At 43.2% G+C, this 71751-nt stretch overlaps 1 protein-coding gene and 1 non-coding gene across 2 annotated transcripts; one reads left to right on the top strand and one right to left on the bottom strand.

The window, feature by feature from the left end:
- The first annotated feature begins 15598 nt into the window (after nt 1–15598).
- On the top strand, nt 15599–46462 carry Ovol2 (ovo like zinc finger 2). Its single transcript, XM_026400720.2, has 4 exons — nt 15599–15698; nt 16376–16599; nt 31497–31686; nt 46146–46462. The coding sequence occupies exons 1-4, from the start codon at nt 15599–15601 to the stop codon at nt 46460–46462; spliced, it is 831 nt and encodes a 276-aa protein (XP_026256505.1).
- Nucleotides 46463–57458: 10996 nt separating this feature from the next.
- LOC144255504 (U6 spliceosomal RNA) lies at nt 57459–57567 on the bottom strand. Its single transcript, XR_013343802.1, has one exon. It is a non-coding gene; the product is annotated as a U6 spliceosomal RNA (small nuclear RNA).
- Nucleotides 57568–71751: the final 14184 nt, after the last annotated feature.

Here is a 71751-nt window from a genome sequence, read left to right on the forward strand (position 1 = left end):
AATTACCAAGTATTAAGTACTATAAATAATTAGGTACTTACTATGCTTTCATATGACTGATAGTGCAGTGCAATTGTTCACACCAGTGCCACTAGCTATGATATTGTGATGGCTACGATCACCAGGTGCTGGGGACTTTTCAGCTCCTTATAATCTTTTTGTTGTTGTTTTATTTGATTTTTGGCACCAGGGATTGAACCCAGGGGTGCTTTATCACTGAACTTCATCTCCAGCTCTTTTAATTTTTTTTTTTTTTTTATTTTGAGATAGGCTGTCCATAAGTTGCTGAGGGCCTTGCTAATTGTTGAGGCTGGCCTTCAATTTGCAATCCTCCTGCTTTGATTCCTTGGTTTACAAGTGTGGGCCATGGCACCTGGCTCCATGATAATCTTATGGGAACATATTGCTTGTGCTTTCTGTTATATTGTGCATGATTGTATTAAAATGCAAATAGTTTGAGACATGATCTCAAGGGACTAGGGAAACAAGAAAAGGAGGAGAGTCGATATCAATAAAGAATGTTGGGACAGAGGATGTAGATCCATGGTAGAGCATTTGCCTAGCAGGCACAAGGCCCTAGGTTGATCCCCAGCTCCGGGGTGAGGTGAGTGGGGGGGAGTTGTTAGGCACAGCAGCGCATGATGGCTATAATCCCAGAGATTTCAGAGGCTGAGGCAGAAGGATCAAAGTTTGAGGCCAGTCTGGGCAATGTAGCAAGACCCTGTCTCAAAATAAGGAAACAAAAAGGATTGAGGATGCAACTCAGTGACAAAGAGCCCCTAGGTTCAATCTCAGTACTGCAAAAAATAATAAAAAAAGGTTGTGTTGGGCTGGGATGTAGCTCAGTGGCAAAGCATCTGCCTTGCATTTCCAAAGTTCTGGGTTTGACCCCCCAGTTCCAAAAAAAAAAGACAAAATAAAAAGTTTGCGTTGTCAAGCAAATTTCCTTTGTGGGTAACTAGAGCCTGACTCCACTAGAGAATTCTGGAGACCGCGTGGAAGACGCATCCGAGTTATCCCGACAGAGGGATGAGAGGGTTGGGGTCATTATCCACCAACTTTTCATGTATCATTGATTTAGAGCTTGCTACTTCCAGAGACATTAATTTTCTGGAATGTCTAGCTTGGCAGCTAACCTAGCTCTTTTGACAAAAAGAAAAAAGAAAAGAAAAGCCTCAGAGGACATAGAGGTGTTTGCAGTGCACAGTAAACAACCTCAATGTGCTGGGGTGAATGCTGAGGGGATATGTGTGGCACACCCATAGCACCTGTCACATGATACACACAAGTGTCCTGTACCCCTCTCCCATTCCATTGGCCTGGAGATTCCTTTCCACAGCAGGTATTGGAGCCTTCTCCAACCCATAGAGTCAAGACAACATAGAAATAAAAGAGCTTAGAGCCCCCCTTATCATTAAACATACCTCGTTTCACAGGTGCTGCCCCTGCAGAAGCAAGAAAAATCTACAGGCTAAAGCTCTCAGAGCTGCATGGTTGACTCACTTGGCAAGAACAGATAAACTGAGTTAGAGACGATTCTACCCAAACCAGGTGGAATAGAATTAGGAAACACAGCTCTTAAAGTTGTTACTGAATGGGGTGGATGAAAGCTGTATCACCCCAAATCCCCATAGATGTTAGCGGCAATGTCAATTCTTTTATATGTTGACATAGAAAATATGAGTTGTATCAACCTCTGGGTTCTGCAACATGAATGTGACAACTGAACATCTCTACTGTATCAACATTTATCAACATCTCCCCTCTTTTTCCTTTTTTTTTTTTTTTTTTTTTTTTTTTTAGTGGTACTGGCACTCTACCACTGAGTTATTATGTCTTTGTCTTACTTATTTATTTATTGAACCTGGGAGCATTTCAACAATGAGCAACATCCCAGGTCTTTTTATTTTTTTATTTTGAGATTTCTGGGTCTCACTAAATTGCCCAGGCTGGCCTCAAGCATGCAATTCTCCTGCCTCAGGCTTCTGAGTTGCTAGAATTACAGAAGTGAATTCTGCTATTACCTTTGTAACTTTTTATTTATTTTTTTTATTTACTTCAGCACTGAGAATTGAACCCAGAGGCACTCAACCACTGAGCCTCATCCCTAGCCCTTCTTATTTTGAGACAGGGACTCACTAAGTTGCTTAGGGACTCGCTAAATTGCTGTGGCTGGCTTTGAATTCCCAGTCCTCCAACCTCAGCCTCTCAAGTTGCTGGTATTACGATATGTGCTATCGGGTGAAGCCCACTTTTGTAACTTTAAGCAGAAGACAAACTTCTTTTTCTTTTGATTTGTTAATGTTATGGTTTAGATATGAGTTATCTCCCCAAAAGCTCATCTGCCAATCAATGCAGGAATGTTCAGAAGTGAAATGATTAGATTATGAGAGCTATAACCTCAAGAATGAATTAATCCATTTGACAGATTAATAATTTGAATGGGGGCTGGGGATGTGGCTCAAGCGGTAGTGTGCTCGCCTGGCATGCGTGCGGCCCGGGTTTGATCCTCAGCACCGAATACCAACAAAGATGTTGTGTCTGCCGAAAAACTAAAAAATAAATATTAAAAAATTAAAAAAATAATAATAATTTGAATGGACTATTGGGTGGTAACTGTAGGGTTTGTTCGCTTGGACTCTCATTTCTGGCTGCTAAGAACTGAGCAGCTTCCTCTGCCATTTTGTTGCACCATCGTGTTCTGCCTTGAAGCAAAGAAGTCAACTGACCATGGACAGAACCTCTGAAATTGTGAGCCAAAATAAACTTTTCCTCCTTTAAGTTGTTCTTGTCAGGTATTTTGGTCACAAAAATAAAAAGCTGACTAACACAATTAACTATGTATTTTTTAAGTGTTTTATTTTAAAAAGCATATTATGGACTGCTTTTTTTTTTTTTTAAAGAGAGAGAGGGAGAGAATCTTAATATTTATTTTTCAGTTATCGGTGGGCACAACATCTTTGTTTGTATGTGGTGCTAAGGATCGAACCCGGGCCGCAGGCATCCCAGGCGAGCGCGCTACCGCTTGAGCCACATCCCCAGCCCTTATGGACTGCTTTTGTGTTTGATATATGGCTATTCTGATTATTTTTCTTCAGGAAAAACATTTGAGAAGCACTTCCTTCTGTACAATAAAGAAATATGTGTTAGCCGGGGTCAGTGGCTCATGCCTATAATCCCAGGGGCCCATGCCTATAATCCCAGTGGCTCAGGAAGCTGAGGTAGGAGGATCATGAGTTCAAAGCCAGCAAGGCCCTAAGTATCTTAGTGAGAATCTGTCTCAAAATAAAAAATAAAAAGGACTGGGGATGTGGTTCAGGAGTTGAGAGTACCCCTGGGTTAAATCCCAGTACCCCCCCCCCAATAATCAAAAGTGGTGAGGATATAACTCAATGGTAGAGTGTCCTTGGGTTCAATCGCCAGTAGAATAAAATATGAAGTAGACTATAAAATGTCAGAATGTCTCACAGTTTGTAAAGATAAGAGTAGTTGCAGGAAAGTTGATTCTATATACACATATATCCAAAGTTTAAAAGTCACTTGATTAGAAGAAAGGACATATAAAAGGCAAGAGCACCCAGTGACTCAAGAGGCTGAAGAAGGAGGATGGTAAGTTCAAGGCCAGCTTCAGCAACTTAGTGAGACTCTAAAAAAAAAAAAAAAAAAAAAAAAGATTGGGGATGTAGCTAGTGGTAGAGTGCCCTTGGATTCAATCTTGTGCACAAAAAAAAAAAAAAAAAAGGAAAAAGGAAAAAAGATCAGGGCAGGGTAGGTGTGGGAGGAGCAATACTGGGACTGTGTTATAATCTTATTAAAGGTACAATTTAATCCCCAATGTAAATTTGAATCATTAACCTTTGAATTAATTACAAGCATAATGACATCCTATAGAGTATATCATCAGGATCACAGTGTATACCTACTGTCTTAGAATGTGTGGTTGGTTCCAGCTATGTGCCTCACATTCATGATATGTCCCCCTCCCGCCCTCGTCTACCATGGTTCAGCTGGTGGCAATAGTATCTCACAGACCACAAACTCCTAGAAAGTGAGCTAATCAACTGATTTTATTCATTTTCTTCTTCTTATTATTACTATATTATTATTATTATTACTACTACTAAGGATTAAACCCAGGGATGTTTTACCACTGAGCTACTGAGCTACATTTAATTTTTTTTTTTAAATTTTGAGGCAGTGTCTCCCTAAATTGTTGAGGCTGTCCTCAAATGTGTAATACTCCTGCTTCAACCTCCCAAGCAGTGGGATTACAGGCAAGTACCACACCACACCGGGCCCTGAGGCTTTGTATTGTGCTTTTTTTTTTTTTTTTTTTTGATACTGGGTATTGAACTCAGGGTCTCTTTTCCCAGCTCTTTCTATTTTTTATTTTGGAACAGGGTCTCACTAAGTTGCTGAACCTGACCTTGAATTTGCAATCCTCCTGAGTTGCTGGGATTACATGCCTGATGTAGGCTTTAATTTTAAAATAGGGAAATGGTACTGGATTATTCAGGTGGGCCTAATATATTCACAAGGATCCTTAACGTGGAAGAGAAAAGCCTTCAGAGTGATGAGTATCAGGATTCAACCAGTTGGTTCTGGATTTGTAGAAAGAGGCACTGAGCCAAGGAAAGCTAGAAACCTCTAGAAGCCAGAACAAGACAAGAATGTGGATTCTTCCTTAGAGCATTCAAAGGAACACAGCCCCGCTGACACTGTGATTTTAATCCAGTGAGACCCATGTCAGACTTCTGACCTCCAGGACTGTAAGATAATAAATCTGTATTGTTTTAAACCATTCCATTTGTAGGAATGTGGTACAACAGCTAGAGAGAGCTAATGCAAGCAGAGCCTCTACGTAACATTTTGCGTTTCTTCTGCATAGAAGAGTTGTCTTTTCTCACTTCTGATATTTAGAAAAGTTTATGTTTTCATTCTGGTGAATATATGCAACTTTATGTAATATCCTTTGGCTCAGTTCTCTATTCCTTCAGACATTAGGTCAGATGCCAGTTTCTTACTATGAACCATGAGTATGTTAGCATGCTTTTCTTCCTTTCCTTCCTCCACCATCTAATGTTAGTTAACAACTTACCTTTCCCAGGTTTAATTTTATATTATACAATAGGCTAATATTGTACTCAACCTACGTGACTTCCCAAATTGGATCAGCTTTCACATAAGTAGGCCTACTCCTAATGCCACAGCCAGTGGTTGCAGAATGTTCTGGGCTTCCTTGTGCTTCCCCCAAGCAATAGCTTGCTGAGTCAGCAGCCACTACCCTGAAATTGAGTCAATAGTAGCTCCAGGTTCATCATTTGCTTCACCTTCCTTCAGAACTGAACTCTGGTTCCTCCCACAGTGAATGGATTCAGCTAAGCACCAGCTTGCATACAACAGGATCTGACTTTCCAGAAGATGCTCAAGGAACTGGGAATGCAGTAAACACAAGTCAACTAGAAGTTCTTTGCAAGGACTTTTGACAGTAAGCTACCTTGAAAGCATGAAATACCAGAGCCAAGAGCAATCCTATATACCCAGTCTTGGTGGCACAGACATGTCTGTAATCCCAGTGATGCAAGAGGCCAAGGGAGAAGGATCTCAAGTTCAAGGCCAGCCTCAGGAACTTAACGAGACCTGTCTCAAAAAAAAAAAAAATAGAAAGGGCTGGGGATGTAGCTCAATGGTAAAGCACCCCTGTGTTCAATCCCAGTACCAAAAGAAGAAAAATAGGGGCTGCTGGGGCTGGGGATGTGGCTCAAGTGGTAGTGCGCTTGCCTGGCATGCGTGCGGCCTGGGTTCGATCCTCAGCACCACATACAAACAAAGATGTTGTGTCTGCCGAAAAACTAAAAAATAAATATTAAAAAAAAATTCTCTCTCTGTCTCTCTCTCTTTAAAAAAAAAAAATAAGGGCTGGGGTTGTGGCTCAGCGGTAGAACACTCGCCTAGCACGTGCAAGACCCTGGGTTTGATCCTCAGCACCACATAAAAATAAATAAGTAAATAAGTAAAATGAAGGTATTGTGTCCAACTACAAGTAAAAAAATAAATATTTTAAAAAGAAGAAAAATACCAAATATATATACTTGTTATTAGACCAAAGGTAAGAATGTAAGGATGAGATGATATTAGGCCATCGTGGCTTATAGTTATGGGCTAGTGGGAAAGATATACAATTATATATGGGTGTTTTAATTCTTTAAAAATTTTCTTCATTAGCCAGGTATAGTGGCTCATGCCAGTAATCCCAGCAGTTTGGGAAGCTGAGGAAGAGGGATCACAAGTTCAAAGCCAGCCTCAGCAATTTAGCAAGACTCTAAGCAACTTAGATCCTGTCTCAAAATAAAGAATAAAAAAGGGATAGGGATGTTGCTCAGTGGTTAAGTGCCTCCAGGGTTCAATCCCTAATACCAATTTTTTTTTTCTCCATTAGGATCAGCATCTTTTGCCTAGATGAGCAGTGATAGTAATTGTCATGTGGAGGGTTCCCAACTTACAATGGTTCAACTTATAATTTTTTGACTTTATTGTCGGTGAAAAAAACAATATGCATCCAATAGAAATCATCCTTTGAATTTTAAATTTTAATTTTTTCGCAACTTTTGATATTTTCAGTGTGGCATTCTTGTGATGCTGGGCAGTGGCAGTGAGCCTCCGCTCCCTGCCCTCAGCAGTGTGCTCATGAGAAGAAAGGCCAGACGCTCTGAACTGTGCTGTGACCAAGATACATCATTCAGGGGGCTGATACATCATTCAACCGGGTCAATAATAGCTCAAGGTTTATCATTGTTTTCATTTTCAACTTACAAGGGATTTGTTGAGATGTTACTCATCGTAAATTAAGGATCACCTGTATTCCTAAATCCTTTCACATGTGATTATTAGAGACCACTCAATATGTTTTTGTCCCTCTAGTCATTTTGTTTTGTTTTGTTTGCTCATTGATAGAGAATAGGAAAATCATAATTTTTTTTTTTTTAACAAATCAGTGCCTCCACTAAGAACAGCTCAAAAAGCCATATTATAAACAAAAACTGTTCAGAAGCATTGGAAAGTTGTAGAATCAATTAGGAACAGAGAGCCCAAGCTTCCGGAGAGCAAGGGAATGCAAAAAGGTGAGCTGAGTTTCTGAAGCTGCCTTTTCCCTGAGGACATTTGCTGATTTGGGGCACAGGGTAACAGAACAGGCTGAGACTCTGAGCCCCGCTTTGCCACAGAGCATTCTTGGGGACAGATCAAACCTGCAATCCATGAGGATGCCAAAATTTCAGTGAAAAGAGAGGTAGAGGGAATGGAGCCTGACACATGGCCAGCTTTCTGCAAGACATTTGCCAAATTCTGGTGTTGTTTGAGGTAAGAGATTAGGAAGCTAAGCATAAAGTCTCTGAAAGTAATAGGAGGTTTTTGACAATCTTTCAGTGCTTAGGAGACAAGGACTAGAGGGCAGGGTTTGAAGAACACACTTAGCTGACCGCTGAAAGTGCTGAAGGGTTATGCCTTTGAAGAGTCTCGCTGAGTTGCTTAGGGCCTCACCAAGTTGCTGAGGCTAGCTTTGAACTCGAGATCCTCTTGCCTTAGCCTTCCAAGCCACTGGGATTATAGGCATGCACCACTGCACCCAGACCCTTTTTATTTTGAGATAAGGTCTCACTAAATTTGCTGAGGCTGGCCTCAAACTTGTGGTCCTCTTGCCTCCACCTACAAAGTTGCTGTACCACCAAGCCCTGGTTATCTTTTGGGGAGACAGAGAAGGAATGGATTTTTTTGGCCTACTGAGACAGAGCAAGAAGGGAGAAGAGATGACATTGAAGTTCGGTCTCTTCCATTTAAAAGGTCATCTTCCTTTAGTACAGCATTGCCCACAAATCATTCTTTCTGACATCACTGGCAGGATTTTATAATATGGTAGTTCTAAGACTATGCCACTCCTATGCCTGGTTCTAGGGCATGTGATGGATCTGGGGCTTCAGCCACTGCTTTCTGAAGTCCACTCACTGTTACAGCCCTGGGGGTAATGCCATACTCCCCTCAGCTACTCCAACCAGTGCCTGAACTCTTTAGGTGTGTTGGTCAGCTTTCCATTACTGTGACAAAACACCTGAGAAATCAATTTTATTATAAGGAGTAAAGTATATTTTGGCCCATGATTTCAGAAGTTTCAGTCCATGGTCACTTGGTCCTAATGTTTCAGGCCTCTAGCAGCATAGTACATCTTGGTAGAAGTGTGGGGTAGAGGAGCTTCTCACTTCATGGCAGCTGGGAAGCAAAAGAAAGAGAAAGAGGAGAGAGATAGGGTCCCAATATACCTTTAAAGGGCACATTTCCAGTGACTAGCTTCTTGCCATATAGCCCCACCTCCTAAAGGTTCCACCACCTCCCCGTGGCACTATGGTCCCAGGACCAAACCTTTAACACATGGACAACTTGGAGACATTGAAGATCTGAACTGTAGCAGTAGAGTACCATCAGGGTACTCCTTTGATAGGTGACTGGTTAAGAACTCCCCAAAGTCCTTGCTACACCTGCCTTAGAATTGCCTAGCAGCTGGGTTCAATGGTGCATGCCTGTAGTCCCAGTTACTCAGGAGGCTAAGGCAGAAAGATTGCAAGTTCAAGGGCAGCATCAGCATCTTAGTGAGACCCTCAGCAGCTTAATGAGATCCTGTCTCAAAATATATAATAAAAAAGGGTAGCTCAGTGGTAAAGCACCCTGGGGTTCAATCTCCAGTACCATAAAAAAAAAAAAAAATACTGCCCATCTCCTCCTTTTTCCTCCCACTCTCAGATAACACCTCAGAGCAGCCATCAATCCTGGTCTGACAGTTCCCCAAACTTCTCTGAACTCCCTCTCTATTCCTCTCAGGTATTACCCCTCAATAAATTCCTTGCATGCTTAATCCCTTCTTGGGATCTGCTCCTTAGATAACCTAGAATAACATTTATTACCTGCTTAATACTTACTTTTACATCAACTCATCATTAAATAGACATATTTAAGGAAGAGATGTTACATACATCTCTACTGGAAATAGGAACCCAATATTGTTTGCATAAGAACAATATCATTGGCGGGGGGCCACGGAGGCAAATGCCTGTAATCCCAGCTACTCAGGAGGTTAGGCAGGAGGATCACAAGTTCAAGATTAGCCTGGGCAATTTAGTGATATCCTATCTCAAAATAAAATAAAAAAGGCAGGCTGGGGTGTATCTCAGTGGTAAAGTGCCTCTGGGTTCAATCCCTAGTACCACAAAAAACTAATATAATAAAACAATGACCAAAAAAAAAAAATCACATGCTTAATAAACACAGGGAAAGCATGTTTATTAAGCACATAACATTATTATTGTTATTTAATAATAATTAAATAATGTTATTTAATTTCTGCCAGATATCTAGAGCTTGCCTGCTAGAGAACCCAAATATGAGGATGGTTTGCTTTTGAAAGGGAATTTAGTTATTGTTAGAAAGGTATCAAAGACTCATTAGAGCTGGACACAGTGGTGCACACCTGTAATTCTGTAATTCCAGCTACTTTGAAGGCTTGGGCAAGAGGATGACAAATTGAAAGTTAGCCTAGGCAATTTAGCAAGACCCTGTCTCAAAAAAACAAAAACAAAAACAAAAACTCTGGGTTTGTAGCTCAATGGCAAAATGCCCCTGGGTTCAGTACCAATAAGTAAGTAAATAAACAATAAAAGGGATGGGGATGTAGCTCAGTGGTAGAGCACCTCTAGGTTCAATTTTGGGGGGTGGGGCATGGAGGCAAATGCCTGTAATCCCAGCTACTCAGGAGGTTAGGCAGGAGAGGGGAAAAAAATCTAATAGGCACCAAGAGAAGACTTTTCCTGAACCTAATCAGAAAGATCAAAAGCAAATAAACAGGGGCTGGGGATGTGGCTCAAGCCATAGGGCACTCGCCTGGCATGTGTGCGGCCTGGGTTGGATCCTCAGCACCACATACAAACAAAGATGTTGTGTCCGCCGAAAACTAAAAAATAAATATTAAAAAATTCCCTCCCCCCCCCCCTTAAAAATACTTTAAAAAAAAAAAAAGCAAGGGGCTGGGGATGTGGCTCAAGTGGCAGTGCGCTCGCCTGGCATACGTGGGGCCCAGGTTCGATCCTCAGCACCACATACAAACAAAGATGTTGTGTCCACCGATAACTAAAAAAATAAATAAATATTAAAAAATTCTCTCTCTCTCTCTCTCTCTCTCTTAAAAAAATATTAAAAAAAAAGCAAATAAACAGAATAACTTTCTCAATTGACACTTCCACTTTAACACAAGCTGGGTGTATTGGTACATGCCTGTAATCCAAGAGACTGAGGCAGGAGGATCACAAATTCGAGGTCAGCCACAAGTTCAAGGCCAGTCTCAGCAACCTAGTGAGACTCTGGTCAAAATAAAAAATTAAAAGGGCTGGAGATGTGGCTCATTGGTTAAGTGCCTCTGTGTTCAATCTGTGGCACATTGCGGAGGCTGGCTTTGAACTCAAGATCCTCCTGCCTCAGCCTCCTGAACTGCTGGGATTACAGGTGTGCGCCACCGCACCATGCACACTTGCAGTATTTAAAAATATATAATTCATGATTGGGGAAAAGAAAGATGTAGACATATGACCATGGAGGGAGAAATGGGAGGTTGATCAGGGAGAGAGAGGCTCTGGATCTAGACGGCAGGAAGAACCTATATACCTGTTTTGGGGGATAAGATGTGGAGGGGAGGGAAAAGAAGGCAGCTATTTTATAAGCCTACCACTTGGGGTGAAACTGTGGAATGAAATTAAAATAAAATCACATGACATTATTTACACACCTGAGTTTGTGAATCTGGATTCATTCAGACTCTAAGCATCCTAAGCATATTAAAACTGTAATTCTTACAATAATAATCAAATCACTCCCTATCCATTTAATTACATTTATATTTTCATGTTACCCCCAAATGATGGAGAATTGTTTCTCTATCTATCTATCTATCTATCTATCTATCTATCTATCTATCTATCTATCTCCTTAATGTACAGAGCCATATCCTCTGTCTCACAAGAACAAGCTAGAAAGTTATTGGGCTCCCGTGGCCTTTGGAGAACCAGCTTGTAGTTTATTGGAAAAGGATACAGTGTCTTTTCCATGGGTCACTGGTAGGACAAAGAGAGCAGGTATCACTTTAATAAGAGTTTAGTTGAAACTTGGTAGCAAATGAAGAAGCACCACCCTAACTGGAGGGAGAGGGAGAGGGAGGAAGGGAAGGTGGGAGGGAGGGAGAGAGGGGAGGAAAGAAGAGGAGGAGAGGGAGGGAAGAGGAAGAGAAAAGAAAATAATTTGACTACTCCAGGGATGGATTTTGCTTCTGGCAGGGCTGGATATAGCACTGTATTGGGGACTCTATCTCTTGGCTTTGCTTTCTTCTTGTCATTAGTCTCAGGTGGCTGCTGGCAGCAGAGTTGGCTGCCCCAGGTTTATATCACATCCTGTCCTCAAGCTCAGGGGAAGGAGAATCTCAACCAAAGTTGGTTCTGTTTGGGTCTCAATTCTGCCCTTGAAGCAATCACTGTGGCCAAGTTGACAGAAGCTCTAATTAACTGAGTTAAATGCCCACCTCCCACAGGAGGGGTGGAGTTAGCCTGTCTAGAACTGCACTGGCTGAGTGGAAAAGGAGCAATTTCCCAAGAAAATGAGACTGAAGTTGCTGGAGGATAGGAGATGCTGGAGAACGTGAAAACACCAGGTGGTCTTCCTCAAGAAAGAGTTGGTAAGGTCCTCCTTTCCCACCCTTTCACAGATACAAATGTGCTCCGATAATGTGGAGGAGCTGCTGAGATCTTGGAAAATTCTGAGTATGTATACAGACTGAGTAAACCTCAGGCCAGGGGTCCCCAGGAGGCACATCCCTGGCTGGGGGTGGGGTAGGGCTAGTGGACTCAGGGCTGATTCCTGCTGAGCTGAGCTCTGGATGCACATTCTTTGTATCCTGGTGCATCCTTAATGAGGGGCTTGGGAACATCACCCACTCACCATTCTAATTACCACTGGTATCAAGTTGATTAAGTCTATGCATCTTATCCTTCAGGAATATTTTGACTTTTCTTTCACAGAAATTTTAAGACAAGTTGGTCAGTTCTGCAATAAAGAACTTTTTTTTTCTCAAGTATTTTGGAGGTTTGTATTACATTTGCAGAAGAATTTAGGGATTTTGGCTTTTTTTAATTCTAAGTCATCCAATCCATCATTATGGTAAATCTTTCTATGTAGACAACCATACTGACTACAAATAATCCTTTTTTTCTTTTTCTTTTGGAATCCTTATACCTTTATTTCTTCTTTTTTGTCTTATGGTAACTTCAAAGACGTTGATCTGATGTTGAAAGGAGTGATGAGAATTGGCAGTCTTGTCTTTTTCTTGAAGGCTGCTCCCACATGTGAAGTCAGTTTTTTAGAAAATATATCAGGCTGGGACTGGGTTTGTAGCTTAGTGGTAGAGGGCTTGCATAGCATATGCAAGGCACTGGGTTTGAACTGCAGCACCACATAAAAATAAATAAAATAAAGGTATTGTGTCCATCTACAACTCAAAAATACTTAATATATATATATATCAGGCTGTATACTTCTGACATCCATTTTCACAGTACTTTACTATACATTAATAAAAACTAAAAAGAAAAAAATTAGGAATACTCCTAACCTCTTCTTATTACTATGTACACTAAGGATGTCACTGAGCAGGTTTCAACTTGACTCTACGTTACTGGGGAAAATAAGTCTTAAGTAAGAACACAGATGATTGCTGCCATGGACTTGGAACTATCAGGATGAGAAAGGGACACAGGGATGGTCTCAGTAGCTCCAGAACCAAATGAGAGGTAACATGGAAGCAGAGAGAAGCAGATTTCCACATAGAAAGAAAAACTATCATTGGTATCTAACCAGAGAATAGATCACTGTTTGACAGTGAAATGAAAGTATTTAAGAGAACTGGATACATATTTCAAGGATACTGTACAAGACTCTCACCTCCAATATGGTGGGGTATAGACCTTGTCATGTCTTTTGTCTCCTCCAACTTCAAGCCTGAAGTTTTTTAAAGAATTGGGTTCATTCAATCCTACTTGAGAGGTTACTCTATTTTCCTATAGTATTTAGAAAACTGAACTTACAATAAAGTTAACAAAGACAAAAGTTTGTTCTTTGTATATGGTAATAGCATTAGTATACCCCTGCCAAGTAGGAGCATGAAAAAAACAGAAGAGAAAGAAAGAAAACACTATTAGAATTTCTTTCTCCCAAAGAAACACTTGGCACCTATTATAAGTGTGTATTCGATAATCATAGAATAGATAGTTATATCCCTTATTCTTCTTTTCCAAATCCTTAAATTTACTTGTGTTTTTTGAGGTTTCTAGGCATATATATCCACTGTTCTATAATTTTTTTAAAAAGTTTTTATTAGTGCATAATAATTATACAGAATAGTGGTTTCATTGTGGCATATATTTTTTTTTCTATAGTCTTCACAAGTAACAGAAATAGATAAAGTGGTCTTTTCATTGATTTGAAATCTTTTTTTTTAAAGCTTTACTAATGGGGTTGACTGCCCTTTTTTTCCTAAAATAGGAATTTTCAACGAGGTTTTAAAATTTTTTGAAGATGAGGGATAAGTCTGATGGCATAGTTCCCTCTCTCCCCCCCCCCGCTTTTTTTACTCTTTCATTCAACCCAGCGCCTTCTTTCTAGCAAATCTCCAGTTCGTTAGCAGATAAAAATACATCTGCAGAGTCTCCCAGAAGCTGCGCCATCAGCCTTGTAGCCAAGAAAGAAACCTCCTTTCTTGTGCTGCTGTAGAAATGTCTTCCTCCTCCTCCTCCTCTGGCTCACAGGGATCAAAGTCCCTTTCATTCTTGGATCGTTTTTCTCGTAGAAAATCTGGAGTTCAGACAGGGCGAATACTTGAAGACAGGTCTGGAGCCGTGGCGCGCCTGTCCGCTCCACAACCCCGGCAAAGCTGCGCCCCCTCGCCGTGCGCCTTGAGAATACGCCAGCCAAGCCGAGAAATCCGTTACCAGGCTGCGGTGTCCCCAAAGGCCATTCCAAGGCGGAAGAAGACCAGGAAAACCGCTGTGTTGATTCCCCCGCCCCTTGGGCTGGGCGCTCAGCAGGTCAGGTTACAGACAGGTGAGGCCGCCGGCCGAGTGAGCTGCGGCCGCTAGAACACCTCTGGCCAGATGTTCCCACTCCGCAACCCCCAGGAGCTGGTACCCCAGAGAGGGGCACCTACAGTGACCAGGCAGGGCAGGTTGCCTTGGGCGTATCGGAACTGGGCCATGGAAGGGGCAGCGCCGCTCCCAAAACGAGCGTACCGCCCTTAGAAACTTAACATCTTTTACCAACCCCTCTTCTTTCTTTTCCTCCCCCTTCCAGGAATAAAGTAGATAGAGAAATGCAAATAAAAATAAGAACAAAACTTTCCAGCCACCTCCCCGGTAAAGAGGAGAAAGAGGGTGTAACTGCATTCAGTTCCTGACTTCCTGAAATGCATTTTCTAGTCTTAGAATTTGGGGATCAGGTGGTTAGGGGAGGCAATAATGTGAGTAGGCGAGAACTGGAGACTTGCTTTGAAGCTGCGTTTGCATAACCTGCACTGGGCTTTTGTTTCCACCATGTATTTATTTGGGGTAAAGGGGCTCTTGGGATATAAGGTCTTGAGGCGGACGTTGCTTTGAAGGAGCAAACCTTGTTTTTCTTAGATTGTGTGGCACAAATTAGTAAAATCACATATTCCAAAGAGGCTACCTTTTAATTTTTTTTTATTACTGTGTATTCTGTTGCAGACAACCGGAAAGCTTAAACCCTCACGTTCCCCTTTACCAGGTTAGAGTCCCGAGGAGACTCTCGACCGCCTCCCACTTCCGACCACCAAAATTTCAGCAAGCCTCTGGAGCGATCCACAAGGTCTAGAGAAATCGAGCCATTTTCTGGCTTGCTTGTCTGAGACAGATCCACTCGGGAGGTGGGGGCCAACTCCCGGGAGGCTCTAACTCGGGGGAGGGGTGTCCCAGGCAGCAGACCTGCGGTTTACCTCGAGGAGTTCGTTCTGAGATGCACGTAAAGGGAGAAGGGGGCAGAGGGCTGAATAAAAAATGCCCTTCTTTTTTAAAAAAGAGGAGGGGGGAAGAATCAGACGTTAAATTCTTTTGCAAACATTCATGCCTAAGGAAGGGCTGGAACAGGCAGCCCCGGCCGCCGGAACCGGTCGGACAGGTAGCGAGCTTGTTGACACCGTTATGTTGCAGGGCGCATGCTCACTCCCAAGTTTCCTGGTGCCTTTTCTATTCCACCTTATGAAACTTTTTTCCCGGCGTGGTCTCACCCGCGATTTAAGGCTTAGGTGTCGCCAAGCCCAGAGGCTGGGAGTCTCCGGGAGTGCGGGGGAGAGGCCCGGGCAACGCCGCGGCGGGGGGGAGAGGAAGAGGGCAGGCGAGGCGGGAAGGTGGGCTCTGACCGCCGGGAGCTGGGGACCCAGCCGCCACCTCAGCCCCTAGCGGGAAACAGTCGAGAGGAGGGGGCCTCAGCCTGGCAAAGGGACCCCACCATGCCCAAAGTCTTCCTGGTGAAGAGGAGGAGCCCGGGAGTCACGGTCCGCAGCTGGGATGAGCTCCCGGATGAAAAAAGGGCAGACGCTTACATCCCAGGTGAGCGCGGCGCGGGGGCCGGGCCTGGGCGCGGGGCTCTCCGGGTGGGGGAAGGGGCGGACGAGCTCTCTGTACTCATCGGTCGGGGCTGGGTTCCCCCCACCTCATCTCCTTCTTTCGGGCGGAGGACGCTAGGGTCTTCCTGGCGGAGAAAAGAGGGGAGTGAGGCTGGAAAGCCTGGGACACCCTGCGCTCCCTTCCCCCTAGTGGGAGCCTCTAATTGCCCGGCGGCAGGACCGTTGGCTGCCGCGCGGGCGGAGGTGGCCCAGGAAGGAGGTTGAAAACCAAAAAGGGATACATTCAATCCCACGTCCTCAAGGGGGGTGGTGGTGCATGAAGGTCCGCCAACCCCTCTAAAGCTAGATTGGAAGAGGTCGGAGTCGCCTCCCCGGGCACAAGAAACTTGGCGCGCGGGGTCCTCTGCCGCGCCTGACCCTCAGTTCCTCGTGGGCACCGGTTTGGGGCTAAGGATCTGACCCCAGCACCCCAAAGTAGTTCGAGGGGCCGAAATGGGTGTTTACTCGCATACCCCGGCGACATTGCCCACTTGGCCTGGTGCCCAGGTCCGGGGCGGGGCGGTGGCTGCGGCACCGCCCGCAGGTCAAACTGCCGCGGGCGCCCGTGCCTGACGCCGCGTGTGTGTGTCTATCGGTTGCGGCCCCTCCCTCCCTCTGCAGTGGTCCTGGGCTGTCTGCTCCACGACCCCCCCGAGGACTGCCGCAGCGACGGCGGCAGCAGCAGCGGCGGCGGCAGCAGCAGCAGCGCCGGGGAACCTGGAGGCGCCGAGAGCAGCTTGTCCCCGCGCGCCCTGGAGCGCGAAACCCCCGAGCCCCGCGACGCCGAGGACCCAGATGGACACTTGGCAGCAAAGCAGCGCCCGGTTGCCAGGTCAAAAATCAAGGTACGGTGTCGACTCTGCCCCCGCCGCCACCTGCACCACGCCCTGGCGTCGGGCTCCCGGGGCCGGCGCCCCTCCCTGCCGCGCCCGCCCGCGCACCCCAGCATCCGCGCCCCAAGCTGGCGGGTCACACCGCTCCTGCACCTGCCTCTGGGCGGCGGCCAGGGCTTCTCCGCGCGTCCTCTTTCCCGTGCCGCTTCGCCCAGTGGACCCGCTTCCAAAGCGGACTCAGTCCTCTTGGGTGGCCCCGCCTGACGCCGATAGTGGCCTCTAGAACTGTCAAGAGGGATCAAGGACCACTTCCTCCCTTTAGCAGCCCATTCTACGCACAAGGCCTGACTCATAACCAGGTTTTGGGATTGCAGGGTCAGGAAAAAAAAAAAGAAAAAGAACGAGGGCTTTCAAAAATTCCATCCTCTGGGGCGCAGCCCCCTGCGCCACGTGATTTAGAGTTTCATATCCTTTGTGTTTTGAGGCAGCTTAGCACACAGTGGGCCTCTGCAACCATAGTTATTCCTAGTACCAGTTGTGGAGTGTTTAGACGGGAGGCCTGTACTGGGCACTTTGATTCGTTGTTTGTCTCAAATCTTGGTGAATTAAGTTGATGGATAAAAGGGTTCACATAAGAATTTCTTTAGAGCCTTTAACCCAGTGGTTTGGAGCGTCTGTTTCCCTTTAACTGTCGTGCTTCGCGCTCCATCAAGAATTCTAGAATTGTAGGCAACATTATTTAGGTGCCCATGTGCGCTTTTTTGGGTAGACGTTCCATGATCGCCTGCTCAAAGGATTAAGGAATCCCGTTCTACGGACTCATAGCCAGCCAGAAGTAGGGGGTGGTGTTTTATGAATCACTTGACCTGGGTTTCTAGCGTGGTGGGCTACTGTGCCACTCTGCAAAGTATGTGATAACTTTAGGGCGGTCCTGCCACCGTGGCCGGAGAGGGGGGTGGGGGAGATTGGGGTGGAGAATACAGGCATTAGCTGGGGGTTGTGAGAGCAGCGGTTAACTTTCCTGAGAGAGGCAGTCCCTCTCCCCATGCACATTCCTGGCTCCTGGGGCTTGACTCAGGGGTAGGCGGGGTTGCATTTGGTTATGAATTGTGGTTTGAGGCTAGAGCTAGAATCCGGAGGAAAGACCTCTTTAAAGGATATTGTCAACTGCGCCTGCTGTTTAGCAGTAAAGAGTGTTGCTCAGGTTCAAAGTCAGCTGGCCTGTGGTGGTTCTGGGCCAGGTGGGGTTAAGTGGGTGGGAACGGTTTGCGTGAGGCTGGTAGCTCTGCCCTTTGGGAAATTCTACAAAGTGTCCCACTTGCATATTTATCACCAGCCTGAAGAGACAATCACAACCGTTGTTTTGGGAGGGACTGTAGCCAATTTGCCCCTCTGTCCCCCCACCCCACATTGCCCAGAATCCCCTGAAGAGAAACTGGGAGGTGTGAGAGAGATCTAGTCCCTTATCTAACATTTGAGGGCTTTCTTTCCTTCCCCAAGCAAATATCGCCATTGGAACCCTGGATTAAGGGAATAAATCAATCATTTCCAAGATCAGTCACTGTGTTCTTGGGAGCTGGGAGGGTGTGTCTGGTGTAGTTTGCTCCTGTGCCGTCTACAAGGATCCTTCTCTCCATAGTTTCCCAGGGAGTTTTTATTTACTGATAGCATTAGGGTTCCTTCTCTCTGCCTCTAACTCAAAGAGAGAAATCTTAGTATTAGTATTCTTTGATCCTTTAGAATATCAGCCATGGTATTGGTGGGTTTTCAAATTACTGATCAAATTGTCCACAGTTTAGCATGTTGTGCAATTCTAAAGTTCTTTGCAAGGCATGCTAAGTTTCTTTTTGGAATTAGTTTCTTGGGCTGGGGATGTGGCTCAAGCGGTAGCGCGCTCGCCTGGCATGCGTGTGCCCGGGTTCGATCCTCAGCACCACATACAAACAAACATGTTGTGTCTGCCGAAAACTAAAAAATAAATATTTAAAAAAAAAAAGAATTAGTTTCTTAAGTGGAAGAGAAGGAAAGCCATTCAAGGATGAGGACCATTCATGATGCATTGCTGTTTGGCGTAGGGGTATTGAGGATGGAACCAGGGCCTCATGCTGGGCAAGTGCTCTACCGTGAGCTAGGGTCCCCAGCCTGATGGCATGCTTTAATACCTCACTAGGCAGTGGGCTTTAATGATAGGAGTAAGGGCAAATTTGAGCCATTGTATCCTATACAGGGAGGCAACAAACCATCCTACTTTATGGAGTGCCTGCAGTATGCAAGGCAATGAAAACGCTCCCATCTGGGTGTTCCTTCTAGAATCCTCTTTCAGTTGTGGTGAAGCATCTAAGCTCCAGCTTTGTCAATTCTTAGCTTGTGACCTTGAGCAAGTTGCTCATCCTCTGGGCCTCAGTTTCCTTATCTGTTAAATGGGGGCTAACAATGATAGTTGTGAGAATAAATAAGTTAAAGGTGCAACATGGTATGTGCCCAGTAACTGTAGATACTATTTGGGTTGGTGGGGAAACATACATACTATTAACTATTATAGGAGAATGAATGTCCAACCAGAAGCATAGGCAAAGATGTGATCACTTCCAAGCATAGGCAAAGATGTGATCACTTCCAAATAGGGAAGTTTGCTTGACATGGATTTGAAGGCTGTGGAAATTGCTGGCAGGGCAGGCTTTAGGGTGGTATGGGCTGAGCCCCACAGCTTGAGTAAGGAAAAGACTCAGAGCTCTGGTGTCTAAATGATAGGAGACGCAGCTGTTGGGGAGAGTTGGAAGTATAAGGTTGGAAAAGGAGGACAGGGTGAGATGGTTCAGGGGGCCAAGCCAAGAAGCATGGATGCTCCTGGAGAAGAAGCTCTGGAAGGTTTTTGAGAAGGAAAACCAAATCCTACCATCTGTCCTCATAGACAGTTTATTTCCTCAAAGCCTCTTCCCTGATCTGTAAAATGAGGAAATAATAGAACTGGCCTTGGAAGCATGGTGTTGGTTAAATAGTTAGATAACAAATGCAAAATATTTAGCACTTTTGTGCATGCACAAACTGTCTAACAGGGAGTTGGCTGACAGTGACATACAGCAAGGTCTGCTAAGGTCTAACATTGTGTTGCCTGCTATAGGGACTTGGGATTTGGCAACCTGCTCTTGTTTATGTGGTGAGGGGATCAGAAAAGGAGTCCTGGAGGCAGGTTAGGAAATGTGGTCCATCCCAGCTGCCTTTTGACTGTGGACCTCAGGGCAAGTTGTGAAACTGTCTTTTTAATACCGAGGATTCTGTAATTTTACAAAACAGATTGAGGTGGGGAGATAACGTATATCTAGGACAGTGTTCATGCCAGGTCTCTTTGATTCCTTTTGTGATAGAACCATTTGTAGATCTCCAGCTGTGGGTTAGAGAAACCCAGAAAATACTGATTACCTTTGTCCAGAGTCTTATCAGAAACAAAGTTTGGAATTAATTCAGTTGACTGATATTATTTATTCCCCAGTGTGGCTAGGAGAATCCAGAATCAAATACAGACTAACAGGTGAAATTGTTCTATCCATCCTGTACTTTTCTCTCTTCCTTCGGCTCCTCCTGTGGGTAAAAGAAATTGAGTTTAGTGGACACAGTGGTACATGCCTATAAACCCAGTGACTTAGGAGGCTGAGGCAGGAGGACTACAAGTTTGAGGCCAGCCTCAGCAACTTAGCGAGGCTCTAAGCAACTTTTCAAGAACCTGTCTCAACAATAGAAGAGCTAGAGATGTAACTCAGTGGTAAAGCACCCTGGGTTCAATCCCCAGTATCCAAAAACAAAACAGCTGAGTTTAGAATTCTTTGAAAGTACTCTCAGTCTTTTACCTATCTCTCTAGTGTGACTTTTCCAGTCGTGACAGATATATGAACTTGGAGTACTCTTTTTCTTCCCCATCACTTTTAATTATGGAGAATTTCAAAGGCAGAGCGGTATGTATCTGTCATCTAGCCCCAACAACCATTGCCCTTGACCAGTCTTGCCATACATACCTCCCTTTATCCTTCCACCCATGACTTTGAAGTAAATCTCAGACGTCACTCTAAGTCATGCACGGAGTAACTGCAGACTACACACATATACAACTATGGTCCCCGGAGATTACAATGTCTGGTGATTCTTAGCCAGCTTAGTTTGTGTAAGTGCACACTCTATGATGCCCGCGCAATGATGAAATTGCCTAACAAGGTTTTCTGAGAATATATCCCTGGCATTAAGCAATGCCTGACTGTATTGCGAGTATAAATAGTTCAGAATGTACCTCTAATAGGTAAATACATGATCACACCCACATGAACTATTGTTAAATATCTCATAAATTCCTACTTCCCCCCCAGTTTGCTTAACCAGGTCTACAATGATGTCTACACATTGTAATTGATTGGCAACGTTTTTCAGTCTTTTTTAATTGATGCATTTTCCCTCCATTTCTTTTTATGTCCTTACAAGTTAATTGTTAAAGAAATGGGTTATTGTTTTGTGGAGTTCCCAACAGTCTGGATTTTGCTGAATGTATCACCAAGGGGTTTTAACATTCCTCAGTCCTCTCTGTTTTCTCTAAATGGGTATTTGGCGCTGCAGCTGTACTGTCCAGTGTGATAGCCCTTGTCACATGTGGCTTTTTAGTTAAGTAAGATTAAAAATTAAGCTCTTTGGCCACGCTAGCTGTTTTTTTAGTGGCTCCCGTATTGAACAGTACAGAATAGAATCTTTTGATCACCGTTAGAAAGTTGTATTGGGTAGTACTGTTCTACATGCTTGACCAGATTTATTTTATTTTGGCTAGAATATGTCACTGTGGGGTTGTATATTTCCATCAAGAGGCACTGAATATTTATTAGCAACTGTTATGCTCAGTGGCTAAATAGTTCGGATTATCAGATATTGCAAAACAGTGATATTCCAGTTCTGTTCTTCATTTATGAGCTTACATGTCTTTTTTTTTTTTTTTAAAGAGAGAGAATTTTTTAATATTTATTTTTTAGTTTTCTGCAGACACAACATCTTTGTTTGTATGTGGTGCTGAGGATCGAACCCGGGCCACACGCATGCCAGGCGAGCGAACTACTGCTTGAGCCACATCCCCAGCCCTTACATATGTCTTTTTTTTTTTCTTCTTCTTATGTGTGTGGTTTTGGGGATTGAACCCAGGGTCTTGTGCATGCTAAACATATGTTGCACTACTGAGCACATCTCCAGTCCCCTGGCTCATTTATTTATTTAATACCTTTGTTTATATTTATGTGGTCCTGAGAATCATATCTCACGTATGCTAGGCAAGCGCTCTACCACTAAGCTACAGCCCAAGCCCATTTTTTTTACAGAGAGACTTCCCCCATCTATTATTTGGTTTCCTTTTTTTAAAAAAAAAATATTTATTTTTTTAGTTATAGGTGGACACAATATCTTTATTTTATATTTATGTGGTACTGAGGATCCAACCCAGTGCCCCACACATGCCAGGCGAGTGCTCTACCTCCGAGCCACAACCTCCGCCCCTTATTTGGTTTCTTATTGGGACAGTTCATCCAGGAAAGGCAGAAGAATGCTCGATTCCTTTCTGTTATTTTTTTTCATTATTTTATTAGTTGCACATGACAATACAATGATCTTGACATATCATATCCTTACTGTTATATATGAATGAAGATAATTAATTGGCTAACCAAAATTCTCCAGTGATAGCCAATTAGTTATTTCTAAGCATTGTTGTGAAACATGGTTTTAGGCTGTTTTTAAAAAACCTATTGATTTGATATTAGAAGGGAACATAAGTTCTGTCTCGAAACTCTGCCTCTTGTCACCTATCTACCAAGGCAGAATTGAATACCCTTCCTTTCTCCCCAGTGAAACTTGCTGACTATCTTCCTGTTGTATATTTGACTAACCAGACATTTTTTTTTTTTTTTTTTTTAACAGTACTAGGGATTCAACCCAGGGCCTTGCATGCTAGGCAACTGTTCTACTACCTCATTCCTAGCCCTTAAAAAAGAAAAAAAGAAAAAAAGTAGGGATAGAATCTCACTAAGTTGCTGAGGCTGACCTTGAACCTGTGATCCTCCTGCCTCAGCTCCCCCAAGTTGCTGAAATTACAGGTTTTATAGCACTCTGACTAGACTCCTTAAAGTGTTCTCATCAAAGCCAGAGAATACTGCCTACTGTGCTCATTTCCCAGCACCTGGCAGTAGTGCCTGACTCATAGGAAGGTACAAATCAACACAGAACAAGAATGCAGGCAAGGAAGACAATTGTCCATAGACAAGTGACAGCATTGAAGGAAAACACAGGAAAGAAGAGGAAAAGGGGATCTGGAAAAATGCTAAGAATGAATTATCAAGTTAATTTATTTATTTATTCATTTATTTGTTTTTTTTTTTAAAGTAATTTAGCCTTTATTTATTTATTTTGCTGTGCTGAGAATGAAACTCTGGGTCTTGCACATACGAAGCACACTCTATAACAGCTACATTCCCAGCCCCTCAGACCACTTTTAAATTTGCATGAAGGTGAAGTGGATTTTTATTGTTGGAAGGGATGGCGTGAGTTTAATTGCAGATAATAGAATCCACAGCAGCTAATTAAAACAAAAGAATGAGTAGTTAAATGGTACTAAATGAACCAAATTGGGCTCTCAGGAATGATCCTAAGAGCCCCACTGTAGAAACTAAGTCACTTGTGGAACTATGGCTGCTGCCCAGCCAGGAAGCTGCTGCCTCTATGGCTTGATGCTTCTGTTAATGAAGAGTGTAAGCTGACTGTCTCCTGCCTGGAATTGGGCAGAAGCCCAGTTAACTCAGGGTTGAAATCAAATCCCCCAATAAATGTGTGCAATTGGTAGAATCCAAGTCTCCTCTTAAACTATAGCTGCCAGGGAGTCTGGGAAATGTAGTTTGCAGCTCTCTAGCCCCTATAGTACAGGAAGGCCCAACAAAAGAAGTTGAAATTGATACTGAGATTGTCCAATCATAGGGTTCACCGCTGGAAACTTGGAAACTTATATGGTCCAGACTCCTTACTTTCCGAGTAAGAAAGGAAAAGCCCAGAAAATTTTCATTGAATTCTTTGCAGTTAGCCAAAGCTCTATCCATGGGCTCTAAGTTTCTATCTTGGGATAGAATTTTCTGAGGTGATAGAAAAATTCTATCTCAAGTTTTTATTGAATTCCTCACCGTCATTAGTGGCAGAGCCCAACCCAAGAATCTTTATTTTAGCATTTTTGTGCATTGTGGGACAACTACACCATCCGATATGACAGCCATGGTCAACATGTAGCTTTGGCACTTCAGCCTTTATTGAATCTGATGTTAAGGAATCTGAACTTGTTCCTCGTGGAGATACAAGTTGAACTATAAGGTGCATTTCTTCTCCCCCTTTCCAACATCAGTCCCAGATCATGGACCTGTCCTGCCCTGACCTGTACTGAGGAGAGTATAACGCAAGTTTCACTTTTAAAAATCTCAATGTGGGTACCTTAGAGGCCAGGTGACCACAGACAGTTTATATGTCTTTGAGCCTTGGTTTTATCTTCTGGCTTATAAGGAGGTATTCCCTTCATCATCTCTGCCTTTGAGGTTCTGTATTCTGCCTTGTTAGGGAAGTTGTGATGTCTCAGCCTACATGTTAAATGGAGGGAAATCTGAATTCAAAAGAAGTTGGGAAAATATGCTAGCTTAGCATGCTGTGAGCATTCAAGCATAGGCAACATGTCAGTGGAAATCTTGTCCAAATGGCCACTGGAAGGTAGTCTGGAACTCCGAGTATCTTTCCACAGTAAATAGGACCATTGATTTTTTTTTTTTTTTTTTTTTAATGGTACTGAGAATAGAACCCAGGGCCTTATGCATGCTAGGCAAGTACTGTACCACTGAGCCACATCCCCAGTCCTAGGACCATTAATTTAATAAACTGGTCTAGTGGAAAAATCATAATGGAAAATGGAATTGTTCCCCCGTTTTGTTGGTTTTTCTTTAGAAGTTTGACAGGTGAGTGATCTTAGCCCGCTTTGAAGTTGGTCATAGAGCCAGGTGAGATCCCTGCTTCCCTGGGTGCTCCTGACATTTTCCGCAGCCCTGATACAATAATCATTTTGGTTTTGCTGCAGAAGCCTGTTCTTTTTAGAAGGACTTGAGGGGAATTTTGTTTGTTTTTTAAAACAAAAACTGAGTTGGGTTTGGTGGCGTACCCTGTAATCCCAGAGGCTTGGGAGGCTGAGGCAGGAAGATCCGGAGTTCAAAGCCTGCCTCAGCAAAAATGAGGCATAAGCAACTCAGTGAGACCCTGTCTCTTAAAAAAATACAAAATAGGGGGCTGGGGATGTGGCTCAAGCGGTAGCATGCTCGCCTGGCATGCGTGCGGCCCGGCCAAAAAATGAAAAATAAATATTAAAATTCTCTCTCTCTCTCCTCTCTCTCCTCTCTCTCTCTCTAAAAAAAATGTGTTCCTTCCTTTCTCTCTTCTCTACTTTATTCCTTTCTCATTAAAAAAAGAAAAAAAATACAAAATAGGGTTTGGGATGTGGCTCAGTGGTCAAGTGCCCCTGAGTTCAATCCCTGGTACCAATAAATGAATAAATGAATGAATGAATACATGCATACACACAGAGCTCTTGCAGAGAAAGGACTATGAGTAGAAGAATAAGACAAGCCAAAAACTTGGAAAATTGGGCTGGGGATGTGGCTCAAGCGGTAGCGTGCTCGCCTGGCATGCGTGCGACCCGGGTTCGATCCTCAGCACCACATACCAACAAAGATGTTGTGTCCGCCAAGAACTAAAAAATAAATATAAAAAAAACAAACTTGGAAAATTACTTATTTGCTCTTCATCTTTCTTGCCCTGAATTAATTTCCAGACTGATGTCATTTCCCATCCTCTAGGGTAATTTCCCCACTTCATTAATAAGACTTTACAAAGTGATAATTTTGGATTCAGGGTGAGACTATTAGGCTTTTTCAGAAAGTAGCATGATGTAAATACCACCCTTGGCAGGTCTGGAACAGTATCCTATAATTAAATGCATTAATAATTTCTGTATCAAAACACATGAATGTTGACACTACACAGAATAAAGTCTGTGCATATTTTCACATCAGCTCGGGTCAGATTTCACTGCCCAGGGAGATAGAAAAGAAATGTTAGTTTTCAGAGCTTTTGGGATTACAGCTTTGTGGATGAAGGACTGGGGGGGTTGTAGCTCACACTGAAGATTAGTTCTCTTGTTCTAAAGCTGCAGAGAGAAAAATTCAAAAGCACACTGAGAAACTAAAGATTTTGACCAATTACCTTTTATTTAGGATCGCAGATTTTTGGAGCTGGTTTAACTGCAATAGGTCTTAACAAGTGCCAAGTCTTTTTAAAGTAGCTTATCTTCCTTAATTCCTTAATTTATTTCCAAGAGGCAAATATCATGATTCATATTTTACAAGTGATGAAATTAAAGTTTAGAGGTTATGTAACTCACCTATATCCCTCAGACTGTAAGCTGTGGAGAAGGAATTGAGCTTAGAAAGTTGGAAAACAAACCCTACTGTTAGCTCCTGATACTGCTAAAGAGATCACATAGGACCATTTAATATTTTTACATATAGGGAAGCTATGACCCAGGGATATTAAATGACATTTCACATCACACAAATAACCAGGGCTAGGTTTTCATCCGATTCCTCAGCATTTCTTGTATCTATTCCACAATCATAACCAATATGACCAAAATGTGACTTAGGTCTCAGTTTATATCTCAGATGTAATTTGGTATAGTATTTGTAGAGTGGAGTAATAAGGGAAGACTGGTAAACTCTCCTTTGAACTTTTAGGAGGTAGAGTGTTTGGTACAGACTTGTGTAAACATAATAAAAGTGCCCAGTGAGCAAATATGTGACCTGGGGAGGGAAGAATTGGTCCTCTGGCTCAAGTGATGCCCTTCCAGGAATCAGAAAATGTTTTGTGTCATGCATCCCATCCTGGGAGAGAACTCCAGAAATGTGGTAGATCTGGGCTGGGGGTGCAGCTTAGTGGTAGAGAATGAGCTTAGCATGTACAAGGCTGTGGCTTCCATCCCCAGCACCAAAATGAATACAGTAAGTAATCAAATAAATAAATAAATATTTATGAAATGTGACAGATTTGGTATTCTGGAAAGAATATGATACATTTATTACTGTTCCAGTTTACCCAGTCTTGATACACAAGTAACCCCAAATTTGGTAACTAAAAATAATCTATATTGGGTCTTCTACTTGCAAAGGCTCAGCTGGGCAGTAATTTACCTGGGAATTTATCTTATGATTGCAGCTAGACGGCACCTGGGGCCGGAGTCTTCCAGGGCCTTCCCTACACTAGATATCCAAGAGGGCTCACTCAGAGGATTGGCAATTGATATGAACTGCCCCTGCCTCCAGTCTTTTCCTAGTTGCCTTGATTGAGTGGGTCTACCATCATTTTTTAATAAGTACCTTCTGATGGACATATAAGTAGTTTTCAGGCTATTATTATCACAGACCAAATTTCAAGGCACAAGATGTGAAATACACTTTTTGGAATAAATTTTTTATTTAGGAATTTATATTGCAAATATCCCTTCCTTTCTGAGAAGTGAAATAGTTTGGCAGGCCTGCTGATAGTCTGGCAGAAGCTTACTTCATCAACCATAATATTTTACCACTTAACTAACCTTGCATTTTCTTTGAACACGTCTCTCTCTAGGCTTTCAATATAATTTGTTAACATCTGGTGGCTGTGTTGGTCATAAGGGTGGCATGCAGTGCTTTGTGAATGGTAGGGTGTACCTCCCAGTGAATTCCCTAAAGGAGTCTCAGTGGTGGCTGTTTTCAATGCCAGGAAGTAGGGTTTACAAAAAGTTGGAGAAATGGGAAAATAACCTCTGCTGCAGGATACTTGGAGAATTTCAACGTCCGCTGTAGGAGAACCACAGGAAAGCTGGGCATGGTGGTGCACATCTGTAATCTTAACTGCTCAGGAGGCTGAGGCTAAAGGATCACAAGTTGAAATCCAGCCTGGGCAATTTAGTGAGACCCTGCCTCAAAATAAAATAAAAAGAACAAAGGTGTAGCTTAGTGGTAGAACACTTCTTGATTCAGTCCCTATACTAGAGGGATTTAAAAAAAAAAAGGAGAAAAAGAGAAAAGTATTGGCTGGGTACGTAGCTTGGTGGTAGAGTACTTGCCTAGCATGCAAGGGGACTTGAGTTTGATCCCTAGCAACACAAGGGGAAGAAAATAAAAGGAATTTATCAAAAAGATTAAGGTAAATAAAAAGTAAACAAGTGTTCAGGTTTTAATTGTGGTTGACAAGACATTCAAAAGACAGTTCAGCTCTAGGAGCTTCATATAGTGGCATATGCCTATGATCCCAGTGACTCAGTGAGGCAGGAGGATCACAAGTTCAAGGTTAGCCTTGGCCACCCGGAAGAACTTCAGCAACACCTTCACTCAAAATGAAAAGGGCTGGAGATGTAAAGATCAGTGGTAAAGCACCCCTAGATTCAATGTAGGTACAAATGTTTTTAAAAAAAGACAGCCCTGGAGTTTTACAGACTTTATATTGGAATTGTGAGGGAGGGTGAGTTGTCTCTATTCTTTTTCATTAGCCCCTCACTATCTCTCACTTTACCTTTACCTTATGTGGATGAGACCGTCAGAAGCTCAAAGTACTTGTGGAACATGTTTCCTCTCTGAGAAATCCCTTGAAGGGAGGTAGTGATCTGGATGGGAATTGCCAGACAAGGAGACGACCATGTCCTGGTGCCAGGAAAACCTTGGTCATGGCTGGGTCTTCCTCAGGCCAGAGTCAGCCCCTTCCTCTCGGGGAGAGGCAGGACAGAGGCAGGGCAGCAGCACTTCCCTGTGTGCCAATAGAGGGTCCAAGATGGCCAACCAGTTGGGTCATCCAACTTGACCCCTGTGACTATCCTTTGCCTTCCAGGGGTGCCCTCCTATATATATCTCTCAGCTCCATTAGGGTCGCCCAGGTAGATCCCTGAGGGGATCCTACCTCTCTCCATTACTGTTACTTTCTCCATTAAATACTTTCCAGGTTCTGGCTGCCCCCACTGAACCGCACATAGTCCCTTGTTTCCCACTCTCCTCTCCCCGAACACTCTTTGCCATTTACCTGTGTTCCTCCTCATCGCTGCATGGCCGAGGGGCCCTCTTTCTCTGGAAGCATCTTCCCCAGGACTCCGCATCTGGAGTTGGTGCTTGCCCCAGATGCCTCTGGCCTGTCAGATCTCAGTTGCCTGTTGACTTCTCTGCTTCCCGCTGGACAGTGGCAATGAGCCGTCTTGTTTCAGATCAATACTGACTGAGCACAGGGCTTGTTTCAGACCGACCATTTCAGTGTTAACTGAGAAAAATTAAACTCCAAGCAAATGAGAAAGAACTGAAGGGCCAGGGTGTAGCTCAGTGGTAGAGCACTTGCCTGGCTTGTGTGAGGCCCTGGGTTCAATTCCCATAACCACCAAAAAAAAAAAAAGAGGAGGAGGCAAACTAGAAAACCCTGTTCTGGGGTCTCATGCCTCCCTCCAGACTTCCTGCATCCTGCCATCTGTTCCCAGCTGCCTGTCAACACTCACTGACTGCACCTGCCCAGGGCTAGCCTTGGGGCGCTGGGAAGGGAGGAGGGAGGTAGGAATGTGAGTGGACACTAGTGACTGTCCTCAAGGCCTTGAGTTGAGGAGACCGTGTGAACTCTAAAGGAACCCGTGTGCCTAATGAAACCTCTGGAATGAAGTGGAATGGAGTACAGCCAGCCCTCTCTGTCGGCAGTTTCTACATTTGTGGATTCAATCAACTGCCTATTAAAAATATTTTTTAAAAAATCTTTGTCTGTAGTGAATTATGTATAGACTTGTGGGGGCGGAGTGTGTGTGTGCGCGCGCGCACTGTTGGGTTTGAACCCAGGGCTTTGTGCATGTGAAGCAAACACTCTACCAACTGAGCTATATTCCCAGCCCTAGACCTTTTTTTCTTGCCAATGTCACCTAAACGATATATCTAACAACTATTCATATAGCATTTACATCGTATTAGATATTATAAGTAATTTAGAGATGGTTTAAGTTATATAGGAGGTTGTACATTGGTTATGTGTAAAAACTACACCATTTTGTATAAGGGACCTGAGCATTTACAAATTTTGGTATCTGCAGAGAGTCCTGGCACCAATCCCCAAAGGATGCCAAAGGAGGACTACTGAACTCAGGGCTAGAGTTCTAGTCTAGCCTCGCTTTTTTCTTTTTCTTTTCTAAGTGTTAAGGAGTGAATCCATGGCCTTGCATATGCTAGGCAAACACTCTACAACTGAGCTACCCACTTTTCAAGTGCCATAAATACCATCTACAGGAGCAACTCTTGGGCACTGGCTAGAAATGCAGTACCTCAGACTCTACTGGATTTCCTGAACCAGAGTCTGCATTTTAACAATCTCCCTGGAATTCCCTTGAATGTGGGTACCCTCTGAGAGGCACTAGTTTAAGGGGGATAGTGAAGAACAGTTTGGACATGGGCAGCCATATTTGGAGAAGGTGGTATCAGCCAGGGAGCAGTTGAGCCAGGTCTTCGAGGAGGCAATGCCTCCTCTAAGATGATGAGAGGAAGATATTTGAAGCTAGTGTGGAGCCAGGAAAGGACCAGCTCTTCCTGCTAATGATGATTAAATAAAGATAGGCTTTTCTTTGCAATGGGATATATCTGTGCCAAAGATCAATCCCAGTCCTCACACATGCTAAACAAGCACCCTTCCACTGAGCTACACTCCTAGTCTATTTCCTGACTTATGAAATGTGGAGCCTAGTCCTTACCAGCTCCATGTTACAGAGAATGGGGAGTGATGCCCTTAGGGGAACAGAATTTCAGTAGAGCAATGAATCCATTTTCTAAAGCATCTGATCTGGTAACTTTTGAATCTATCAGATCTGCATTTTTTCATTATATAGCTAGAGATTCAGTTTCCTTCCTAGAGGCAGCAAATGCAGTTGAAAAGCCTCTGCAATTCCAATGGAGGTTGAATTTGGTGATTTTAATTTTACACATAATGAAGCTGTGAGGTCTTGACTAAATCACTTCCCCAAGTGATCATTTTGTTTGAACTTGATTTTGTAGATTAGAAACTGGACACAGCTCAGCTAAGCAGTATATACTGGATAGCATTAGCGGGGGTCACTCACTGAGCTGGTGGCAGCCCTGGGTTAAGTGAGAAGATCCAAGGAGGCTTTATCCATATCTGGCACTGTGTTATGGCCTCTGGCTCTCCACATGGCTAGCTTGGGCTTCCTCAGAAGATAGTGGCCTTGAACTTCTTAGAAGGCCTCTGGCTTCCCAGAGGGCAGCAGTGGAAGCTGCAAAATCCCTTAAGAACTGGAGCTGACACATTATTACTGCACTCTGTTGGTCCCAGTGGTCATAAGCCCTACCCAGATTCATGTCTTAATGGATGGAGCACAAAGAGGTACAAGGAGGAAATAATCGGTTGAGTTATCTACAACAGGAGCCAGATTCCTTTCTTCTGCTTCTCCATCCTTAGCCCTTACTTTCACCTCATGATCCAAAGTGGCTGTTGGGTCTTTAACCAGCTGGAGCCACTCTTTCCCCCTTAAGGAAATTTCTATTTAATCAGCCAGCTGGTCACGTGGTCACATCTTGTTGTAAGGCTGTTGTAAGACAGCATGCAGAGCTAGAAACCAGAGGTCTCTTCTAAGAGAGAAGGGGAAAATGAGCATCAGAAGGATCTGCCAGTTACTGTTTCTCCTTCTCCAAAACCAAGCCCCCTTGGAAGTTGTAGGGGGAAGAAGCCACCACTACCAGGCAAACCTAGAGACACAGGGAGGCAGGTCCCCCAAGTCATTTCCCTGGACACTCATGACCTCTCTCTGCTCCCAGTACACCACAGGCACGTGCAATGATTCAGTGATTCACAGCTGTGACCTGTGTGGCAAAGGCTTCCGCCTGCAGCGCATGCTCAACCGTCACCTCAAGTGCCACAACCAGGTAAAGAGACACCTGTGCACCTTCTGTGGCAAGGGCTTCAACGACACCTTTGACCTGAAGAGGCATGTCCGCACACACACAGGTAAGGCTGGGGCCGTGTGCTTTGCTATTAAGTCTATGTTTTGGGGCCAAGAGTTCCTGTACCTTTCCCTTCTAAGAACCAACTCAGAAGTGTGGAGCAGGGTCCTATTTCTGGAAAGGTCACGTAGACTGAGTATTTGGTGCCAGCCCATCTGGGTTCGTTTCCTGACTCTACTCCCTGCCAGCATGCCAAGCAAACTGCCTCCTGTGGCCTGTTTTTGCCCCTATAAAATGGGGATAATGATATAAGTGCTGGTGAGTCTCAAAGCAAAGGATTCTGAGAATTATGATGCATGAAACAAATGCTGGGGGATATTGTAATTCAGCCCTGACTGGTCCTGACTTCTGGAATGTGATTCTGTGGTCTTACTATAAGTACTTTATTCCTCTTTCTTGAGAAGTAAGCCTGCCTTGGTATTTAGCTTTGTGTTCCTCCTAAGAGATCAAAAGAAGAAAAGGCTCAGCTCACTTAGAATTGACCTGAGCCTCCTATGTGAGCTTGGTCGATAAGCATCTTCCATTTGGCCCTCCTGTTTCCTGACTTTTTCTCCCCCCCCTCTTCAGAGCTGGGGATGGAACCCAGTGCCTCACCCATGTGAGGCAAGTGCCCTACCACTGAGCTACACCCCCGGTCTATTTCCTGACTTATGAAATGTGGAGCCGAGTCCTTACCAGCTCCATGTTACAGAGAATGGGGAGGGATGCCCTTTGGCCTCACTCCCAGCCCTTCTGATGGGTCATAAGCCTCATTAGTTTTATCTTAGGGACATCTGGCCTCTAGGCTTCTCCACTAGGTGTGGCCCATAGTCCACACCTTTGCCCAGTGATCCCTTGAGGAGAATTTTAAGGATGCCATTTCCTTGGTAAAAAATTTCCAACTTCTGGCAGAAGGAAATCCAGACTCCTCATTTCTTGTTGGATGAGCTTCATGTAAAGTCCTTCACAATCTGGGTCCCTGTTGTCAAATCCCTATTCTATTCCAGCCTAACCCTCCCCTCATCTATCCCATCTCCTCCTCTCCGAACCTCCCTCAGGTCATCCCATCCCATCCCAACCCATTTCCATAATTCCTATTCCATCTCATTTGAACCCATCTCATCTCAACCCCTTCAGCCCCATCTAGGTTGCCACCTACCCTTCTAACAACCTCATAGAATTTACTCCGTGTAGTGACCCTGATCACTCAAGTCCTTTCAGAATTTAGAGTTTTCCCTGGCATTTTGGTTAAGTTAGGAGAAACCCCACTCTACCCTCCAGATGGACTCCCCAGCTCCTCACTCACTCATAATGCTGTTCTTAAGCCCTCTGTATTCCATTTTTCTTTCATAGTTTTTATCATATGTTATTGTTCTTAGGGTACTGGACATGAGCTGCCTCCCTGGCAGGGGAAGAGTGTTTCCCAATTTAGTGAACTGGCATATGAAAAGATACCCTTTTAATTTTTTCATTTAAAATATTTTTCTTTTTCTTTTGTTACTGGGATTGAACCCAGGGGCACTTCACCATTAAACTACATCCCTAGCCCTTTTTTTTTTTTTTTTGTTATTTTGAGAGAGGGTCTCACTAGGTTGTTGAGGGTCTTGTTAAGTTTCAGAGACTGGCCTCAAACTTGTGATCCTCTTGCCTCAGTTTTCTGAGTGCTGAGATTATAGGCATGAGTCCCTGTGCCCAGCTATAATGTTTTTCTAAAGTGAACTTTTCGTTGAAAAAATGTAACATATATCTAGAAAAGTACACAAATCACAAGTGTCTAGATTAATGAATTTAGGAGTTTTTACAAAGTGAATATGCTCATGCACCTGGCATCCAAGATAGGAATCAGAATATTTCCTGCCTCCTCCAGGTCATTACCTCCTTGCCTCCAAGGGCAGCCACTATCATAACTTCTAACAGCATAATTGACTTGCCTATTTTGGAACTTAATATAATGGACTCCTATAGAGTATACTCTTTTTTAAAAAAATATTTTTTAATTGTAGTTGGACACATCACCTTTATTTTATTTATTTTTACATAGTGCTGAGGATTGAACCCAGGGCCTCACATGTGCTAGGCAAGCGCTCTACCGCTGAGCCACAACCCCAGCCCCATAGTGTATACTCTTTGAGTTTGTTTGGCTATAGTCTTCTTTTTTTAATCTCTAAGATATCATCTTTTTCTTCTTCTTCTTCCTCCTCCTCCTCCTTCTCTTTTTCCTCCTTCTATGTCTTCTCCTCTTCCTCATCCTCCTTCTTTTTTATCCTAGTGAATCAGTAAAGTCTAACTTTTGAAAGGCCAGGCTAGTCATTAGGGGGACAAAGTGCTTATGGAGTGGTGGGGTCCTATAAGTGATGATCTGGCAGAGTAGTGTAGGATCCTGGAGAGGGCAAAGGGTTACAGAGTAGCTGCAAATCTGGGCCTGGGGGCAGCTGGCCCCAGGGGCAGGAGGAAATCAGGAACTACTTATTAGGTCAATTGTCATTTCTGCTAGGAAAGTTTCTTAGCTTCTTCATCCCTATCTGAGGATACCCCTGAGGACCTGGCCTGTTGATTCTGCTCCTCACCTGGTAGATTCTATAGTCACTCCTCTACCCATGCTCTCTAGGGCTCAGGGAACATGGAGGGCTACTGATACCTTCACTTGTGATGAACATTGAAAAAATAAAATAAAAAAAGTTGGGGATGTAGCTCAGTGGTAGGGCACTTATTTAACACAGTGAGGCCCTGGGATCAATCTCCAGTACTATGATTAAAACAAAAACCAAGAGCTGGGTGATGTAGTACAAGCTTGTAATCCCAGCAGTGAAGCCCTAAACAACTCACAGAGACCCCATCTCTAAGTAAAATATAATAAAGGGCTGAGGATGTGGCTCGGTAGTTAAGCGTCCCTGAGTTCAATCCTTGGTACCAAAAAATAAAATAAAATAATAACAAAAACTCATGTCTATGTTAGCTGACCATGAGCCTGTCTACATCACTTATCCTTTCATTTTAGCTTTTCTTTCTCTTTTTCTTATTTTCCATTTTGGTACTGGGGATTGAAGATACATCTGTAATCATCAGCAACTCATGAGGCTGACGCAGGAGGATTGCAAGCTTAAGGCCACCCTTCGCAACTTAGTGAGACCTTTTCTCAAAATGAAAAAGGCTGGGGATGTAGGTCAGTAGTAAAGCTAGTGGTTTCAACCCCCCCCCCAAAAAAAGCAAGTGCTTAGTAGATTTTAATTATTGTTAGTAATATTGTTAATTATTATTAGTAGTAAAAGTTTCAGCAATTGACAGGTTTCCTGAGAACCCAAGATGTGGCAGGCCCTCTGTGCACACTCAGCTCTGTAATTAGGAGGGCTCAGCCAACAGTGAGAAATACCCCAGACATCCTCCTGTCATACAAGTGAAGTATCAGAGGTGCCAGTAAGAAGAAAAAGTGGCCACATGTCACTGAAGCATCCTGGCAGGTGTATTTTTCCTGATGGCATACCAGGAAGGCCTCTCAGAGGAGGGGGCCTTTAGGCTGATCTTGAAGGATAGTGAGATTTCCATGGAATGTATGGAAGGAATGGGAAGGCACTGCAAATAGAAGTGTCTTGGTTTGAATTACCCCAGAAGAGTACCCCAACACAAGGATTTGGATATACACAGTTTATTTAGGAGGTAATCCCAGGATGCATGGTGCGGGAATGGGGAGGGGAGATAGGGAGAAGACAGCTAATATGAGTGCATTAATAATGAGCAGGTTACCACTGAGAGCAACTGGGGAACAGTCCCACTAGGGACCCTCTGAGGAACCACATAGAATGTACAGGTGCTGGGTGCTGTGGTATTTGCCTGTAATCCCAGGGACTCCAGAGACTGAGACAGGAGGATTGCAAATCTGAGTCCAGCCTGGGCAATTTAATGAAACCCTGTCTCAAAATAAAGGACTAGGGATGCGAATGTGCCCCAGGTCACTCCAGGAGTAGGAAAGCTGGGATATTGTTCTGTCTACCTCCATTCCACTTTGTTTAGGGGTCCATCCTGGGACCTTCAATGCCCAGGCAGTACTCCCGCGCCCAGCCCTTTGCAAGCCTATTGTGTTTCCTGGGGAACTAGCTGCAGGTAGAAAGGTGCTGGAACCATCCGAGATGCCCTGGTGGTCTGCCGCGTTAACCTGTATAGGGTGTTGACAGTGTCTTCATCAGGGAGGTAGAAGAATTAGCAGGTGAGGTGGTGGCTCATCGGTGACTGGAAGACTCCTTCAGATGGCAGAGAGCTACACATGATCCCTGTCCTGCATACCAGGTCTGCAACGTTGATCCCATTATCTCAAACAACTCCAAGGAGCCATTACTATTTTTTATTAGCCCCATTTTACAGATGAGGGAACCAGGCTTGGAGAGCTCACATGATCCATATGTGGTAGAGTTGGGAACCAAGACAGTCTGGTCCTGAAGTTCAAGGTCATTTATCTTCTATAGGATCCCTGTCTCCCTCATTGTATCCCAGGGCCTTCTGGTTTTCTTCTTGAGGCAGGAGTCTCACCAGCCTGCCCCATTGCAGATTCTAGAAGCTTGATTAATTCTGAAGGAAGGTGAGATAAAGGGAAATTCAGAGCTGGCATGAACTGTGCACTCCAGGATAGTAGTTAGGAGGTTCTAGAGAAGCCTGTGAGTGTATGTGTTCAGTGTGCCAAGATGCCCTCTTCCACGAAAGGGACAGCAGGAAAGGGGGAGGCCTGTAACCCCCTGGTTCCCAGCTTCTGTTCTTCAAAGGTGAAATTTCTAGTGACTTTCGTGTAGTGCTGAAAATCACAAAAGTTAGTACATAAATACACTTTCCAGCTGATGCTTTTGTAAAGGTCTTCTTCACCCAGTTTGTCCATTGGGGAAAGGCCTAGGCAATGTCTAGCCATGGAGAATGTGGAGCTGTGTTAGCCAGGACAGCAGCCACTGTCTGCATGTGACTACTGAGCCCCTGCATGGAGCTGAGCTGCATTGAGACATGGTTTAAGCATAAAACAAACACTGGATTTTGAAGACTTGCTGAAACCAAAAAAAAAAAAGGTGTGTAGGGGGTAAAATCTCAAATTTTTTAAAGGCTTTGTGGTGATATTTTTAAATACATTTTTACAAAATTTTTTTTAGTTTTAGACAGACACAATGCCTTTATTTTATTTATAAATAAATAAAATACTGAGCTACAGTCCCAGCCCTTTTAATACATTTTGAAAGTTGTAGATGGACACAATATGTTTATTTTATTTATTTATTTTATGTGGTGCTGGGGATTAAACCCAGTGCCTCACATGTACAAGGCAAGTACTCCACCACTGAGCCACAACCCCATCCCCAAATCTCAATTTTTAATGTTGCTTTCACGTTGGAATGATAATATTTTGGATATATTGAATCAAAATATATTGTTAAACTGGGTGAGGTGGTCAATGCCTGTTTATCCTAGTGACTTGAGAGGCTGAGGCAGGAGGATGGCAAGTTTGAGGCCAGCCTTAGCAGTTTAGTGAGACCCTATCTCAAAATTAAAAACAAAACAAAACAAACAAACAAAACCACTACCAATAAAAACAAAAACAAAATATATCATTAAAACTATTTCTTTCAATTGGTTTTGATGAGGCTGCTGGAAAAATTTAAATTATAAAGTGGCCTGCATTTTAATTTCTATGGGAAAGCATTAAGATAATTGTTAACCATTTAAAAAAATGTTAATTTTCACTCTTAAAGTGGTCAACCCCATAGCATTATGGAAACGACTTGGACCAGTTCTCCTGGCCACCACCCCTTTTGGTACTAAGAATTGAACCCAGAGGTGCTTTACCACTGAGCTACATCCTCAGCCTTTTTAACTTTTTTTTTTTTTTTTTTTTTTTTTTTTTTTAATTTTAAGACAGGATCTTGCTAAGTTACTTAGGGTTAGGGTCTTGCTGAGTTGCTCAGACTGGCCTCCAATTTGTGATCCTTAGAACAGGGCAACTAGGGAATGACTCAAAACACACAGGGAACTTCTTGGAAAAGATCCAGGGAAACCAGAGCCTGAAAACATCTTATATTAATATTCAGACAGATGAAAGAAAAGATTAGGTCTCCTTTTTGGATTATGACTTCATCAAGAAAAGAGTGAATGGGGGTGGGGTGGAGAATGAGTGTGATCAGGGAGGGGTGTGAGTTAAATGACATCTGATTGAAGATGGGAGAAGAGAAACCAATTGCTACAGAAAAAGCTCTGGTAACATTTTGTTAAAATATATCAGCAAATGAATGGCTGTTTTTAATCCAAATTGTCATAGGTCTTGTTCCTGGATGCAGCTTCTTTTCAAATGAATTATGAAGGGAAAGCTCTTGGAAGGAACTTGTCAAGGACTGAGGGAAGTGAATTGGGTGGGAGAAAGGGGCTGGGAAGAGGTGTGGTCAGAGTCTAGTGTCAGTCCCATCCCAGGGGGTGCTCTGGAGTATGAGTGATACCCTGGAATTGTTCTGTCTGCAGGAAACCTTCTGTGCCCTTTTCAGTCAGACATGGCAGATGGTCAAATCTCCCTGAGCTTCTGGGAGGTCAGTTCCCTTGGAGAATTGATTAGCCAAGAGCAATTAGCTGCCAGAACACACTGCAGATGATGATGTGCACTGGCCCAGAAAGGGGGTCTGGAGAGGGAACCAGCATCACCTACAACACACATCATAGGGGAAAAAATGGCTCTGTTCCAGAGGAGTGGACATGATTGCTGAGGCCAGAAACCATGGCTATCCACCCACCCCAAGTCAAAATAGAGAAAGGGCATATAAACATCAAAGAGATGATTGTATATGCGGTTCACAGCCTGTGAAAGTCATCATGGATTTTTTTTTTTTTAAATAGAATATTCTTTGGATTTATTTGTTTTAGGTTGAACCACCTGGGATACTTCCTAAGTAGGGCTATCTGTTGATGTAATTGATTTGCTTTTGGTAGAGGGGAGATCTGTATTTTAGAGTAAAAAATAATAACTGAACACTAGCATATGCTGGACTTTGCCCTTTGTGTCCACATTCTTGCTACTCAAAGTGTAGAACCTGGGAACATGTTGGAAGCGCAGACTCACCCTGAGTTGCCTCAGTGTATCAGCCTCACCATTTTAGGATAGCGTTTTTTATGCTAGGCAAGGTGGTTCATGCCCATCAATGAGGAGGTTGGGGCAGGAGGATTGAAAGTTCAAGGCCAGTCTTGGCAACCTAGCAAGTCCCTGTCTTAAAATAAGAAGTGCTGGGCGAACTGGGATTGTGGCTTAGTGGTAGAGCAATTGCCTAGCATGGATGAGGCACTGGGTTCAATCCTTAGCACCACATAAAGATAAATAAATAAAGGTGTTGTGTCCGTCTACAACTAAAAAATATTAAAAAAAAAAAAAAAAAAAGTGGGGCTGGGGGTGTGGCTCAAGCGGTAGTGCGCTCGCCTGGCATGCGTGCGGCCCGGGTTCGATCCTCAGCACCACATACAAAAAGATGTTGTGTCCGCCGAAAACTAAAAAATAAATATTAAAAAAAAAAAAAAGTGCTGGGGATGTAGAGCACTTACTTAGCACTTTCATGAGGCCTTGGGTTCAGTTCTAGTACTGCAAAACAAATAAATAAATAAAGCTGTAGAGAAGAAAGTCATCGTCCACAATAGAAAGTGGGGTTCCTGGCTCAGTCTTGGTGGGGAGATGGGGCCCAGGGAGATAATAAATTCATATTGGTTAATATACTCACAACTCCAGCTAGAATAAAGGAGGCCATTTAAAGCACATGCCATTTCTGTGGAAGCTTGTGAATTCCATAGAGAAGCTGAAGAATTCTGATTTGAGGTCAGGGGGTGGGGAAGGGGGCCTTAGCCAAAGCTGCAGTGAGGCTCCACCCCAGGGGACAGGACAGGAGCCCTCTTGCCTTATCTTCCATCAGGGGCTACATTGAAAGGGATGAGAAGGCAAACAAATGCCATCTTGATTAAAGAAGAGAAAACAATGGTGTCTTTGTTGGGAGCTGTTGGGAAGGATTGACTGGATTGGGAAAAATGCAGATTGGGAGAAGTTTGGAGCAGGGCAACCAGGGGAAAAAGAATCAAGTATACTCGCTATAGCGGCAAGAGGGCTATCTTGTGGAATTGCCTCATCCACTTAGCAAACTGTCTCTCCCTGCTGTCTTACTCTTTTTTATTTGAACTTATATTTTTAGCTAAAAAAAAAAAAAAAAATATATATATATATATATATATATATATTCATATGAGGAATTAAGAGGGAAAAAAAGAGTAAACCTCTTTCTACTGGCCCAAGCCCAGTTGCACTAATCAAAGCACGTGGTCATTTAATTATTTTCCAGAAGTTTTTTAATGCACATTGCCTTTTTATGTTATATATATGTATGAAAATATAGATAGATAGATAGATAGATAGATAGATATGAGCTTCCCGTATATCTGCATAGTAAGCATATCTTTTCTCTTTTTATTAGTTGTTGGAGTTTTATTTATTTATTTTTTTTTTGGTACTGGGGATTGAACCCAGGTGCACTAAGTTGCTGAGGCTGGCTTTGATCCTCCTGCCTTAGCCTCCTAAGTTACTGGGATTACAGTATGAGCCACCACACTCTTTGGAGCATTTCTTAATATGAAATCATGGCAAAGTTTCCAACATGGAGACACAGTCCTTTTCTAGTTCCGCAGTGGACACTTGTTTCCATGTTCAGGTTCGTTTTTAATTTCAGGCAATAATGCCATGAGTGAATGAATGTTCTCATATATCCTTTGTCTACTTGTGGAAGTCTTTCTGTAGTATAATTTCCCTCAAGTGGAACTGCTGGGCCAAAGGGTAAGGATATTATGATTTTTTTTTTATAGGCTTTACTAAATTTCCTTCCCAGAAGACTGCCCTCAGTGTCTGCTCCCACAAGGAGGCCTATAAAAACTTCTTGTTGAAGTTCATGTTTGGATCAAGTTCAAAAAGGGACACATGAGCTATAGCAAGGAACACAAGCAGAAAATTCCAGTAGCAGAGAATTTTCTTGAGGATCTGTGCTATGAAGCTTAATTTGATGTTAGGAATAAAAAACTTGAAAAGGAAGCCACCTTCCCCCCACACACACACTTTTTTATGTAGTGCTGGGTATTGAACCCAGGGCAACTCTACCACTGAGCTCCATCCCTAGCCCTTTTTATTTTGAGACAGGTTCCTGCTAAGTTGCTGAGGCTGGCCTCGAACTGGTGAGCCTCCTGCCTTAGCTTCCTGAGTCACTGGTATTAACAGGCATGCACTATCACACCTGACCTGAGAAACCCTGTTGTTTTTTTTAATATTTTATGTGGTGCTGGAGATTGAACCCAGTGCCTCATGCATGCTAGACAAGTGCTCTACCACTGAGCCACAACCCCAGCCTGAGAAACTCTGTTTTCATAATGAACAAAGAATATTTGGGGGGGGGGAGGGAGAGAGGTAATACAGGCCTGTGGTACAGCATTCCCAAGGGCAGAAAGTAAGAGAAATCTTTGCACCAGCCATCTAGTGACCATGTTTAAAATTATTTTTAAAAATTATTTTGAAAATATTTTAAAAACAGACATTTTTGTTGTGAAACAAATAATACATACAAAAGTGCCCATGGATAGAAAATTTTGACAGTGTAAAAAGAAATATGTATATAGGCACCAGACAGCTTGTGGATGGGGCGTGTTTGCATGATGTCAAGAGGGATTGTGAGCACTGACCTTGTATCTTGTTGAGTCCTTAGTCTTGCATCTTGTTGAGTCCTTAGTCTTGCCAGGTGCTTTGCGTGTGATGTCGCAGTTAACCCTCAGAGCAGCCATCCATGGGAGTGTGAGTGTTATTCCCACTTTACAGGCCAGGCAACTGAGCCTTGGAGGGGTTAAGCAGTCTCACCATGGACCCAGTTAATGAGTGGCAGATGTGTGAAGCCTGGCTTTTCATTGGCCTTGGACTTTGGTACTCACGTAGGTGTCAGTAGGTTAATGATATCTGGCATGGATGATGCATTTCAGTTCCTAGTTCCGCACTTTAGATGTGGAGAAGATTAGCCTTTGCTCCACAGCACTAAGATGGGTGAAGATTCAGTGTTGGGGGCAGGGCTTGGCCTCAGTTCCCCTTGTCCAGGGCTCCTGTCTGTCCACCACCTTCATCCCCTGAATGCATGGCGTGGGGAGAGCTTGTTCCCAGGCCCAGAAACAGATACCAGGGAGCTTTGGTGTTGACCAATGTCTGTCTGTCTAGGGGTGGGAGTGTGGGGGGGTGTGAGGTTTACAAGTCAGAAACACCCTAACTAGAGCTTCCAGAACTCATGTTTGTGTCTGTGAGTCACCCAACTTCCAAACCAGGCTCAAATCCCACCCCCACCCCCAGTGGAGATGCAACAGTCATCTCCATTCTCCATGGTCCATGTGGTACCAGACTCTGAATTCTATCCTTTGCTATTTGGCCTTTCTGGGTACTCTGCAAATAGAAGACAGAGAAGATGTATTGAATGAAGAGGAAAAGGAGACATGGCCTTAGGCACACTGGGCTTAGGTAGAGGTACCACTGCCTTCTCCCAGAGACAGATCACCCTCTGGGTAGGAACTTCCAGTACCATGGGAAACATCCATTTCTGGGCATCTAGAAGTTTCTTGATCCACGTTGAAGCCTGATGTCAGTGTGTTTTCCTCTGTTTTTAGTCTGGACATTTTAAAACAGCAGCAGATCATTTCCCATAACTACAGAAAAAGGCAACTGGTCTCTAGGTAAATTTGTTTTGATGACCTGTAGGTTTGAAATTAGGTTTGCAGTTTGACCAGCCAGGGATGGTGGGAGCCAGCTCCCAGCTGCCATACCAGCCCCAAAAGACCCTTTAATACACAAAGTTTGCATCACAGTGCAAAAATGAAAGATAAAGTAGGTATATTCTTTAGGAAAGACATCAATAGCCCTTACTTTGTAAAAACTTGTCCCAAAGATGTGACCTCTCTTTTCCAAGGTTAGTAGGGTTCATTCAGTTTTTCATTTAAACACTATTCACTGAGCCAGGTGTGGTAGCACACGCCTGTAATCCCAGCAGCTCAGGAGGCTGAGGCAGGAGGATCGTGAGTTCAAAGCCAGCCTCAGCAACTTAGCAAGGAGCTGAGCAACTCAGTGAGACCCTGCCTCTAAATAAAATACAAAAAAGGTCTGGGGATGTGGCTCAGTGATTATACGTCCCTGAGTTCAATCTCCAGTACCAAAATAAAAATAAAAACGATTTACTGAGTACCCATTATGTGCTAAGCACTGAAGATTATAAAGGGAGCTTCTTTGGCAGCTTTCTAGAATGTGTAGAATATAATAAAGGCCTGCATTTTACCTGATTAGCTGGAATAACATCTTACCAGGACATTGCTCCAACACATTTTTCTTATGTGGGTGTTGTAGGAAATTGTGCTTCTGGATGTAGACTGGAAGAAATATGGAAACGATTTGATTTTTTTGAAGTAGTGGGATGGAGTGGAGGAGAAATCCTTTTTTTTTTTTTCCATTTTGAACTTGTCATCTGTGTAGTTAAACAAAAATAATAATAATGAACAGAAGTGGCTAAGTGGCTCTTTTTTTTTTTTTTTTTTTTATCCAGAATTTAACTTGAGGTGCTTAACCATTGAGCCATTCCCCTTTTTTTGTATTTTATTTAGAGATAGTGTCTTGCTGAGTTGCTTAGGACCTCACTAAGTTGCTGGGGCTGCCTTTGAACTGACAATTCTCCTACCTCAGCCTCCTGAGCTGCTGAGATTACAGGTGTGCAACACTGTGCCTGCTCTAAGTGGCTCTCTTGATCCCCACTCCATGAACTGTCTTATTATCACCTGGGAACTTATTAAATAGAAATTGTCAGCTCCGCCCCCAGAATCAGAAATTCCAGGCTGGGATATGGGAATCTTTTTGCTTTTCTTTGTTTCTTTTCTTTGTTTCTTTCTTTCTTTCTTTTTTTTTTTTTTTTCATACTGAAGATTGAACCAGGATACTTTACCACTGAGCTACACCCCAGCCTGCCTGCCCCTCCTTCCTTCCTTCCTTCCCTCCCTCCCTCCCTCCCTTCCTTCCTTCCTTCCTTCCTTCCTTCCTTTCTTTCTTTTTATTTTGAGACAGGGTCTCATTAAGTTACTAAGGCTGCCTTCAACTTCTGATCCTCTTGCCTCAGCCTGGGGACTAAAGGCATGTGCCACAGGAATCTATACTTAGTCTAATGCTCTATCAAGTTTGAGAATGTCTGCTTTTAGATTCCTATTCAGTAGGTCTAGTTTATACTGTGTTCTTTGTTGCCATACCAAAATATCTTAGGCTGGGTATTTAGTATACTATTAAAGAGGTTTAATTGGCTTAGGATTTTGGTGGCTAAAAGGTCCAGCATCATTCTGCTTTATCACAACATGGTATAAAAGCAGAAAGGGAACTGGCCACATGGACAAGGGCCAAGTGTAGGAGGTGGTCTCCCTTTATAGCAATCTACTCTTGGGAGAACTAATCCATTCCTGTGAGAGCCACATTAATCCCTTCAAGAGGATGGAGCCCCCAAGATGTGATTACCTTCTACCAGGCCCCTCAACTTAAGTTTCTACCATCTCCAATACCACCATATTTAAGGACTAATCTTCCAGCTCATGCACCTATGAGGCACATACTCAGAGCACATCCAAGCCACAAGAGGATTTGAGATTCTGTATTCCCACATGTTCCCAGCTGATGTGGTCACAGTTGGTCCATGGACCACCCATGAGTTATTAGGTTGTACAAAGCACTGTAATGTGATGAGAGGGTTTGGGTTGGAGTAGTAGTTCCTCAGTCTTCATGTTTTTGTTTTTGTTTTTTAAAGAGAGAAGAGAGAGAGATTTTTTAATATTTATTTTTCAGTTTTCGGCGGACACAACATCTTTATTTTATTTGTATGTGGTGCTGAGGATCAAACCCAGAGCCCCGCACATGCCAGGCGAGCGCACCACATCCCCAGCCCAGTCTTCATAGTTTTTAAAATAAGAGATTTGGATACAGCTATACAGTGAGACACCATGGTACTGTTAAAAGGATTGAGATTAATGTAAGCACCAATGTGGAAAAATCAGCAGGAATATTGTTAAGTGGGGAAAAATTATTTTTTCCTTTGTGGTACTAGGAATGGAAGCCAGGGGCACCCTGCCATTGAGCTACATCCCTATCCCTTTTTATTTTTTTATTTTTAGACAGGCTCTAAGTTGCCCAGGCTGGCCTTAAACTTGGGATCCTCCTTTCTCAGCCTCCTAAATTGTTGGGATTATGGGCATGTGCCACTGTGGTAGGCAACTGCTTTTATTTAAATGTAAAAGTTAAAATACAGTTTCCTAGCCCCCACACCTAGTTTCTAGGGTCAAGGCAAGCCCAGAAATCTTTACGGACCTTGGGGGATTCCTCCAGGTGGCAGCCCTCCTGTCTCCTAGGCTCCAAGATGGTTCCAGGGCCATGGCAGCAGCTCCTTCCTGCTTCATGTAGCGCTAGTACCATATTCACCTCTCCAGGCTATCATGCTTCCCATCCCTCTTATAGCCACGATCATTCCCTCTAGAGCCTAAATTGGATCTTACTCTGATTTGGGTATTTTTTTTTTTTTTAATGGACGTTCTGAGGACCAAACCCAGGGTCTTGTGCATACCAGGCAGGTGCGCCATGACTGAGCTATACCCCTGGCCTGCTATGGTTATCACTTAATTTCATTTATGTGGTTGCAATGTTTGAACAGTATGGGTGTGTGCACTACACTGCCTACTACATTGCCCAGCACCATTGGACCCTGGCTGCCCACTCCAGAGACTGGCGTGGTAATTCACCCTGCCCTGGCTCCTTCCCTTCCCTGTTTCGCTTCTTCAATACCCAATTGGTGCTTCCCAGAATGGCCTCTCAAACTACTTGGACTGAAATATTTGATTCAGTGTGTGTTTCCAAGAAAACCCAAACTACATAAAAGAAAACCAAAGCTGGATATGGTGGCAGTTTGGGAGGCTGAGACAGGAGGATCGCAATATGAGGTCTGCCTGGGTAACTTAGCAGGCCCTTAGAACTAGAAGTGAGACCCTGTCTCAAAACGAAAATAAAAAAGGCTGGGGATGTAGCTCAGTGGTAAAGCACCCCTGGATTAAATCTCCAGTGCTCCCTGCCCTTACCCCACCTACCCCCCCAAAAAAAAAAGCAAAGAAAGAAAAGAAAAAACAAAGTTGACTTTGCCTACTGTAAAATGAAAACATTAAGGCATACATACATGTGGGAAAAACAAGAATCCCTCCCGGAGGAAGGTGTCAGTTTTGCTCTGTTGGCATTTTTGTGTCAGGTTTGCTTGTGTGGATGCTAGGATCTTTTGCAGATGGTTTTGTGTTTTGCTTTAATCATTTTTCTCATGTTACCATAAATCTTGGTCTTGGTGATTTTTAGTGGTTTCATAATTGAGAGGCTCTGGATTGGCTGTGACCTAACAATGATGTGTCTGTCCCTCCTCTTTGCAGGCATCCGCCCCTACAAATGTGACATCTGCAACAAAGCCTTCACCCAGCGCTGCTCCCTGGAGTCCCACCTGAAGAAAATCCACGGGGTACAGCAGCAGTACGCCTACAAGCAACGTCGGGACAAACTCTACGTCTGTGAGGATTGTGGCTACACAGGCCCCACGCAGGAGGACCTGTACCTCCACGTGAACAGTGCCCACCCGGGCAGCACGTTTCTCAAAAAGACATCCAAAAAGTTGGCAGCCCTTTTGCAGAGCAAGCTGATGTCCGCACACCAGGAAAATACCCTCCTGAGTGAGGAAGAGGAGAAGAAATGAGGAGGATGAGGAAGGGAAAGAGAAATGCTAGTGCCGCCATGTTTATTGGGACTTTTGGTTTGGAGGCTGTCATACCCTCCCTCATCCAACTGGCTTTTTTTTTTTTTTTTTTCAGTACTGGGGATTTAACCCAGCTGCTCTTTATCCCTGAGCTACACCCTCATCCCTTTTTATTTTATTTTAAGATTGTGATGCAGCCAAGTTGCCCAGGTTGGACTTGAACTTGGGATCCTCCTGCCTCAGACTCCTGAGTCTCTGGGATTATAGGCGAGCACCATGATGCTCAACTTCCACTGGCTCTTTTTAATTGCAAGTGTTGAGTTCACCTCTCGGTCTTTTCCAGACATCAACAGTAGGATCTGTTCCAAGGTTGTCAATTATCATGTGGCATCAGGCCCTGTCCCTTGTGTCCAGTTGAATAGTCACATTCATCAGAGTCACGGCCGAGATCACCGTGTAGAACTTTTTTTTTTTTTTTTTTAATTTCACACATGGAGGGAGGGGTGTTCCTTGAGAGACCATCATTTTATGGTGCCTTGAAATGCTATTTAAGCAAGGAAAATGAATTTTATTATTCTGAAAGAGTTTACAGAAATTATTTTAATAAATGAAACATTCATGTGAAAGTTCTCTTTCCAAACAAAATAGAGTGTTGACATATAATTCTGTGTTTAGGGTTTATTGTGTAACGTTGGACTCCAGGTAATTTTGTGGGGAGGTTGATGGTCTCATAGGTTTGAGGAAGCAAATTTTCATTTATTTATTTAGTTTTTTGTACTGGTAATTAAGCCTAGGGCTGCTTTACTACCGAGCTACATCTCTAGTCCTTTTTTTTTTTTTTTTTAATCAGGAATTGAACCTAGGGGCACTTAACCACTGAGCCACATCCCTTTTTTTTATTTTGATACAGTGTTTCACTAAGTTGCATAGGGCCTTGCTAAGTTGCCAAGGCTGGCTTTGAACTTTCAATTCTCTTGTTTCAGCCTCCTGAGCACTTGGATTCCAGGAATGCACCACAGCACCCGGCTTCTCAGTTTTTTTTCTTGACTTTATTTTATTCTGGGACAGGGACTCACTAAGTTGCTTAAGGTCTCACTAAATTGCTGAGGCTGGCCTTGAACTTGAAGCCTCCTGCCTTGACCTCCCAAGTCTCTGGGATTATAATAATGTACCACTGCACCTGGCAAGGAAGCCAGTTTTGATGTTTGGGAAGAACAAATGGTTGGTCGAAAGCCTTGAGCAACAAGTTGGTGGGCAGACATACCTGGAATGGGAATACCAGGGAACTCATCCACTCTGGTCTTTGTTGATGGCCTGGGGGGCACCTGCAGAGGCCTTTGGCTTTTGGGGACAGGGAGTTGCTGGGTGGAGGCTCTGCTTCCTCCCTTGAGTCTGGCACTGGGTACAGTATGTGGCAAACCCTGGAGCATGAGCAACCCGCTTGCACACAAGAGTGTACCTGCCTGGTGCAGTCTCCTTTGATATCTCTGTCTGCTCACTTTGGATGCCCATTCCCTGAGGCTGGGGAGGTTAACAGTTAAGTCCCAGTTGAGATGAGAGAGAGAGGTATAGGGCTGGGGATGTGGCTCAAGCGGTAGCGCGCTCGCCTGGCATGCGTGCGGCCCGGGTTCGATCCTCAGCACCACATACCAACAAAGATGTTGTGTCTGCCGAGAACTAAAAAATAAATATTAAAAACTCTCTCTCTCTCTCTCTCTCTCTCTCTCTCTCTCTCTCTCTCTCTCTCTCTCTCTCTCTCTCACCTCTCTTTAAAAAAAAAAAAAAAAAGAGAGAGAGATAGGGCAAAAGTTGAGATTAGAGAGATAGGGCAAAAGGAGGCAGCTGGCCAGGGGGACAACAAAGTAGTTCTCAAGGTCCTTCCATGACAGAAGGAGCAGCAGGAAGGGTCCAGAACCGTCTCCCAGGAAGCCCCATGGTTGGGAGAGGCTTTTTACTCAGACGTGTGAGCTGCTGCCTGAATTGAGTAGGAATTGCTGATCAGCTGCTTTATGTTATCTCTCTGACTACCTGGGTTTCCTGGGCACTGCCAGGGCCTGTCCTTGGTTTATGGAAATGTTGGGATGATGAGGCTATTTTCTTATTTCTTCCCTCCCCATTCCCATCCTTCCCACTCTCTACCCTCTTCCTTTCTTTTCTCTCTCTCTCTCCTTTCTCCTTTCATTTCTCTCCTGTACTCCAAGCCAGGCGTTATGCCAAGACCTGGGCATTTTAAGTGTTTCGTGTTATCATTTCTCTTCCAAATCTCTGCATTTCTTTCAGAAGGAAGGAAGCAAAACCCTTTTGTGAAACACCTGTGATGTGCCAGGTGGTGAGCTGGGCACCCTTCCCTGCACAGATGTCTTCTGGAACATCTGCAGGGCATCCCCAGGGGGCAGCAGTCTTGTCTCCATGAGCAGAGGAGGCCACTGCAGAGGCCTTCAGGTCTAGTTGAAACCTCTCTATTTTCTCCCTCCCTCAAGGAGGGAGAAAAAAGGCTTCAGATGCAAATGGGAGCACACGGAGGTGGTTCCTGACTTTGGGGAACCTCATCCCTTTCAGCTCCCTCCCCTGACTGGTAAGGCTTAACCAGCCTGCAGGATCTTTTCTGCCTTACCAGAAGCCCCAGGTACATGAGTTGAGGTGTGGCACCACACAGTCTGACTGACCACATTCAACCATCAGCAGTGTTGACCTGGGGACTGCAAATGGCACAGGGTGCAGCACACCAGAAACATGAAGGGCTTGGTCCTAATTCCAGAGGACAAGTTGCTGACCTTGTATCTTCTAGCTTTTGCCACAGAGAGAGGTTAGAAGGCAGTTTATTTGCTTTTTTTTTTTTTTCTTTTGCCTTAGTTATCTGGGTAATGCAGATGACAAAACAAGCCTTCCTAGCAAGAAATATCTGTGGCAGGCTCAGACAAATGGCCTGTGGCCTGTTTCGCCCAGGAAATATGTCCATCAACAACAAAAAAGTTTTTAAAAAATGGCTTCAGCAAAGAAGGGAATATACTAGTTGAAAACTCTAGGGTTATTCTAGTTTCAGGGGTGGCCACAACTAGTACTTAAATGACAGCTTCATCTCTCTTTTCCTCGGTCTCTGAGCTCTGTTTTACCCATGGTGGTTTCTTTCTCAGGCTCTCAAGTGAAGCCCAGATGGCTGTCCACAGTTCTGCATTTGTATCCCACAGTGCAATAACCCGGAGGAGGGTTTCTTTTTTAGCCTAAGATCTTGGGTTGATTTGGCTCTGGTATCCACCCTGAACCATCACTCCTTTGGGACGTGTGCCACCTTCTTGGCCCAGGCCTCAGTCACATGCTCCTGCCTCCCCTGAATCAGGTGCAGTAAGCAGGTCAGCTCCATCCTGGCCTGCAAGTGGTCGGAGGGTGGTTCCCCGGCTGCAAATGAAGAGGCCATGATCTGAAGATGGAATGGATGTTGGGAAGGGGATGGGTACTAGTTAAGATAAGGCACATCTGCTTTCACAAAGATGCCCAGCAAATCCTGTGGCATAAAGGAGAGAGAAGGTTGTTTTTCACATAGCAGTTCTCGGTTAGGTGCTTCTCCCCCAGTGCATCATCACTCAAGAACCCAGATTTCTCCTATTGCTCTGCTATGTCTGAGGATGTTATCAAGATACGCATGGTTGAAGCTGGGTTTCTGTGGGTCTCAATGCACAGTCATCTTGGTTTCAATTCCTCTAGAAGCCAATTTTGAGGCAAGGAGTCAAGTTCCAGTCGATTGCTTAGGAGGTGACCCAGGAAGCATCTGTAGGGGCCTGGGCAAGTAGGACAGGAAAGAGAGACAGTAAAAGCAACAGAGTTAGAATTCCTACGGTGGGCAACTAGAGTTCATCCCCTCTGGGAAGCAGTGTATGTAGAACATGTCTGTTTTCTGTGGTTGGGAAGAGGAAATCCACTAATTCCCCATCCATCATTGGTGGAGGGACACTGCCATTTGGGGCATTTATTTCTGGGCTCTTCCAACTTGCCTGGTGCATTGGCCATGCATGTTTTATAGGCCTGGAAAATCTCTATGCAGAGATAAACAAAAGCAACCTTCAGCATGTAGATCTGGAAGCTGACGAACCTGAGCAAGGTGACAGCCGTGTCTGGTATGGGTATGGTAGAGTCACACTTACTACCTGAAGGTGCTAGCCTGGATGAGGCACATGATCTTTCCACTCACATGAGAAGGATCCATGGGGAGGATTTTGCCACATTAACTAGATGGAAAAACTCAGTCTGCTCAGTCACACTTTTGGTTTGTTTTTTTTTTTTTTTTTAATATTTATTTCTTTTAGTTCTCGGCGGACACAACATCTTTGTTTGTATGTGGTGCTGAGGATCGAACCCGGGCAGCACGCATGCCAGGCGAGCGTGCTACCGCTTGAGCCACATCCCCAGCCCATCAGTCACACTTGTATGACAAAATGAGGGGATGGATTATTATGGCGGATGACTCACTGTCTCTCTCATGACAGGCAAAACCAATGGATGTTCACTCTCAACTTTTCGACCCCCTCCTCATCCCAACCCTGCTGTGCTGTTCTGTCCTGCTTAGCCAGTTGCCAGGAAATCCAGCTAACGAGGCCAGGCTCATGATTTAGGGCATTGGTTCAATGGCTGGTGGTCCTGGAACCTCGGGTCTGTAGGTGGCGGGGATGGAGACTCATGAGTTGTTGACTTGTACTGTTTGCCCAGTATAACCTGTGTTGATGGCATTAGGTCAGTACAGAAGGCAAATGTTCTTGCTAGGCAGAAAAGTGCATACTGGGCATTCATTTTGGAAAAAAGGATCTATTATCTTTCAGTGTGATTTACTTCATGGGTGTCATAGGTTGGGTCCCATAAGCAGAACCAAAGACAGGGATTCAGAGGTGAGTAATTTATTGCAGGCAGCTCTCATAAGAAACCAATAAGGAAGTCAGGGGAGTATGATCCAACAGGAAGAAACGAGGCAACAATATGGGTTCACTAAAATCTAGTTGCAGCCTGATTTCATACGTACGGAGGAGTATGAATGGCACCATAGAAGTTCCACCTTGAGCAAAGAGCCAGTTATCACATGTGACTTGTACTCTAATGTGTATATGTGTGGAGGAGGAGTACATAACCTCTGAGCATTTTCAGTTAGCAGCAACTAAGCTCTTTAGTAACCAATGTTCAAAGCACCTAGGGGCTAATTCACTTGGAGATCTCCAAACTGGGGGAGAGAAAAGACAGAATGGATTCTTAGAAGTAAAAAAGGATCTGATGACTTCTCCCTGGAATATTGGCATTTTGATGAAGAATCTGCTTTTGGAGCTAAAGGAGTGAATCAGTTATTGCAAAATTAGGTAGTGTTTTGGGAAAAAAATTAAAAATATTTCTATAATAATGTATGCAAGAAAAAAGTCATCTCCCTCATCTGCCAAATCTGTCATCTCCCATCATAGTTAGCCACTGTCATTTGCTTCTAGTGTTACTTCCCTGAGTTTCTTTACCCATACGTAAGGTAATATGAATGTGTATGTTTGCTTCCTACTATTTTTGTAAAGTTGTAATTGACAGATCTTTTGTGTTTTTCTTTGTTTTCCCATTTATTATTATTTTTATTATTATTATTATTTCTATTTGTTCTAATTAGTTATACATGACAGTAGAGGTGTTTTTCTTTTAATAGTACATCCAGCAGTTCTTTCCGGAATAGTTCCAAAAAGTGTTCTTGTTCTTCTTTACAGCTATCTAGGATTGAGTTGTATGGATGCACCATAATTTAGGTTATCGGTTTTCTCTTGATGGACATTTGTGTGGCTTCCAAAGGTTTGCTACTATAGACAATACTGCAGTGAGTAACTTTACACATATGTCACGTCACATATGTGCAAATATATCTGCGGGATAAATTCCCAGAAATGCAATTGGCAGTGCTAACAATTTCACATCAGTAAGGGCCATTTACTTTACTTTACTTTACTTCCCCATTTGTTTTCCCCAGTGGATTTGGTAGTCTTTTTGTCTACCTAACTTGGGTGGTTTTTGGGTGTTTTTTTTTTTTTTAAGTTTTTTTTTTTTTTTTTAGTTTTGTACTGGAGATTGAACCAGGGGCACTCAATCACTGAGCCACATCCCCAGCCTTTTTTATTTATTTTTTTATTTTGAGACAGAATCTCACCAAGTTTCGAGGGCCTCGCTAAATTACTGAGGCTGGCTTTGAACTTGTGATCCTCCTGCCTCTGTCTCTCAAATTGCTGGGATTACAGGGCTGCACCACGGCACCCTGATCCTTTTTTCTTTTTGCTGAACGGGGGATGATGGACTAGGCAAAGGTTCTACTCCTGAGCTACATCCCTAACCCATCTGCCTAACTTCTACAAATTGTATATGTATGTGTGTGTGTTTTAACTATCAGAAAGTTTGGTCTTTTGTGATGTAAATTGCTGACTTTTGTACTGTTGGTAGATATAACTCCTTTAGAAGGAGAAAGTGCCAATTTGCAATGTGTGAGAGTCCCCATGTCCTCACCATTAGACCAATGTTGTATTGCTCCAGGTTTGGATTTTTGCCAATCTGATAGGGGAGAAATAGTTTTTCAGTGTTGTTTTATTTTACATTTGTCTTATTATGTGTGAGAGAAAGAAGTTGAAGGTCTTTTCATATGATTAAGGCCATTTGTGATTCCATTTGCTGTTAACTGCCTAAATGTCTATTTTCCCACCAGGTTTCTACCTAATTTCTTGGTCTTTTTTCTTGCCTAATTTCTCAGAGTTTTTTATTTATTTGCTTGTTTTAATGTATCAGGCAGTTTAGCCCTTTGGATAGTTTCTCTTTCAGATTGTCATTTAGCTTTTGATTTTGCTTATGCTAAAGTATTGTTTTGTTTTGTCTTTTTTTTCTTTCACCAAGCAGAAGTTTTTTGATTTTTATGTAGTTTGAATTGACCCATCTTTTTCTTTTATGGCTGATGGAAATTGAGTTGTAGTTAGAAAAGACTACCCACTCTAAGGTTATATCGGAATTCTGCCATGCTTGTTTCTAGGACTTTAATGGCTTCATTTTATCACGTAGAAATCTTTGATCTGTTTGGACTATTTCCTGGTGTATAGTGGGAGGTATGGATCCAACTTTATCATTTTCCAGATGGCTGACAAGAGATATTTTTTAACAGGGAGCTGGTCCAAAACACACCAGAGAACACTTTCTTCAGGAAAAGGTCACGTGCCTCAGCAGAAGGTGTTGCGAATTATAGTAAGGAGCAGTTTTCTTTAATTAGCAAAGATTCATTTGTTCAACAAATATTTCTCAAGTGTCCACTGTATGCCAGATAGTTTTCTAGATACTGAAGCTAGAAAAAATAGACCATAGTCCCTGCCCTTAAGGAGCTCACATTCTCTTGGGGAAAGACAGACAATAAATAAGCAAGTAAATACATTTATACCATGTTAGGAGTTATAGGGAAGAAAGACGTTCCAGTTACCTTGGCTGTGTAACTAATTGTGCCAAAACTTACTGGTTCTGTGGATCAGAGATTTGGACAAGGCACAGCACAGGAGCATAGGGGATAGGATAGCCGATGAATTTTCTCTACCCTTTGAGATCTGGGGCCTTAGCTGGAAGACCTGAAGGCTGGGGCCTGGAATTGTCTGAAGGCTCGGTCACTCACGTGCCTTGTGATTAATGTTTGCTATTGGTTGGGAGCCTTGATTCCTTTCCACATGAATGTCCCCTTATGGTCTGTGTGGCTCAGTTTGGGCTCCAATGACATGGTGGGTTCATATAGGTAATCTCAAAGAGTCAGGTGGATGGTGCATTATAGATTGAGACCCAGTTAACCAGTTGCTGCTGCCACAATTTGTCAGAAGCATGTTACTAAGGCTGGCCCATATTCCAGAGAAGGAAAATAAGACTCCCTTTTGATGGGAGGAATGGTTCTTGAAGAGCTAATGGGACCATATGTATTGCTGTGGCCATTTTTAGAAAATACGATTTGCTACTGAAGCAAAGAAGTCTGGAATGAGAAAGAAGTGATGTTGGTGGCATTGTATACAGGGGGGCAAGGGATGTGTGACCCCACAGAAGTGGGGGAGGAAGCTTCCTATCTGGGCAAGGATTCCAGACAGAAGGAACAGCAAAGTCATGGGCCAAGAGGCAGTGGGAGTATATTCGACTTATGTGAAGAGCATGAGGATGATGAGCATTAGCTTATGTGGAGCAGGAACAGGTGGGGGGCATGTAGACAGATGGGGGTCAGAGAGATTCAGGTAGCAAATCGTTACTGCAGGCTGATTGTGAAGACTTTAGCTTGCTTTCTGAGTAAACTGGAAAACTGTTAGTTTTGAATTACTATAACAGAATACCTGAGATAACTAACTTATAAAGAGAAAAGGCCTATTTAGCTCACAGTTCTGACAGCTCTAATCCAAGATTGGGCAAATCCATTGCTTTGTGCATCTGGTGGGGATACTGGAATAGTATCTGCTCTGGAAGCACATGGCAGAGCAAACCTCTAATCTCATGACCAGGAAGGAAAAAGAGTCCTATAATCCCCCTCAAGGGCATGCTTGCTCCCAATGACCCAAGGACCTCCCATAAAGCCCCACCTCCTAAAGGTTTATAACACATCCCAATAAAGGGCCCAGCCTTTAATGCATGGGCCCTGGAGGACACTCACCCAAACTATAACGGAAACCAAGAAGAGCTTTGAGTGGAGGAATAACATGCTCTCATTTATGTTTTTTTTTTTTTTTTTTTTTTTTTTTTTTTTTTTTTTAAATGCAGATTCCTGCACTTCAAGTCCTGGATTTTACTTTATTTTATTTTATTTTTTTTTTTAAAGAGAGTGAGAGATGAGAGAGAGAGAGAGAATTTTTTTAATATTTATTTTTAGTTCTTGGCGGACACAACATCTTTGTTTGTATGTGGTGCTGAGGATCGAACCCGGGCTGCACGCATGCCAGGCGAGCGCGCTACCGCTTGAGCCACATCCCCAGCCCCATCATTTATGTTTTAATGGATTTGCTCTGGCTGCTGTGAGAACAGATTTGGGGGTGGGAGGCAAGGGTGGAAGTGGGGAGACCAATTAAGAAGCTGTTGCAAAAATAAAGCAGGACACAATGAATGCTTGGACCAGGATGACAGTGGAGGAGTTGGTGAGAAATGGCCGGATGCTGGATATATTTTTTAAAATAGAACTAACTGGGTTTGCTGATGGACTACATGTGGGTTAATGGCTAGACCATACATCCTTATTTGTCTGGGGCACTTCTGGTTTATGTAATAAAGTATATGGTCATCCTGGTTAGAAGGAAAAGAGAGGATAACAGAATGACTCCAAAAGGTTTTGCCTGGTACAACTTGAAGAATCAAGGCATCATTTGTTGATGGGAAGAATTGTGAGGGGAGTCGGGTCTGGGGAGGGTGTGAATCAGGAGTTCAGGTTTGGATTTTTAAATTGCTAATAAGACATCCAAGTGTCTCAAAGGCACAGGGACACAGTGAGTGGTGGATAGAGTTAAAGGAGGAGGGATGAGGAGGCAAAGAAAATTTGTGTTACTGGATCACAGGGAGCAGGAAGCCATAAAGCTTCATGTCCTCAAGTTTTAGTGAGGAAGAATCAATGAGGGAGAGTGTATTAGTTGGCGTTGAGTCTCTACAAGAAAATATCTGAATGGATTATGTATGAAGAAGAAGAGGTTTATTTTGTTCACAGTTTTGGAGGTTCAAGAGCAGGGCACTGACATCAGCTCAGATCTGGTGAGGCCTCCTATCCCAGCTATGTCACATCACAGCAGAAAACAGTGAGTGTGTGAGTTTGCATCACCAAACAAGAAGTCAGAGAGAGAGAGAGAGAGGCTGGGGTCCCATAATCTCTTCTGAGGGGAAAACTCCAATTACCTAAGAACTTCCCATAGGCCCTCTAAAGGTTCCTTTTCTGAATCCCACCACGCTGGGGCCCAAACCTTCACCTGTAATGGACCCATATCCAAACCATAGCACACAGTAGGATGGAGCTGCTGTAGAAAGGGAGGGGAAGTGGTGGAAGTCAGTGGAGGCATTGTTATGTGGAGGTGTATTTTCTACAACAGGGTAGGTTTGTGATGTTACTTTTTTTTTTTTTTTGGTTCTGGGGATCAAACCTGGGGCACTTTACCACTGAGCTACAATTCCAATCCCTTCTCCACTTTTTAAAAATTCTTTTTCATTTTTCATTTTGAGACAGGTTGCTGAGAGTCTTACTAAGTTACTGAGGTTGGTCTTGAACTTGGATTCTCCTTCCTCAGCCTCCCCAGTTGCTGGGATTGCAGGTGTGTACCACCATGCCCAGTTACTATTTGTTTTGAAAGAGAAAATTTCTTAGGCATGTGTAGTTTCGTATATTAAACAGGAGAGCGAATATTATCAGTTCTTTTTTCAAATTTAACAAAAATATTTAATGCTTCCAAACAAAAGTATAAAAATACAGTAGGAATGACAGTTTGCTACAAAGTGGTCTCTCCTAACTTATTTCTTTTATGTCTTTTCTACTTTGTGTGTTGCTGGGATTTGAACCCAGGGCCTCATGCTTGCCAAGCAAACACTTCTCCACTGAGCTATATCCCCAGCCTGTTTTCAACATTTCATACATGTATTTTAAAAAGCTTAACAATGCTAGAGATGGTGGCACATGCCTTTAATCCCAGAGACTCAGGAGGCTGAGGCAGAAGGATTGCAAGTTCAAGGCCAACCCCAGCAAGTTAGCAAGACCCTGTGTCAAGATTTAAAAAATAGGGGCTGGGGTTGTGGCTCAGTGGTAGAGCGCTCGCCTAGCATGTGTGGGGCTCTGGGTTCAATCCTCAGCACCACATAAAAATAAAATAAAGGTATTGTGTCCAACTACAACTAAAACAAAATATTAAAAAATATTTTAAAAATTTAAAAAATAAATTAAAAAAATAAAAGAGCTGGGGATATAGCTCAGAGGTAAAGCGCCCCTGGGTTTAATCTCCTGTGCCAAACAAACAACACTTAACAATACATAAAAAATATGGATCACTTCACAAATATGCATGTCATCCTTGCCCAGGGGTCATGCCAATCTTTGCATGGGTCTGACTTTTTAGTATATGTGCTGCTGAAGCAACAAGCACTCACTGACTCACACCACCAACTGGTACAGGGGATTGAAGCCAGGGGCACTTTACCACTGAGCTGTATCCCTAGCCCTTTTTAATTTTTATTTTGAGACAGGCTCTTGCTAAATTGCCCAGGCTGATCTCAAATTCACCATCCTCCTGTCTCAGCCTCCTGAGTTGCTGAGTTTACAGGTCTGCGCCACATATCCAGCACCATTGGCCCTTTTAAGTAATGCCACAAATGTCACCTGTCAAATAATTTGTAGGCACATCCTCCAGAGTTGCTGAGGCCCCTGGCTGGCTTGTTCTTGCTATGCAGCCCTAGATTGCTACTCTGAAACACCACCCTCTATTGCTTTTTCCTGCCCTTTCTTTGCGGCAGCTATTGTTTTCCTTCTTGTCCTGGGTCCCTCCTCCTTTAATCCTGGGCTTTCCAGGATACAATCGCTAGATAACGAGTTTATCAGGTGTGGAAGAACCACAGGTGAAGGAGGGTCTGTCCTGTGACCTTTAGTCACTGTTTGAGCTGATTCAAGGCCTCTTCCTGCTTCCTTCTTCATTTCCCCTGGATAATTGCTTGAGGGAATGTGACTTTTGGGTAAACCAAGTGGAACTATAAAAGTTATCTTGTTGCTAAATCCATTCAGTCATTCGTTTTGGCCAGGGTCTTCACACATTGTGTCATACATTGTGTTAGACCCAGCTGGGGATACAAAGACCGATCAGTTCCTTTATATAACCAATACCAGTTGTGGGCTTATAGCCCAAACAGCAATCCCTGCTTCTTTTGAATTCACATTCTAGAGGGAGAAGGACAACCACCAATACGATAAATGTATACAATATCAAGTATGCACATGGTGCCAAGCACCATGGAGAAATTGTCAAGCAGAGAAGGAGTATGGAGAATGCCAGGTGAGGACTGCATGGTGACACTGGGAGGCTTGGATCTTGTGATCCTCTTGCCTTAGCCTCCTGAATCGCTGGGATTCCAGGAGTGTGCCACTGTGCCAGGCTACATTCCCACCCCCCCCCCTTTTTTTTAGAGAGAGAGAGAGAGAGAGATTTTTTTTTAATATTTATTTTTTAGTTCTCGGCGGACACAACATCTTTGTTGGTATGTGGTGCTGAGGATGGAACCCAGGCCGCACGCATGCCAGGTGAGTGCGCTACCGCTTGAGCCACATCCCCAGCCCCTCCCACCCCATTTTAAATTGTTTATTTTGTGACACTAAGTTGGCCAGGCTGGCCTCAAACTTGCAGCCCTCCTGCCTTGGCCTCCTGAGTAGCTGAGATTATAGCCAACACACCCAGCTCTGTCCTCTGATCTTTTTTCTTTTCTTTCTTTCTTTCTTTTTTTTTTTTTTTTTTTTTGTGGGGCCTTATGATAACCTGGCAGCTTTTGCTTTTGAATGTTGGGAGCCCCAAGCTGCCATGTCTGGCCACACTGCTAGGAAGTTGTCGCGAGGGGGCAAAATTGTGACGTTTGCAGTCGAGGGGAGAAATAAAGAATATCCACGTACTTCTGCCCCTTTCAATGCTTTATTCACTCAAATTACTTAGAACAATTTTACTCTATAGGTTCTTAAGAAAATGACAATCCTTAATGCTAGGCACAGCAGTAGACATAATCAATTCACAGCAAACAATTCTAGATTAATTCTAAGCACTGCAAAACACACGTAATCATGATAGGCTAATGACAGACATTTCCTCTTCATGCTAAATTTAAATGTCAGATCAAAAGTCTTAAGCCTTAGGCTTTATGTCCAGCAGATACACACACACTCAGACCACGGTGACCAGGTCCAGAACCAAGGCAGGCTTTTCCTGGCATGGAGTGGAAGACCGGTTGAGGAGAGGGTCTTAAGGAGAAGTTGTGGCTCTCACCAAGGTCCAGTAGCATTTGAGAGCAGTAAGGATCATGCAGAGGATTAGGAAACGATGACAAGTGACGGGATGTCAGGTCCTCATCAGGCTCTCCAGCTCAAGTGCATCCTTGTTTTGGCTGGCTGAATTCCTGTTCATTTGCTCTATTCTTTATACTAAATTTAGGGGCTTTTGACCCCCCTTTCAATCCTTATCAGCTATCACTGGATTTCTCCATGACATCATTTACCCTGGGGTCAGAAACCTCTGGTCTGGTGGTCTCCACCCTGATCTTCTCACTTTTCCCTCTTACCAGGGGAGGACAGCCTGTCAGAAGCTTCACTCTGTTTATCAGGGCGAGGGGAAGTAACTTGTTTTGTTTTTTTTTTTTTAATATTTTATTTCTTAGTTTTCGGCAGACCCAACATCTTTGTTTGTATGTGGTGCTGAGGATCGAACCCAGGCCGCACACATGCCAGACGGGCGCGCTACCGCTTGAGCCACATCCCCAGTCCCGGGAAGTAACTTGTTTGAGGCCATACTGGAGGGATCTGTTGGATGTGACACTGCAGGTTTCAAACTGGAGTTTTTAAAATGGAGTTGCTTAGACTCAGGCCTAAGGCCATCCTAACAAAAGGCCGCATGGACCAGCCTTGTGTCGAAGGAAAGGACCTGAGACTACAAGAAGAGCCTAGTTGTCCCATTCCAACATCCAGTTGGGCCCAGGCTCTCAGCCATCGCCTGACAAGCCATAGAAAAGTGAATGAGTTGTTTTAGATGTTCCAGCCTGGTCAAGTCCCAGATGACTGCAGCCCCCATAAAATCCTGTGTGGATGAAGAACCATCTAGCAGAGCCCAGTTAGTCTGTAATTTTTTTTTTTTTTTTTTTTTTGTCCCAGGGATTTAACCCCAGGGCACTTTACCACTGAGCCATATCTTCAGTCTTTTTTATTTTTGATTTTTTTTTCAGAAAGGATTTTGCTGAACTGCTTAAGGCCTCACCAAATCGCTAAGGCGGCTTTGAACTTGTGATCCTCCTGCCTCCTGTGCCAGGCTACATCCCCACCCACTTTTAGATTTTTTATTTTGTGACACTAAGTTGGCCAGGCTGGCCTCAAACTTCCTGAGCCACTGGGATTACAGGCATGCACCACCATGTGTGGCAGTCCACAAAATCTTGAGAGATGATAAAATGATTGTCATTTTGTGGTGGTTTATGATGCCGAAACAGATAGCCAGAGTACTTTTGCAGACCACCCTCACTCAAACTGCAGCTTCTATGTCTTTCTATTTCCTTTCCTCTGCTTTGCTATTCTCCACAGCATTTAAAACATCCTGACATTTATACCCATATTGTTTATTGTTCACCTCTTGTACTGGACTCTAATCTCCATGAGAGTGGGGAATTTTGTGTGATTTGCTCATGGCTTTATTCCCAGAGTTTAGGACAGTGCCTAGCTTCAAGTAGGGACCCAATAAATATTTGTTGAATGACTGACTATTTAAGTATTTAATCTTCTAAAATCCAAACAGTGCAGGGTGTGGTGGCTATAATACCAGACACTCAGGAGGCTAAGGCAGGAGGATTACAAGTTGGAGGCCAGTCTGGGCAATTTAGCAAGACCCTGTCTTAAAATAAAAAAGAAAAAGAACTGGTGATGTAGCACATTGGTAAAATGCCCCTGGGTTCAGTTCTCTGTGTGTGTGTATCCAAATAGCATCACTTTTATAATGGCCCTTTCCGCCTGGGGGAGGATTCATTCTTAGCTCATAAGGACACATACTGTTCCCTGAGGTGCATCCTGCAACTGACCTCATGCATGAAAATCCACATATTTTTGTTGAACTGCTACATGGAAGACTGATTGGAAAACTACACATAAATATTTTAAAATAAACAGCAATTTTAAGCAATCAGTTGTATGTTTGGGCATCCCCTCTGTTGTGGAGGGGCAGGAAGTAGTAACTGATGCAAGGGCTGGTTCCAGGAAGGGGCCAAGAGCCCTGAGGTACTAAGGAAGAGGGGGATGTAGGGCTCTTATCCAGCTGCTCATGCTTCCCAGGGTCCACCTCTGAGTCCCCTCTATATAACAACTGCCCATTGAGATGCCTCCTGGACTCCCTCTGCCCCTACGCAGAGGGGCAGATTTGTGTCACCACCATGGTCCACACAGTTGCTATTCTCTCCTCTTGTTCTATCAGCCTGACATTTCCTCAGCCGATTCCAAGCCCAGAGTACCATTTTAGCTGACGTGGGTGAGTGTTTCGTGGGGACAGCAGATGGATGGAATGACAAATAGCAGGATGGTGGGGACAGCTGAGAAGTGCTTTTTCCTGTGCCGGAACTGTTGGCTGTGCACGTGTTCCGACGTAGTCTAGACACACTGTGGCAGCAGCAGTGTGTGCTAGGGGACAGTCGGCAAGCTGGCTTCCATTTTACTGCAAAGCATACTCATCCACACACGCAACCAGTCCACTGACTATCTTAGTTTGGGTTCCCCAAGAAGCAGACCTTCAGACAGTCATTTATGTGACCCCAGGAAGTGTGTAAGGCAGTGAAATGGTGAATAGGGAAGAGAAGAAAGCCAGTACAGAGTGGTTGGGGAGAGGTCTCTGCCATGGGAAATGGGGGCCCAGTACTGTTGGGCACCCCTGGGTGACTGGCAGAACTTGGCCCAGAGTTGCTCTAGGCTGGCTGTTTATCCACTAACTCCTGATTTTCCTCCGGTAAGAATTGCCCCAGGGGTGGAACTTTGGTCCCATCTGCACCCAAACAAAACCTTCAGGCAGGAATTCTCAAATTCTCCTGGGTGTGGTGGCCCACACCTGTAATCCCAGCTACTTGGGAAGTTGAGACAGGAGCACAGAGAAAAGTCAGTTTTTTTCTTATTTTTTAAATTATTTATTTACTTTGTAGTCCAGGGTTTTATCCCAGGACTTCACATATGCTGGGCAAGTGCTCTACCACTCAACTACACCCCCAGCCCTTAAAAAAAAAAAAGTATTTTGAACAAAATAAAATAAAAAGTATTTTGAGATGGGTTTTTGCTAAATTGCTGAGGCTCACCTTGAATTTGTGATCCTCCTGCTTCAGCCTCTCCAGCAGCTAGGATTAAGGGTGTGCACCACTGCACCTAGATAGGTTAGTGCTTTTTATATTTTTCTGATCATTATTGAGAAGAAAACTTTTGGAAGTAAGAAGTTGGCACCTGACTTTTTCTGGAGTATACTCCCCCCTCCACACTTTTTTTTGGTACCAGGAATTGAATCCAGGGGAGTTTGACCACTGAGCCATGTCCCTGGCCCCTTTTTATTTTTTATTTTGAGACAGGGTCTCGCTAAATTGCTTAGGGCCTTGCTAAATTGTACCTGGATTTTCTTTCTTTCTTCTTTATTTTTTTTCCCCAGTGTTGGGAATTGAACCTGAGGCTTTGCACATGCTAAGCAAGTACTCTACCACTGAGCCACATCCCCAGCCCTGGAATACAGTCTTTATTGAAAAAAGAGAGCAGCCCTTAGATTCAGCTTTTGGAAAGAACTGAGTTAGAATTAATCAATAGCCTTGCTTTGTTTTTATTATATTTATTTTATGGTTACCATCTATTTATGCCAAGGGAGAGCTATTTTCCACTGTAGTAGTAAGATAAATATTTACTTTTGAAATAAATTTCTTTAAATAGTTAGCTGTTTAATGAAAAATGTGTAAATAGCAATCTATGTGGTCCTCAGATATGCAAAAATATAGAATTTTTTTTTTTTTTTTTTTTTGGCATGGGAGTTACTGAAGTTTAAGTAATATCGAGGCCAGGCTTAGTAGCACATGCTTGTAATCCCAGCAGCTTAGGAGGCTGAGACGGGAGAATCTCAAGTTCAAACCCAGCCTCCACAACAGTGAGGCATAAGCAACTTAGTGAGACCCTGCCTCTAAATAAAATACAAAATAGGGCTGGGGATGTAGTTCCGTGATCGAGTGCCCCTGAGTTCAATCTCTGGTAAAAAAAAAAAAAAAAAAAAAAAAAAGGAAAAGAAAAGAAATATTAGCTTACCTAATAGAGATTAAACTTGATCATTATTATAACAATTAAGCAGCTATTATTGAGTATTGTTAAATGCCAGGGATTTTTAAATTTGTCATTCTAATCTTTATTATAACCCTAAGGGGGATGAGAGGGTGGTGCACACCTATAATCCCAATTATTTGGAGGGCTGGAGGATGGCAAGTTGGAGGCTAGCCTTTGCAATTTAGTGAGACCCTTGTCTCAAAATAAAAAGGGATAGGGATGCAGCTAGCAGTAAAGCACCCCTGGGTTCAATCCCCTTTACCAACAAAACAAAATTAAAACAAGAACAATAGGGGCTGTGGATGTGGCTCAAGCGGTAGCGCGCTCGCCTAGCATGCGCGCGGCCCGGGTTCGATCCTCAGCACCACATACCAACAAAGATGTTGTGTCCGCCGAGAACTAAGAAAAAATGAATAAATGTTAAAATTCTCTCTCTCTCTCTCTCTGTCTCTCTCACTCTCTCTTTAAAAAAAAAAAAAAAAAACAAACAAGAACAATAGATGGGAACGTGGCTCAGTGGTGGAGTACTTGTCTAGTGTGTTCGAGGCCTTACCTGAATTCAGTCCTCGGCATTACAAAAACAAACCAACAAAAAACAAAAACAACAAAAATAAAGAAAACTCTATGTAGTATTTATAATTTCCCATCTAGAGATGAATGAATGGAGCTGCAGAAGCTTTAGATAACTTGCCTGGGTTATGCTGTTAGCATAATAGATAATAAAAGCGTTCACAATTCTTTCCTTTCCTGTATCCACACCACTTTATAACGTGACTTTTCGGCTCCTCTCGTGAAGAGATGGAGTTTGTTTCTCCACACCTTGCCTTGGCCGTGTGATTTGCTTTGGTGAAGGGGACAACGAAAAAAATGGCCCACACCAAGTCCTATAAAGTGCTTGTTCATAGGGCCTTGTTTTTTTGCTGCTGCTGAGAACCCTCTGTCACCACTGCATGAACTAGCCAAGGCTAGCCTCTTGAAGGTTGAGTCACAGGCATCTCCCTAGCCACCGAGCCAATCCTTAGACATGTGAGGTCATCCTAGATCATCTATCTGGCTCTGGCTGAGCTGGCACGAATCAGAAGTGTTTAGTTCAGAAATACGTTTTAAACCAATAAATTTGGGGGTGATTTGTTACACAGAAAATGCTAACCATAGAGTTAGTGAGGAGAAGACTCAGAATAGAACCAGAGTGTCTCTCCTCCAGTCTTTCCTATCCCAGCAAATAGCTCTCAACTGCTCATGCCTCAAACCTAGAAGTTGCTGTTCACTTATTGTCTTCCTCATTCTATTCATCCGACCATGAGGGAGGGCTCCCAAAATACATCTCAAATTTGGCTCCTTTCTGGCATTTTCTGTCACTCCTCTAGTCTGAACTATTTACTTCTCATCACAAGTACATTGACAATTTTTTTTCTGATGAAGTCCAGATAATAAATTTAGGCTTTGTAGGCCATATAGTCTTTGTTGCAAGGCTTAATCCCATTGCTATAGAATGAAAGCAGCCACGGATGATATGTTAACAAATGGCTGGGTTTTCACAAAACTTCATTTATGGACAAAGGAATTTAGAGTTTTTATAATTTTCATGCATCAAAAGTATTTTTTTTAAAGAGAGAGAGAGAATTTTTTTTTAATATTTATTTTTTAGTTTTTGGTGGACACAACATCTTTATTTTATTTTTATGTGGTGCTGAGGATCGAACCCAGTGCCCTATGCATGCCAGGAGAGCACGCTACCGCTTGAGCCACATCACCAGTACAATGAAGTATTTTTTATTTTTAGTTTTTCAGTGCTGGGGATCAAACCCAGGCCTCATGCATAATAGGAAAGAGCTCTACCACTGAGCTGTACCCCCAGCCCTACTTTTTAAATTTTGAGACAGAGTCTTCCTGAATTGCTGAAACTGGTCTTGAACTTGCAATCTACCTGCTTTAGCCTCCTGAGTTTCTGGGATTACAGGCATGTGCCACCACAGCTAGCTTCTAGCCTTACTTTTGATACGTTTCAAAAAATTTAAAAATAGGGCTGGGATGTAACTCAGCAGCTGAACACTTGTCTAGCATGTGGAAGACCCTTAGTTGCCCAACCAGTCTCTTTGCTTCAAATCTTTCCTCCTGTATTCTGGTCTCCAAACAATGCAGATATTCTTGAAAGGGAATGGAATGATGATATTCTCCTGCTTATCCTTCCTCACCTTCCCATCTTATTTAAAATCCAACCTCTTCACCAGGAGCTATTGAGTGTGGCCTCACCCCTCCCCAAAGTCTGCAATCCCTTAATTCCTTTCCTTTCCTTACTACTTTCTGTCTTCCACGAGTAGCAACATACTTTCCTTTCTACCTCTGGGCCTTTGAACCCACTGATCCTTCCACTGGAGTGCATGACCATGTTGGCCACGTTTCATCCTTCAGGTTTCATCTGACTTGTTACGCCTGTGAGGAGCCCTTTCCAACTATCCAACCCAAAATTGCTATTCCCTTCTCTGCCTCAGTGATTCTCAGTTTCTTCATGGAACTTCTCAATATGTAATGTTCTTGTTAATTGTTTATTTTTTTGGCATTAGGGATTGAATCCAGGGGTGCTATACCATCAAGGTGCATCTCCAGTTCTTTTTTATTATTTTTGGTAATGGAGATTGAACACAGGGGCACTCAATCCACTGAGTTATATCCTCAGCCCCATTTTGTATTTTCCTTAGAGACAGGGTCTCACTGAGTTGCTTAGGGCCTCACTTTTCTGGCTTTGAATTCAGGATCCTCCTGCCTTAGCCTCTGGGATACCTGAGCCTCTGGGATTTTAGGCATGCACCACAGTTGTGGCTTTTTTATTTTTTATTTTGAGATATGTCCTCAATAGGTTGCTGAGGCTGGCTTTGAACTCATGAGCCTCCTGCCTCAGCCTCCTGAGTTGCTGGGGTTACAGGTGTATGCTACCACACCCACTTTGTTTGCTATTCTTTTGGATCGTGAATTTTATGGATCTAAAATTTTTATGTCTGTTTGGTGCCTCTCATATTTTGCACAAAGCTAACACAAGATAGATGCATATGCCCAATAAACATTTGTTGGGTGAAGGAATGAATTACCATTGGTGATGGTAAATTTAGTTATTAACTTGACTGAATTAAGGAATATCCAGGTAGATGGTAAAGCATCATTTTAGGGTGTGTGAGGGTATTTCTTTCTTTCTTTCTTTTTCTTTTGGTACTGGGGATTGAACCCAAGGACGCTTAACCATTGAGCCAAATCCCAGCCCTTTTTATATTTTATTTTTTGAGACAGGGTCTCACTATGTTGCTTGCAGCCTTGCTAAGTTGCTGAGGCTGGCTTTGAACTTGCGATCCTCCTGCCGAAGGCTTCTGAGCTGCTGGGATTACAGGTGTTCGCCATTGCACCCAGCCCTTTTGTGAGGGTATTTCCAGAAAAAAAATACGTAGTATTTGAATCAGTGGACTAAGGAAGACCCATCTTCATCCAATGTGGTTGTGAGGAGGCATCATCTAGTTGGCTGAAGGAAACAGGTAGAACAAAAAGGCAGAGAGGAAAGGCAAATTCTTTCTCTCAAAGGCAGAACACACTTCTTCTGTCCTTGGGCATCAGAATTTCAGGTTCTCTGGTCTTTGAACTACAGGACTAGGAGCATCAGGTCCCTAGATTCTTAGGCCTTCAGCCTCAGACTGAGTCATATCATTAGTTTCCTTGGTTCTGAGGCCTTCTGACTGGGATTGAGTCAGCTTCCTTGGTTCTTCATCTTGCTGATGGCAGATTATGGGATTTCTCAATCTCCATCATCATGTGAGTCAATTCTCCAAATAAATCCTCACTCATATACCTATCTACATATCCTATTGGTTCTATCTCTCTGAAGAACTCTAGTGCCTTATCCAACTCACAGTTCCATGACTTTTATAGCATCATGTCCACTGTGTTGCCTCACAAGTCCTATTTTATAAATCCTGATCCACTATGTAACACCTCTAGTTGACACATACCTTTCAAATCGAGTTCACAGGTATACTCATAGCCTCTTAGTCAGGGGCTGACCAGAACTAACTGGAATATTTAACATAAAAAAAAGTCTCTGGTAAGTTATTCTGGCCCCTAGATCTTTTTCTGTCATTATGAGGCAGGGCAGTTTTCCTGTTGTTTGTCTTCTCTTATCTCTCTTAAGGAACCCTTCTATGTGGCTTTTGTATACTTCTTTCATTTGCTTGACTTTGAATTCAAGATGCAGCCAATTCTTTCAACTTGTGACTACCTGTGCTACATATGAAGTTGTGTAACTATTACCCAAGTCTTAGGTTAAAAAGCAATGTGCACTTTCCCCACACCTCCAATACTGAGCCTCACACATGCTAGGCAAGTACACCACCACTGAGCTATATATCCCCCCCCCATCCTTTTTGAAATTTTGAGACAGGGTCTAGGTTGCCCAGTCTGACCTCCAACTTTGATGCTCTTGTTTCAGCCTCCCAAGTAGCCGGGATTATAGGCATGCACCATTGTATACAGCACAATACACACATTTAATTGGAGATTATAGTAATGGAAAATAAGGTGTCCACATGTAGGAAAATTCATTTAATAGACAGTATGCTGGATGCCTCACATTTCTTTGGCACTGTAGACATTTCTCACGAAGTGGGGAGATGATATTCATATCTGAATCGGTGTAGTGACAGACAAAAGTAGAAACAAATAATTAAAGTGGGTGATAAAAATAGTGGCACCACAGGAGTTCAATGAAGGTGGAGCCAGTTCTGAGGAGGGACAAACTAATATTTGCCCAATGCCTATTCTATGTTGTTTGTCACATCTTCTCATGTTAATATCCAACAGCACTGATTTCACTACTCTTCCCAAATTACCACTGAAGAAACAAGCATGGAGGGGTGAAATGACTGACTTAACTCTGCAGGGCTGAGACTCGCACCCATATCTGCATGATTCTGCAGCTTCCTCCTCTCTCTACTAACTTGCTTCCTGGGGAACAGGTAAAACTTGGGCTAGAGATGGGTAGGATTGGGATATGGGTATAGGCACTTAGACAATTAAAGATATGGCTGAACAAAAGGATGAAAGAAGTTGTTTTGGGCAAAGGAATCCTTACAAACAGAAGCTTAGAAATGGACATGAACCTGGCGTGGTGGGGCAGTCCAGATTGCTCTGAATGTATGTTTCTAATTACAACCAAACTTTACTTGCTGTTGTTTAGGTTTTATTTTCTTACTATAAATTTTGATATAGCGCGCGGTGGCGAGCTCGCCTGGAATGTGTGCGGCCCGGGTCCGATCCTCAGCACCACATACAAAGAAAGATGTTGTGTCCGCCGATAACTAAAAAATAAATATTAAAAATTCTCTCTCTCTCTCTCCCCCTCTCTTTAAAAAAATTTGATATAAATTTAGTGACAGTAATTTAAAGATATGTAACATTTCCAAAACTTTTTTTTTTTTTTGTGATACTAGGAGCCAAACCCAGGGGCACTTTATCTGAGCTACGTCCCTTTTTACTTCTGATTTTGAGACAGGTTTTTACTAAATTCCCCAGGCTTTCCTTGAACTTGCCCTTCTCCTAACTTAGCCTCCTGAGTTGCTGAGATTACAGGTGTGTGCCACAGCTAATATAGTTTCTTTATATCCTTAACTCTCATGAACATTTTTGTACAGATATTTTAAAATGCATCTATGCCTTTGATCATCAATATTTAACATCTTAAGCATTCTTAACTTCTTTCAGACTGATTCCAGAAGTCTTCACAGCAGGTAATCTGAGGCCAATCCTGAAAGATATTAATGGGGACCCTTTTGGGCCAACTCAGCTCAGCCTTCTGAGGTGCTTGTGTGACTAGCACTGATGTTCACATTGCCGTCTTTCCCACTGGAGAGTCAAGACTGCTCAAGGAATGGCAGTCTCCTGCACATTTGGTAAGTAACCTCTTTCCTATTTTATCTCACTCCTCTTTTCTGAGCAGTGACCCAGATGCATTCAGCTGCAAGAGGCTTGGCTGGGCTTTGCAGACAGATCTTCCTTCATCTTGGACTTACAGAAAAGGCTATCACCATAGTAGAAAAAGTAAAAAGTACAAGCTGCCTAAAAATAGAGTAGATAATGGAAAAATCATGTAATTGATCTTATTCAAACCTAATTGCAACCAAAATTGCCTAATTTACCCCAAGATACAAGAAAATCTGTTCTTTTTTGGATCCTGCCCCATAACTGCAGTGTACTTCTCTAACCACTAGAGGGCAATCTCGTTTTAAAGCAGATTTCAAAGGCAAGCAGTAATGGTGTTGCAAATAAAAAATGAACGTTCACCCTAAAAGGTAGGGACCAAAAGGTCTTAAGATACGTGGAAAATCAGGAAATTCCAGACATTACTCGTGGGAGTGTAAGTTGATATTACCATTATGAAGAGAAATTTGGCAGTAATATTCAAGCTGTCACCGAGCAAAGACATGTCTAGGTCTGATCATTTGACAATGACGACAGCTGACATTTTATTCCTGCTCTGTGGCAGGCACTGTTCTAAGTGGTTGGCTCATTTAATTCTCACAACTCTAAGAATTATTATTCCCTCTTGTTATGATTTAGATTGTGTGTCCTGCAAAAGCTCACATGTGAAACAATGCAAGAAAATTGAGGTGAGATGATGGGATTAGGAAAGCTGTAACCTAATCAGATTAATGGGTGGTAACTGTGGGCAGTTGGGTGTTGGGAGGAGGTAGGTCCTGGGGGAGTGCCTTTGGGGTTTATATTTTGTCCCTAATGAGTAGAGCTCTGCTTCCTGATTGCCACATCCTGAGCTGCTTTCCTCAGTGATACCTTTCTGCTATGATGTTCTGCCTTACCTTAGGCCCAGAGCAATGGAGACAGCTGTGAACTGAGACCTCTGAAATTGTGAGCCCCAAATAAACTTTTCTTCCTCTAAATTGTTCTTGTCAGGTCAGTGAAATAGCTGACTAAAATACCCCTGAATTTACAAATGAAAAAATTAGGTCAGGAGGTCAGGTAACGTGTCCAAGGTCACAGAACTAGTAAATGGCAAAGCCATGATTCACACCCTGCTTTCCACTCTAATTGCATATGCCTTGTATGTACTGGGACACACATGCAAAGGTGTTCATATTGTCCATAGTACCAAAACATTGTCAACCTTAGAGACCATTAGTATGACAATAAAAAATGAAGAAATATTACAGAGCAGCTAAAGCCCAAGCACTAGTTCTAGAATCGGTCAACCTGGACAGATCTCAGAAAGAAATGTTGAGAGCGGTGGGTTAACCTTAGTGGTAGAAAGCTTGTTCACTATGTATAAGGCCTGGGTTTGATACCCAGCACTGTGGGGGGAGGAGTCAAGACAAACCAAGTAAAAATTTAAAAAGCATAGAAAATAGGACTATATTACTCATGGAGACCACACATATAATAAAACTATAAAAAGGATACACTGGAAAGATACATACCAAATTTATGATGTTTGTCCCAAGGGAGAGGGAAATGGGATTAGGGAAACAAACACAAGGGCTTTATCTGTAATGTTCTATTTACTTTCTCTTTCTTTTAATCAAAAAAGAAAGACTCAAACCCTAACCCAGAACATAATTTTGATTAGTGTTTTCACAACTGCATTACTCAAACCTGAAAACTGTTAGTGTCAAGGTGACTACAAGCTTTTTGTTTAATAATGAGCATCTCCCCAAAGAGATTCTCTCAAGCTCCCTTCTATTTAAGAGGATCAGCTGGTTAGACATCCAGGAGCAGCAAATTTGTGCTTAACTTTTAGGCCTGTGGGACTAGAAGGAAGAGTCAGTTCTACCTTTTATTTAGCAAATGTTTTTCTTTAGGTATCAGCTCAAAACACCTGAAGTGCTTCTTTATATAAGTTCCCACTATTCCCTTGTTTCACGTTTCTGTGTGGGGGTAGGGAGGGAGGGTATAGGGCAGGTTATAATAAAATGTCTAATTGTTCAGGTGGAAAGCTGCAGTGATTTAAACAAATTACCCATCTCCAGCTCATTTTAAAGTCAGCAGGCAAATTGGTTACCTAGAAACACTGACTTGTGACAAACCCTCTTCCTGTATTTACCAGGGTCAACACATATGAAAAACCAGAGGTCATATGTTGACAAGTTTTCCTGGAATTGTAATAGATATATAGGGGTTAATGTTCTCGGATTGTCATGGTCTAATGGCTCTGAGGAACAGACCATGTTTCAAGGGGGGAAAAAGCCATTCTTATATTTTTAAATTGAAATTGTTTTTAAGT

This window comes from Urocitellus parryii, chromosome 6, assembly GCF_045843805.1.
Source record: "Urocitellus parryii isolate mUroPar1 chromosome 6, mUroPar1.hap1, whole genome shotgun sequence".
Lineage (NCBI taxonomy): Eukaryota > Metazoa > Chordata > Mammalia > Rodentia > Sciuridae > Urocitellus > Urocitellus parryii.

What these genes read in the sequence shown, in the direction of transcription:
- Ovol2 (XM_026400720.2), top strand. Translation starts at nt 15,599, where the DNA reads ATGCCCAAAGTCTTCCTGGTGAAGAGGAGGAGCCCGGGAGTCACGGTC. An exon ending in GGCAGACGCTTACATCCCAG is followed by an intron (nt 15,699 to 16,375) that starts GTGAGCGCGGCG and finishes CTCCCTCTGCAG; the next exon opens with TGGTCCTGGGCTGTCTGCTC. An exon ending in GCATGTCCGCACACACACAG is followed by an intron (nt 31,687 to 46,145) that starts GTAAGGCTGGGG and finishes TCCTCTTTGCAG; the next exon opens with GCATCCGCCCCTACAAATGT.